We start from the raw sequence: 72,089 nt of genomic DNA, 5'->3' as shown, positions 1-72,089 counted from the left end.
AATTGGGAGAGAGGGATTGTGGGTAGAGGTGAAGCTAGAGAGTTTTTTGGTCAGCCAGAACTGATCATGGCAGAATGAGTTGCAATGTCAGAACTGAACCCATATATCAAGGATAAAATGAAAACTGATTAACAGTTTCATTAAAGACATGAATAATGAAAAAAGTGCTTATATACTCAAAAAAAAAAAAAAACTGAATTGTTTATTAAACACTAGATATTAATAATCCCATTGAGTCCAGGAGCATAGTCAGCCATTAAAGAAACCTGCCACTTTAACTCTTTTTTTTTAAACGGTTTTAACATTACCAAATGACCAAGGATCTACAAAATCTAATACAAAAAAAAATGTAATTTGTTTCTGAAATTGGAGCACTCCCTGGCATGTTTGGTTAGGGTGTTAGTAAAAAAAAATCACCTTTTTAATAACTACCTGATGTTCATAAATCCTTTTATATAGGGCGCTAATGGTTTTCTCTATGTAACATTCACAGCTAAATAGACATACCTGTGCTTTTACAATTATGTCTCTTATTACTATATACAGACATGTTGTTGATGGGGAGGTTAATCTTAATTCTGTTAGTAATAATTCTAGTGTTTCTAGGAATGCTTTTCAATTTCGGTCCTCAACTACAAACAATATAGGGGGGGAGTAAGTGATTTATAGCTCACAGTTGAAAAGACTAGTGTCTTGGAGAGAATTTTCATTCATTCCATCTGTAAGAACTAATATTGCAGACATTATGATTGATTTAAAGCTTTTTGTTAGGAAGCTTAACCTGAAGTATATTTCTGATGGAATTAATATGATTTGTGATGTTCCGATTTATGAAAGCTGATAAGGGGAATGGCTTGTACATTATGAATGTACAAGATTATAAAATGGCTATTCTTAGGCTGTTGAGTGATAAAGCGTGTTATATTTGTTAGACAATTGTCTAATTTGAGAAAACTATTAGAATTACTTAATCAGGGGGTATATTGAACTGCCAACCTTTGAGTTTCTTTTGGTTGAGGAATCTCAATTAGGTACCTTATTTGGGATACCTAAAATACTTGAGGATGTGATGAATCCTCCCTTTAGACTGATAGTATCATCTAAGAAAAGTAAGACTGTTACTTTAGCTTATTTTTTGGACAGTCTGTTAAATCTCCTGACCCTGCAAACTGATTTTTTTTTCTTAAAGATTCCTGGGAATTTTTAAATTTGCTAAAGAATTACATTTTTTATAGGCTGTGAAACTTTGTAACAGTTGACATAGAAATGGGCATTTCTTTTAAAGATTTTCTTACTCATTATACAGACTAAACTTACCATTTGTTTACTTTTAGATTTGGTATTGGCCAATAACTTTTTTATTTTTGATGGGAACATTTACCAACAAAAAAGTGGGGTGATAATGGGTGCCAAAAGTTTCCTGATTTTGCTGTTTTAGCCCGTTGTTGGTGGGAAGCAACTGTGTTGTTCAAACTAGAAGATTTTAAACATGTCTCCTTTTACAGGAGATATATTGACTATTTTTTTTTTTTTATTATTTGGACTGGGACTGCAGAAGAGTTTAATTTCTTGGTGATATTAATCTGAATAGTGCTGGTCTGAGGTTCAGTTTGGGTGGTGTTGGGACAGTAGTTTATTTTATGGATCTTAGTATTTCTATGGATATCCATGAAAGTTTTTCCAGCACTGTTTTTCATAAAGATACGTACTCCAACAGTGAATATTGTTTATGGACAAATTATTCATCTTAGTAGATTGATTAGTGATGACAATTTTACAAAGAAACTGACAAATTGTTAGATATGTTAGTTTTGCTATTGAATGCCCTCTGGAAACAAACTGAGGTTAGGGATAAAAATACTGGGGGAGGTATACAAAGTTTCCTCCTATTTTATTAAATGGGTTTATTCTCAAAGAAAAAAATGTTCATTTTGTAAGTGGTGGTAAGAATTTTGCCTTTCCAGTCCCGATGTGTGGAATCTTATGGAATGAAGATTTTGGTGGACAATTGGAAGATTCTTTTGGGGGAATGGTGACCTTGCTCATGCAGTTGGAAACCACCCACAGTTCATTTATAAGAAGGTTTCTAACATGAAATCTTTATTGGAATTTGTGGAATCTGTGAAAGTTTCAGGGGTTCAGTGACCTTTGGGGACTTAACCATGCCATGACTCTAAACAATGTAGGTTTATCAGTTTTGCCCAAAGTGATTTTTTTCAAGCACTTGAACACGATTATAGATAGTAAAAATAGTTTTAATTGTAAAAAACACAAGTATAGTCTGTTTAGCTATCTGTGTAAACTGTGAATGTTGTTATGTAGGGAAAACCAGTAGGGCTCCATATAATAGGATTTATGAACGTCGGGTAACAAGGTGGGTTTAGTAATGCCCTAGCCAAGCATGCCAGTGAGTGCTCCAATTTTAGAAAATTTACATTTTTTGTATTAAATTTTGTAGATCCGTGGTCATTTGTTGACCATTTCAATACTGTTTTAGAAACAAAGGAGTTAAAGTGGCAGGTTTCTTTAAGGGCTGACTGTGCTTCTGAACTCAATGGGCTTGTTAATATTAAGTGTTTGTTAAAAATCTAGTAATTTATTAATCATTTTTATTTGATTCTTACTCTTGGTTAATTGTTTTATTGGTACTGGTTTCCTAATGGTGTTTTTTATGGCTTTTATTATTTAAATGGGGTTTTGTGCTTGATGTGTTATCTGTTCTGAAGAAGTTTGTAAATTAAACGAATGAAAGTGCTTAACATTATTTAGCTTTGTGTGGTCTTTTGAGTATATAAGCACTTTTTTCATTATTCTGTTCTTCATTTTAGTGCTTCTACTGGTGGTGTTTAGTATTTTTTACTTAGTTTTATTATAGACATGTTCAAATTTGTATTTATTTTGGTGGTCCTGCGTTGTAAGCACACACTGTCCATTTTATTTTTTCCGTATCAGAATGCCTCATCAGTGTGAATCAGCCCTCCCTATCGTTTAGTTTCTCTTCCACCTCCACTTGAGTTCCTTGCCTAATTAAAATGGTTGCCCCTCACTTCCTACCTGTGGTTGCCCAAGCAAATTCCCATGACCACTACATTTTTTGGATAAAGGTTTCACTTTTCTTTATTTTCTAGATGAGTTCCCTGGAGCATCACTGTGTCTATGTTGCTTTTCCTGAAGTAGTGTATTATCCTATCTTTCTGTAATCAACCTTCCCATTAGCATTCCAAAGTAGTATCTTAAGTTAGCCTCCCCCAACTGTATTCAAATATTGTGACTTAAACTTTTTGAAAAACTTAACTGAAACCTGGAAATATACAGGCTTTCAACTATATTAAACTCTGTTCCCCTTTTGTGATTTAAGGTTGCATCTAAACAATGCAGATGCCTTTTTCTATCAGCTGCTCATTTGTGCTCCCTTCCCACCTCAGTCCTCCTCTGTCAATTATTTCTAGGTGTTTCTGCCACTTACTACACATTACGTCCAATTCCCAGTCTGTTATCTTAATGTCTTTTGTACTTCTATATTATCAAATAGTGCATGGTTTGTTTAGTCCAAAAGTGTTCCTTTCTTATGCTTATTGCACAGTACCCAGCAGGAAGATCGTCTTGTTCCATTGCACACACCCCCCCCCCGGCATAACCAATACTTATAAACACAACAGTTTTTAGAAATTGCCATACATTTTGTAATTAAACATTTTCATTTAGTCATTACTATTGTATGGTTGCCTATTGGACCATTCACAATGTTAACAATCCATCTGAACTGAAGTTCTTGCAGAAAAATAAAGAACAATTGCTGCCATCTTGCCTTCCTGGTAGCTTTCAATGTGGGCTGTTCACAAATATGTATACAGTACATAATAAAGGTTGCTGCCATTTATAAAGCTTAGTACTTACTTTTCTAGTATGTTGTATTACTGCCCAAAACTCTATACAGGACTTAAAAGATAGTCCCCAGAAAGAAACCGCAATGAAAACAGAGTCAACAAAATAACAGTACCTTCTTAATTTCACAGTAGTACTTTTATGTTGACTGCCCTGTATAACCTTGGTACTCTATATCTTGTGTTTAGATTTTGGCACGGTAGCTACTGCTATAACCCTTCCAGTAATTTATCCTGTCTGAACATCTAGTGTATGCACCAATCGTCTTCCCTCATTAGAGAAATTTGGGAAGAAGACTGGAAGTTGAATAGTCTGGTTAAGATTGACTTCTGTAGCTACTTTGGGCATAAAAGAAGGGTTTTATACAAAGGAGCAGTCTTTCCTTGTGGGGAAAAAATGTAAGGCGGCTTAGAAGATAAAACCTGGATGTCCTTCAAGGATGCATCTGCAGTCCTAACAAATGGGTTGTCCTGTCGTCAGGCAGCCCTTCGGTCGGCCGGATTCCAAAGTCTGGGTCTGGCCTCGGCTGGTGTCGCACTTCACCCGACGTCATCTTTGCTGGTCTTCGGGTATAAAGGCATCAGCCGATGCCATTTTCCTCAGTCTTTCTTGCCGCGTGGCGCCTGAAGCAGAAGCTGTTCGCAAGTGCCGGTCGGTCAGATCCAGAGATTACTACTACTGAATACTACTTCGAAGACTTCTAAAAAGCTAAGTACCCCGTTGGGGACTCTCTCTTGCCTCAGCCGATGTCAGAAAAAGTAAATAACTGTTTAACTTGTGGGAAACAAATACCTCATAAAGATTTCCACTCTTACTGCTTACCTTGTTTAGGCCCAGACCACGACATAGCAGCCTGTTTAGCCTGTGCTTCCTTCAACCGATGAACGCTTAGGCGTCGGTCGGAGTTTGCTGAACAGTTTTTCGGCTCAGATTTTGCGTACATTATGCCGTCGGATCCTCCGACTTCTCAAATTGTTAAAAAACGCAAAGAAAAAGACCGACACTCGCGGTCCGCGGTTTCGGCCGAAACCACGGTTAAGCAGACCGCGAGTGTCTCGGTTTCAGCCAAAACCGAGCAAACGGGTCAATCTTCAGCTGAATCCATGACTACTACCGAGGCTCCTGCTACCCTAGTTGAATCGGCCTCTGAAGTTTTGCCTACCAATGTGGTTCCTATAGAATTATCAGACACCATCCCTTTGGATGTCTCTACCCCAGCACGTGGTGCTGCTAGGCCTCCTGCAGCTATGTCTATTAAGGCCTTTGCCAGGGCTAAAGCAGCCAAAACTGCTAAATCAGTGCCTGTTAAGCCCCCCTCACACAGGCCCAGTTCCAGTTTTCAAATGCTTACTCTGGCAGAGGATCTCATCTCTTTAATTAGGGGATCCCAATCTCACCCAGACAGGGCCTCAACCTCCAGAAAAGAGACCTAGAGCAGAGCCCCCAGAGCCAGTGTCCTCAGATGATTCTTCTGATGACTCGGACATTACAGACCATCCAGAGGCTCCTTTTTCTACTTATGAAGATTCCGATGCTGAAGAATCTATTCCATCTGCCTCTCCACCAGAGGAATTTTCCTTTGGGGAAACCTTACATGCCATGAGAGAGCAATTCCAATGGCAGGGACAAGATTTCTCAGATTCAAGAAAAAGGCTTAGGACCTTTCTACACTTACCGCAACATAGGCCCTTAGCTATACCTCCAGTTCTGCCTGTGGTGGATGATGCATTTAATGATGTTTGCACTGCTCCTGATACTTTACCTCCAGCTCCTGCCAAACCAGATAGGTTTTACAGGGTACCGGACACTCATCACCACCTATACAAGGCCCCACTTGCATATCCTGAGACTATCTCCCAGGGGCCTAAGGCAGTAGCTTCGACCTCAGCAAAAAACCCTCTCCCTTCTGAAAGGGAATCCAGGTCCTTAGAGAGATGGGGTAAAAAAGTTTACACCTCTGCTACTCTCTCAGCTAGAGCTTTGAACTGTCAGTTTCATATGATCCAATACCAAGAGTTTATGCTTGATCAGTTAACTAAGAAACTGTCCTCTGATGACTCCTTAGATAAGAAATATGTTTTAGAAATGGTGAATAACATTCAGCAGGTTAGTAACCATTCTTTAAAATGTGGCTATGATGCACTGGAGGCTTCATTTAGATCAGCCATGACTGGCACAGTTATAAGAAGGCATGCATGGTTAAAAGAACAGGTCTTGCCGGATCATGTTAAAGTAAAGCTGTTAGATGCTCCTATTGGTAAGGCCAGTCTATTTGGTTCTCCTGCTCAGCAAGTAATGAAGAAAATGGAAGAGAAGGCAAAATCTGTACAAACAGTTAAGGATTTCTTACAGGTTCAGCCCCCAAGGTTTAGCAGGAACTGGCCTTCCAAAAATTGGTCCTTTCCAGACTCCTCTAAATCTCAGAGAGTCAGGAATAGACGTTCCAGAGGCATAAATCAATCCAGAGGAGGTGCCTACAGAGGACGCCAGTGGCAAGGCAATAACCAGCGAGGCACAGACACAACCACTGCCACTGCAACAGGACAATCACAGTGACTTGGCTCTGACACCGCCTACCAGGGAACAAATAGCAGCACCCTTAGGCGGAAAGTTAGCCTTATTTTCAAAAAATTGGCACTATATCACAAAAGACAAGTGGATTTTGCAGACCATAGACCAAGGCTACAGGTTTCACTTCCACACCTTACCAGTAAAAAGAGGAATGCCAAACCTACCTCCAAATCAGAAAACAGAAGCTCTAAAGCAGATAGCTCAATTAACAAAGATGAGAGCTGTGGAAAGAGTACCACCAACAGAACAAGGCAAAGGATTCTACTCCAGACTCTTCCTAGTACCAAGAAAAGAGAAAAGTTGGAGACCTATTCTCGACCTGTCCGCCTTAAACACATTCATCATTGTCCCAAAATTCAAAATGCTGACCCTACAGCAACTTCTTCCCATGCTGGGCAAGGAGTGTTGGCTGGTAACTCTAGATCTCAAGGAGGCATACCTGCACGTCCACATATGACCAAATTGCAGAAGATACCTCAGATTTCTTGCAATATCAGAGCATTATCAATTCTCAGCATTGCCCTTTGGCTTATCTACTGCGCCCAGAGTATTCACAAAATGCCTGGCATCAGTAATCGCTCATTGCAGGCTACAGGGAATCCAAATTTATCCATACCTGGACGACTGCCTGATACAAGCGGACAACAAAAGCAAGCTGACAAAAGACTTACAAAGAGTCATTTGCTTACTACAAGCCCTGGGATACACAGTCAATTTAAAAAGGTCAAGACTGATACCATCCCAAACAAGAACATTCTTGGGTGCGGAATTGGACACAGTAAAACAGATGGCATTCCTAACTGCAGAAAAACAAGAACAACTCCCTCTTTACTTCTTGGCATTAACAAAGCAGAACAAACTAACAGCAAGGAAAGTACTGCAGGCCTTGGGCTTCATGGCATCATGCATAATCCTGGTCCCCCATGCCAGACTGCATATGAGAAAGCTACAGTGGTACCTAAAGAATTTATGGTCTCAACACAGGCACAGCTTAGAAACCGAAATACCACTAATCCCATGCCTGAAACAAGAGTTCCTATGGTGGGCTCAAGCATGCCAGTCAAACCCAGGCTTGCCCTTCCACAACTTTCAAGCAAGCCAAACCATCACAACGGACGCCTCAGACCTAGGTTGGGGTGCACACATGCTGGACAAATGCATACAAGGATTATGGACTCCAGACCAGCTGCACCTGCACATAAATCAAAAAGAAATGCTGGCAGTAAAACTAGCAATCCAGAATTTCAGACCATTCCTCAAAGAAGGCCATTTAATGATAAGGACAGACAACACCACAGTCATGTGGTACATCAACAAACAGGGAGGCACTCATTCATACCCCCTATGCAGAATGACTCTGGACCTTTGGAATATGGCTCTGAGCTACAACATCCAGTTACAGGCAATATTTGTACTGGGAAAAGAAAACATCCTAGCAGACATGTTAAGCAGAACTACCTCGGATGCTCACGAATGGATGCTACACCCGGACATCTTCAAGGCCATCAAAAAGAAATGGGGAATGCCACAAATAGACCTATTCGCATCCCCACTCAATCACCAGCTCAAGAAATTCTGCACAAGGACATACCACCCACATGCATGGAAGGTGGACTCTCTATCCTTCAGTTGGAAAGGCCTGACAGCATATGCATTTCCACCTCTTCCTTTGATGCACAAGGTACTACTGAAAATCAAAGAGGAACGTCCAAGGATAATTCTGATAGCTCCAAATTGGCCAATACAACACTGGTATCCATTGCTGAGGAGCATGTCTCGGGGGAGAACGTGGACACTACCCCTGATGCCTTTGATGTTAACTCAGAACGACTACAACATCATGCATCCAAACCTAAAAACTCTGCAACTGACTGCCTGGAACATCACATAACAGCAACTAACCCAGATTTATCCCAAAGGGTTAAAGACATTATCCTTGAGGCCCGCAGACCTTCAACAAGAAGGAACTATGCAGGAAAATGGAAAAGGTTTGTCATTTGGAGGACTGAAAGAGGAAAAGATGTGTCAAAGATAGATATTGCTAACATCCTGGAGTACTTGGCAGAGCTTCTCCATACAGGCCTGTCCTATTCCTCCATCAAGATATATGCATCAGCTATTTCTGCAGAATACAGCTTCGATCCCCCTGTCTTCTCACATCCTCTACTCAGGCAGTTCCTCAGAGGAATCAAGAATGTAAAACCTCCTAGGAAACCACCATTACCAGCATGGGACTTGAACTTTGTGCTAGAAAAATTGACACTCCCTCCATTTGAACCAGCAGCAACAGCAGATCTTCAACACCTATCATGGAAAACTGCTTTCCTATTGGCAATTACTTCAGCAAGAAGGGTTTCGGAACTACAGGCCTTAATGGCAGTACAACCCTTCCTAATCTTCCATCAAGATAGTGTCCATGAGAACTAATCCTACATTTATGCCTAAGGTGGTATCCAGAGTGTCTCTAAACCAGGCAATCCACCTACCTACCTTCTTTCCCAATCCACAGAACAGGGGGCAAAGACTGCTGCATACCTTGGATGTACATAGACAGTTGCGCTACTACCTGGACAGAACCAAGGGCAATAGAAAACTGACCAGCTTTTAGTAGCTTATGCAACAGGAAGGGAAGGAAAAGCAATTTCCAAACAGACAATCTCCAAGTGGATAGGAAATTGCATAAGATTCTGTTACTCCTACCATGGAAAGCAAATTCCACAGAACATAAGACCTCACTCTACAAGGGCTACAGCCACTACCACAGCTTTCTTACGAGGAGTGGCTACCAAGGACATTATTGAGGCGGCTACTTGGACCTCCGTGCATACATTTGCCAAGCATTACAACTTACCTCTATACTCTAGATCCCGAGCAGGGTTTGCCACTGCTGTATTGCAAGGGATCCTAACTACACCATAATTCTTCTTCCTCCTCCCCTAGTTTGGCTATGGTATTCTACCCATTTAGTTAGGACTGCAGATGCATCCTTGAAGGACATAGTACAGTTTTGTACCTACCATAAATGTAGATGTCTGAACAGGATAGCATCTGCAGTCAGGATTACCCACCCTCCTTCCCCTCTGTGGTACTCCTAGGTATTTACCCTCCTAATAGCTAGCTAGGGGGGGATCTCTTATGGTGTATTTGTTTGTATATATGTACATACATGCTTATTTTTTGTGTTTGCCTACTATTTTTTTTGGAAACATTGGCATTTATCCAAAATTTAGTTTTCCAAGAGGGCAACTGGCATCTGGGGCAAGAAACACTGAGGAAAATGGCGTTGGCTGATGCCTTTATACCCGAAGACCAGCAAAGATGACGTCGGGTGAAGTGCGACACCAGCCGAGGCCAGACCCAGACTTTGGAATCCGGCCGACCGAAGGGCTGCCTGACGACAGGACAACCCATTTGTTAGGACTGCAGATGCTATCCTGTTCGGACATCTACATTTATGGTAGGTACAAAACTGTACTATTTCTGATAATCTCTTTTCTGAGGTGAAGGCAACGAGAAGAACTGCCTTCCATGAAAGAAGCTTTAGGTCGCAATCACCTGCTGATTAAAAATGTTTTTGGGTTAAGCCCTGCAAAACCACAGTGAGATACCATGGTGGAGAGAGATCATTTACTGGAGGCCTGAGGAGAAAGATCTCTTTCAAGAAGGCTTTGCATAATTTGGAAGCTGAATGGCTATTGAGAATGTTGCCATAATGAAAATTAGAGATGGTGACTAACTGAAGTTTCATGGTAGAGAAGCTAGCCTCTTCTTAGGCCTGAGGAGGAAGATCTCTTTCAAGAAGGCTTTGCATACTTTGGAAGCTGAATGGCTACTGAGAATGTTGCCATAATGAAAATTAGAGATGGTGACTAACTGAAGTTTCATGGTAGAGAAGCTGGCCTCTTCTTTGAAAAGAGACCTAAGGAAATGCAGAACATTTGAAAATGGAGCTGAAAAAGGGTCAATGTTCTCTTTAGAAGGCCAAAAACAAATATTTTCCATTTGCTACCATAAACTTTCTTAGCTGGCTTTTGAGAGGCTAAAATAATATCTTGGCATGAGGATGCTTAGCTTGGACCTTCGAATGATCACTGGAGGTGGAGAAACCAAGCTGTCAATTTGAGTGACATCAGATTGGGATGATAACCATTACCGAGGACTTCAGATGCTTTGATTTCTGGATAAACCTTGGGATCAAAGGTAGTGGGATAAGCATAGAGGAGACCAGGAGAGGCAACTGTGAACCAGAGAATCCCTTGGGGACTCCCCTGGACGGGGATGAGAGCGAAGTAGTTGTAATTCCGGGGGGATGCAAATAGGTTGCAGTAAGGTTGTCCCCAATGACTGAAGATCATGTTCGCTACTGACTGATTGAGAGACCACTTGTAAGGGGTCAGAATGGACCTATTGAGCTGGTCTGCAAGGACATTGGATTTCCCCGGTATGTGTGTTGCAAGCAGAAAATGGTCCGAAGATATTGCCTGTTTCCAAACCCTCATGGCCTCTCTGCACAGTGGGTAAGAGTGGGTTCCTCCTTGTTTGTTGATGTACCACACCACTGTCATGTCTGTGTGAATCTCAATAGTTCCTAGAGCGAGAACATAAAGGCTTGCAGTATGAGGAGGACTGTTGTCATCTCCAGAACGATGATATGCAATCTGGTCTCTGGGTGTGACCATGGTCCTTGGACCATCTGTCCCTTGTAATGCCCCTCCACCCCAACTGGGAAGCATCCATGGTCACCTTAGCTGAGGGGGTGGAAGAAAGAAAGGTCTGCCTAACATCAGGTAGTCTGATAGCAGCCACCATTTAAGATGCCTTCGGTAAACTGAAGCCAGCTTGACAGGAACAGATAAGCTGGTAGAGTATAGACTTGAGCAGTCTGAGTCCATTGAAGGACTCTCATAAAATACCTTGCAAGAGGAACTAAGGGGATGGTGGCCACCCTAGATCCTAGATCCTGGAGTATTAGCCTTGCTGGTGGAAAAGCTAGATTCAATACAGTTCAGACATGAACGCTCAGTGTTTGAATGAGGCAATCTGATTCACTGTGTCCAAGTTACTTCCGATGAATTTTAAAGTCAGCACAGGAGATAGGTTTGACTTTGCCAGATTTATAGTGATCCCCAGATGATTGGCAAGGTTGAAGTAATCCCTGACCTGTAGCAGTTGATGCCTGGTTGGGGCAGTAAAGAGCCAGTTGTCCAGATAAGGAAACACCCGGAATCCTGGAAGTCTCAGGCGAGCTGCAACTACTGCCATGCATTTGGTAAACACGCTGGGGTCTGTGGTGAATCCAAAGGTCAGAGCCCTGAATTGAAAATGACTGGCTCCCAGCCAGAAGTGCAGATGGCTCCTGGAGGGTCTGTCTATTTTGATGGGATAGTATGCATCCTTTAAGTCCACTGAGCACATCCAATCATCCTTCCACACAGCAGTAGAATGGACTGAACCATCGCCTTCTTTATGAGCAAATTTAATTTGCTTAGATCCAAAATGGATCTCGGGTCCCTGGTTTTCTTTGGTACTAAAAAGAAGTGAGAGTAAGTTCTGAATCCTCTTTGTCCAGTTGGGACCTCTTAGATTACTCTTTTTGCAGTAGATTTAGAATTTCTGCTACTGAGAACTCCCTCTGACTGGATGGAACATCAGGGGAGCCTCTCTGACTTCTCCAGAGGAGGAAGGAGAAAAGGCATAGCATAGCCTCTGGACATAATCTTTAGCAGCCACTTGTTTTGTGTTATATCAGTCCAGGGTGGTAGGGTGCAGGGAAGCAGAGAAAATTGATCAACGACTGCCTCCAGAGATGAACAGTCAGGCCCTACCAGCACTTCTGAAGAGATGCCCATCAGAGAAGCCCTGATTTTGCAGATGTCCTCTGCCTCTGGGGTGATGTCTACCATTGAAACTTCCTCCTCTGCCCCTAGAGGTAGAATCCCCGCATTGATCTTGGGAAGACCCCTGGGATTTACGGAACCAGTTTTTCCTTCCACTGATTTCTGGTAAAGGTGCACTGTGGAGTGGCGAACTTGACCCTGACAATAGATAAGGTCTTCCCTTCTTGTTCAGTGTGGGGTTCGGTCTCTTTGACCGATTGACCAAAGAGCAAGGATCCATCGAAGGGGGGGTGTTAAAGGATGCCTTAAAGCGCTCCATGATCAAAGCATCATCCAGGCATGTCTCCGAATAGCAATGCCTGAGCTGGCACTAAGAGGCCCCTTCCACAGAATGGGGAAATCAGCCTCATGAAAGAATTGGACAAAGACAAAAGAGTAGCCAGTCAGGAGAGACCTTCTTGAAGTCCTTCAGTGACATGATCTCTGCCAGAGAGTCTGATAGCTCTTTCACTAGGTCCCTCTGCATGTATGTAAAATGTACCAAACCTATCCATCACTCTGGACTTCTTGCTCCATGGATGGACAGTAGAGCTCTGTTCTGCTAGCTACTGTCATAACCATGGCATCCACTGGCATACCATTGGTCCAATAAGGTCTTTTCTTGGCACTTGGGGATTGGTTTGAGTCTGGCTCCTTCCAGGCCTGGCTGGAAACCAAATCCACTAGCTCGTCTGTCAGCAGAATCACCCAGGATGTCTCTGATCCAAGGGAAGTCAGTGGGAAGGGTTGTGGCTCAAGAGGACCGGATCCCTTTGGGTAGAGAAAGCCCTTTCTACCACTAGGAACACTGAAAGACCCAGAGAATCCCTCCCCAATTCCACCAGAGCTAAGGTTACAGAAGAAGAAAGGACTAGAATCCCTGATCCCTGGGTCCCCAGTAGAATCAGACCTAACTTGTCCAGTGTCTGAGCACTGAGAGAGAGCACGATGGCACCAACAAAGTAGGAGCCGAACCCTTCTTCCAGATTTGAAGTGGACATCCTAGATCTGAGACCCACTGTGATCCAAAGACAATGGAGATACCAATATGGTTTTCTTCTTTTGCCACAGGTTGTTCAGGATCAGCTTTTTGAGGGGAATCTATGAACTTTTAGAACAACAGGTCTTTGGGACCTTTCCACCAGATCAGAGGAGTGTAAAGTTGAAGCACTAGGTCAACCAGTATTTCTTACTTAGAAACACCTGTCCAGTCCATGACGAACTGCCAACAGTCTTATCCCTCAGAGCCCTCGGGTACATTACAAAGCTGCAGGTTCTCTCTTCCTCCTGTCTTCTGTTTCTTGCAACTGTTGTCACTTGTCTAACTCTGCTGCAACAGATTCTGGGTTCATAAAAGATTTAGTCCCCTGAGGGAAGAACAGATTTAGTGTTGCTGGATAAATCAGTTTGAATTTTAGGTTTAGTTTACAGATCTTGAAGAACTGGATGAAACATGTCTGCTGCTTCACTGTCAATGAAAATCATGAGCAGTAGGAAGGGTTATGAGAAGCTATGCGAATTTGACTGGGAAAGAAAGGTCAAGACACCTGTCAACTAATGGAACTGAAAGAACTGTGCTGTCAGCTTGAGGTTCAGAATGTCTGTATGGGGCAGAAGGTCTGGAGCCAAGGTCGTTGAATCAGATAAGGCCAAAGAAAGGGGAACCATATCTGTCGAGACCAAAAGAGAGCGATGAGGATTACTTTGCTCTTCAAGCTGAGTGTTTTCTGTAAGAATTTTGGAATTAGTGGTATCGAGGGGGGGGGGGGAGCTGGAGGGCCAAGTATGGAGAAGAGCATCTCTTGGTGACTTCCCCCAAGCGTAAATCAGGGCAAAGTAGTTGCTGCAATTGTTTAGGGAGAGGCAAACGGGTCATAGCAAGGCTGGTCCCATTGACTGAAAAATCTTTTCCCTCACTTTTGGATTGAGAGACTACTCGTGAGGCTGGAGAATACATCTGATCAGTTGAAACTCCCTGGAATGTACATTGCTATCAGAAAAGCATCTGGAAGAAATTGACCACACTCCTTATTTCCAGCCTTGTGCCATACCCCAATTACTGTTTGTACTTTGCATGTTCAGCAGATTGTCAGCTTGCAGACTACACCTTGTTTTATTAATTTTAGGTTTATCTCTCTACCAGGTCATTTATTTATTTATTTCACATTTGTTAACTGGGTTGGTCCAGCTGGGTAAGAATTTACCCTTTTTCAGAGGAGCCCCGAGGGGAAAAGCCCCAAACAGACATACAAATTAACAATATTAAAGAGCAAAAAAATCTTATGGATACAATGGATAAGAAGAACATAATGTACTTAGTGGAATAGTACATAGGTATATATGCAAAAAGTGTAGTAATAGGTTGTAACAGGAGAAACAACAATAATAAATCCAGCAGATAAGCAGGAAGGTTAAGGTTGTAAGTAATATAATGAAAAGAAATGAGGTATAATTGGATTAGTGGCTAGAAGAAATGTGTAAGTGCAGGGGCTTCAGAATTGAGGGAAAGTAGAGTGAGAGTAAAAAGTAGAGAAGGGTAACTGCACAAGGGACCGTAGGTCAGAAGAGGGAATGGTGCAAAAGAAGATAGTAGAGGAGGAATGCAGTGAACTAGAGAGAGGGTACAGAAAGAAGAGCAGTTGGATAAAGTAAGTTATTGAAAGAAGAAAACTGTCTTATAGATCAGACTTAGTGGTGAAGTGGGTATGTGGAGAGGGAGGGGTTAAGTAGGATGATAACAGGTACATAAAGGGTTGTTATGGAGGTACACTATCAGGTCATGTTTGAAGTTAAGGGAGGTATGACTTCTAATATGGAGTGGAAGATTGTTCCAGGTAAGGGAGATGGAGCGTTTATAGAGTATTTTACCTATGTTCTTGTTGGGTTTATAGACTTGTAGTAAGAGTTTATCAGAGCTGCGCAGGGATCGGGGAGGGGTGTACCAGGATATCAGGTTGGACAGAGATGGACAGTCAGAGTTTGAATTAAGAATTCTGAAAGCTTGGATCAGCTGACATTTGTTCAGAAGGTGTGGGAATTTGAGCCAATGTAATTTTATGAGAGCGGAGCAGTGGTGGGATTTATAGGGGCTGCTGGTGACAAATCTAGCAATTTTGTTATAGGTTTGGTCTAGTTTTGCCAGGAGGTTATTTTGTAGATTGGAAAATAGAGGGGAGCCATAGAGGAGTGTGGGGAGGAGATAAGATTGGGCTAGCAGTATTTTTGAGTTATACATTTTCTCGCACTTTTATATATTTTTAATTAAAATATAAATGACTTAACAAGTGTTATTTAAAATGAAATGTTATAAAATTCTTGAATGTTTCCTTAAATGGCTCCCAGTATTTAATTCACCAGCTTAATGGTTGAATGGTAGCGTGTATATAAACCTGGTATCACACATTTTGTGGTGCATTCTGATGAAGTCCTTGACAGCAGGAGGAAAGGGTTCAATACTTGTTTTTACTGTTTTATATATTGTGTTGGATGCTAATAAATCATGTGTGAAAGTTAGGAAGTGTTGGGTTCTCCGCTGGAGGCAACCAGTTCCTTACAAGCGTTTTCCAGAAAGAAGACATCAGGAACAGAAAAAGCAGGTGTTTCAATCAGGCAGTGTAATGATGATGTCACAAAATAGGCAAAACTTGGGTGGGAGTGGGTGGGGTTACGGGTGATGTGAGGGGTGTGGCCTTGTTCCAGCTTTAGTCACAACAAAAGGTGGCAACTCTAGAATAAAGTGAGAGTGATTTCAGCTGATCCACATAGGACAGCTGCTGAAGACCTTGAATATTCTTTGTGGGGTCTCCAATTGCTGCAAGAGCTTTGAATGGTACATGCCAAAAGGGGCATTATACTAAATTATTGGCCTAATGAGTGAAGAGTACAGGGAGGTGATATCTTCACTTTTTCTTAAGACAATGCCTGCACTTATGAGGTGAGCCATACAGAATGCCTTTCTTACCACTCTGGAGACATGGTGATCAAAGGCAAGGTTGCTATCAACCTGAGTACCCAGATCTGTCACCACTGTGTGTGTACACTTGGGGTATTGCCATTAATGTGGTAATTTACTGGAACATCGCTCCTGCTGAAAGGGATGATGAAACCCAAAAGTTTTGGAGAAATAAAAAAAAAAAAGAAAGGATGCATCTTTTTGCATTGAGTTTGAGGCCATGACTTTGGCACCAATCATTTGTTTGCTTAAGACCTTCTTGAAAGATGCTGACTTCATCTGGAGATGTTAAGACCACACCCAGTTTGCAGTCGTCAGCAAACTTTGTCAGCTACAGTCCCTTGGTTTTAGCTTGTACTTCAGAGAAGCAGATTCCAAACAGTAGAGGTCTCAGGGCTGATCCCTGTGGAACACCACTGGTAACAGGTCTGCTGCTGGAGGTAGATTCCCCTATTTTGACTGTATGGGTTTCTATCAGAGCCAGTTCGCAACCCAGCTTAAGGTATAAAGATTGTTGTCTAGCTTGGAGAGTTTGTCAATGATGCCCAAGTGAGGGACACTGTCAGTCACCTTGACCAGGTCTAGATAGGGTATATGCACAAATTTCCCCTTGTCCAAGTCCCCCGGAGACTTTTTCGAAGAAGTCCTCCAGGTTAAATGAGCATGATCTTTCCTTGACAAATCCAAGCTGGGTAGGATCTAGTGCTTGCAGAATACCTATACCTTTGTTAAGTTCCATGATGATTCTCTCATAAGGCTAGTCAGGCTAATAGATATGTAGTTCCCAGGGTCAGTAGAAACACCACGATAATGATGGCAGTTTTCCATTCAGCTGGGATGAAGCCAGTACTTGGACTGTGAATGAAAATTGTAGCCAATCTCATCTAATCATTCGGCTTTCCCAGTTAGGGGTTGCCACAGCAGATCACTGGTCCACAAATTGATTGCCAGATGATTTTTACAGTGCCGAGTTGCCAGCCTAGTGCCCAATCTTCACAGAAGGCACACACATACACCTACCTGCTTGTCTTTAAAAATTATTCAGCCGCAGGGAGGACATGCAGATTCCACACAGAAGGAACTCCCGCTGAGAATCGAACCAAAGAACCTCTTGCTGTGAGGCAACAAGAAGTTCTTCTGTTCAATTCTCAGCTGGAGCTTCTTCTGTGCGGAGTGAAGAGAGCTGCCAATAGTGATGCTAATTCTTGTTTGAGCCTATGTAAGATGCAGCCTGGGATGTTATCCGGTCCCACTGATGCTGTTTTTGTTGGCCTTAGAGTGGGGTTTACAAATTGATCTTTAGAGATACAAGGTAGAGATGTCATGAAGTACATGTGGCAGGGATGGGGGAGTGAAGTTTTCATTTGACCTGTTGGCTAGCAGGTTAGCTATGTCCACCAGCTCAGTGTATGTGTTACCATTAACTACCAGTTTGGCACAAACCTGAGCCTTACCTTTTAGGTTACGGATGTAACTAAAGAACGCCATATGGTTGTCCTTGATTGAGGAAGTTAACTTGGATTCTCAGTTTGCCTTGGAGGACTTCACAAGAAGTCTTATTTGCTTATTTAAGCTGAGGAGGGAATGTCTCCAGTTTAGAGCCCGCTCCTTCGTACTCTTGGACAGCAGTTTCTTCCTTTTATTGTAAAGCCTAATAATGGTGGTTGTCCACCTTGCAGATTTGCTTTTCCTTGAAGAGCTTACTCTGGTCCAAACAGGTACCACCAAGTCAATGCAGTTATACAGGTGCTCGTATAGGGCATTGGTATACATACAGGATCCATCTGAGGGGAAAGGTGGAATGAAGCTGTTTATACCATCCAGAGGTCATAATCTGCTTTGGAGATGTGTTTTAGTCTAGTTGCTGCTATGGGAGGGCATGTGCAATAGTTACCTCAAATGAGACCGATTTGTGGTCAGAGGTGAATTCACAGTGGAGGAGTTACAGTGGTCTCCCATACTTGTAAGCACCAGGTCCAGGATGTTGGCACCCCTGGTGGAGGTGTCAACCAGCTGGTCCAGGGCATTGGAGTTAACAAAGTCAAGGAACCTTTGGACAGGTGAGTTTGAGTGAGTAATTCACCCAGTCAATGCTGGGGTAGTTAGTCACCTAAAACTATGGGGTTAGGATGTATCTTCATAGACTCAAGTTGATCCAAATAGACTAAGTGGGTGTCCTGATTATGGAGGGGGTTCTGTAGCTGGCAATAACTTGAATAGGTGTCCTACCAACAGTTAATTTCACCTGAAGTATCTCTAGGGTGTTATGCTGTTTAACCAATCTGGAGGTGTAGTTATCCTTGATGAATATTGATACACTGCCTCCTTTAGGTTTTCTTGGCTTCAGTTTGTGGTCTGAATGTGTGGAAAGAGGTGTAACCCAGTATGGTTGGGGTGCTGTCCACAGCCTTGAACCAGGCTCGCCGTGACTACATAAGTGCCTACGTCCTCCAGGATGAGGACGGTTTCCAGTGAGTGCAGTTTCATGTTAAGACTCTTAGCATTTAGCAACATGACCTTGAGGTGGTTTTTGGTTGGTATTTTTATGTCAGGAGTTTTGCCCTTGTGACGCTACCTAAAAAAAGGCACTATGGGGTGGCAAGATCCTTAGCTAGTAGCAAAAATCCCAGGGGAGACAGATGATGACAATCTCTGGAAAAGCATTGAGGTCTGTCGATCATATCATCCTAGGCTGACAGATACTGGATCCCCTTAGAATGATACCAAAAAAACAAAGCCAGTTATTGAAGTCAATCATTTTTTGTTTGTACTGAAGCATCATTCTAGGTTAAGGTATAATGCTGCTTAAGGGTAAGGACATACCTGCCTGAGCGATGTAGTCCAAGAGCTCAGTCATGTCTCTCTTCTTATAGTCCAGACAGGTATATCTCAAGCCATTTACATCAACATGGACTATGACAGTGTTATAATGGTACCTCTTGTTGCGAGACTTTAATGCATGTGCGATATTGGCAAATCCTGGCACCTGACAGACAGCTGACCGTGACTTTCTCCACATCAAGCCTGGTGAGAGGGACATTCTTTCTCACAAGAGTCTCCTATGACTAATGCTAGGTTTAGTGTTTAGCCTTATGGGCTTGACAGGTGAGACACTGGTGCATGAGCTACTGTGTGTATTGTGTTCTGCAGAGGAAGTAAGTGTAGCGTGCTTGTGTTTTGTAGATCTCTGGTGTTTAGGTACATTTGTGGCAAGGACCTCTGTGGATGTAGGTATGTCTTCAGAAAATAGACTTTAGAAACACAGAAGAACGTACAAATCTCAGGAGTATAGGAAGGTAGCTGATGAGTACACTGTTACAGAAACTCTACTTTCATGATGATTGTACTCTCTTGTAGAAAACTGTGAACTAATGCTTTTATGGCTTCTTTTCCAGAAATGTTAAACACTGAATAACGTCAGACTTTTCATATAGCTCACTTGGGGTGAGGAGTAAATCAGATTTCTTTATCCAAACTCCCAGATTCAACTGTAACCCTATGTCCTGCTGACCATCAGTTAATGACCCCATTAGTTTCTTACTAGGCAAGAGACAATGGAGGAATGGTCATCATCCAGGCAGCCATTAGGGGTGGGTTGATTTTCCCTCCATATGTGTGCTGTATGTGCACTTGGTGAGATAACAAAGGAGAGGGAATTAGCAATGTACTAACTGTGGAGGACATCCCTTACTTCTGCAAAGGGTGTTGCCTCCAAGCAGCCCTGCCTGTCCTACTACAGCAATAATCTCTTCAGTCTCCAGGGAAATTGCACTGCTGTGTGTGCCACGGAGTTCATGATAACCCAACCTTCCCTCAGGGAGAGCTGAGTGGGCCATGGCCCATCAGTTTTTTTATCCACCGTGTTTGGTTTCTCCTGTGCTGGGGCCACTAATTGCATCTCTCCTGGGCCTAGTCAGGGTTTCATCTCTGTGGCATGAAGCCAGGTTTGAAATCCTAGTGGATGCAGCTTTTCCATATTACTGTTATGAATTGTATGTTAGATACTCTTGACAGTGACTATATTTCTTCAGGTTTAACAGATATTTCATCCATTACCATATCATATGAGGAGGTTTAATTAACAATACACATCATAGATGAGAAATGTAATGCAAACTGAAATGTCTGATACTTCTGTATGCCACTTGCCATGCTAATCAGTGTTACTAACTCCATTTGCATTTGAAGGTATAGAGTCTATATCTACCAGTAAGCTTTTTATCTGTGAGTATTTTAATATTGTAGGAAATAGCCAGGCAAAACAGAAACTTGAATTAATTTCTTTTTTTTTAAACCAGTGTATTTTAGCATTTAGTAGTGAAGGAAGTGAGTCATTGATAATGCCAGCATAGGTATGTGAGAATAAAAGTGAATGGAGAGGAAACCCCTTTCATTTATTCTTCAAGGAAGATGAGGATGATACATTATTGAGGTAAATATGAAAAACTTTATTGGTTTCAATTCCTCTTAGACAAACTGGAAATCTAAAATCCTTTAAACAACTTAAAAAAATAGCAGATTTTGGGCTGTAATCCTGCACTTCCTAGGCTAAACATCACCTTACACTTCTTTACTACAGGTAGTCACTTACATAATTCCTCCTAATATTCCCCTACGGACTAAAAATCTGATGCCCACTCTTTCTCTCCACATAAAACCAAATCCGTTCTAAACTAATTCTTGCTCTCAGAAATTTATTACAGGAGTGGTAGGTGTGGCTGTGTGGTTAAGATGGACTAGAAATCCATTGGGGTCACCTTGCGCAGGTTCATATCCTGCTTTTTACAATCCTTTGTAAGGGTGGTGGCATAATGGTTAAGGTGTTTACCTCACAGAGAAGAGGAATAGGGTTTGATTTTCACAAAGGGAAATTGGCTAGGCTTAAAATGGTCCACATGGGCAGCTAGCTTAGTACTTGTCTGTCAACAATTATCAGTACCTCTTGCTGTATTTCTGCTTGCTTTTGTTGATTGGGAAAGTCCTACTGGGTGAAACCTTGGGATAAAAGCTTCATAGACATGAGTTGATTTTAATATAATGAAATGAAAAAAACTTGTTGACAGTAACTACATAAAAAGACTTACAAGCATGATAGTAATATAGAGTGAATAAATTGTGTATTACAGAATATTTCTTCTCACAGCAGATTTTGTGAATCAAAACATGAAATCTGCATGCAGATATTCACTGTTAATTATATAAAGTATTGAGAATGCAACTCTGTTCATTGTATGTACGTTGTTTACATTGTACTCCTTTTGTAAATCAAAAAGTTGTTTCCATAGATATTTATCACTATTAATGAAGTAATGTAATGAGAATGAAATTCTGTATAGTGTATTTTGCGTTGTGAATGCAACCATGTACATTGTATGCAAGTGTTGATTGTATTGTACTCATTTTGGCTTAACAGAGATGTTTGCCATCTTTGTATACTGTATTTATCTTATGTCTTTGTGTTTCTACTACTTTATGCCAGGTGAGCTTTTCTCCCAGGGCCTCTGCTGGAATTTATTTTTTTGGAGGGTAATCAGACCTTTCTGATAATCAAAATGCAATAAATAAATTAAGATGGAGTCACCACCATTTGTAGACTTGTACCATGAATATCCCCTACCATGAGTATTCTCCCCCAAATCTCTAAATACTCACATTTGTAGAGAGCATTAATTATAAAGAAACATCTTCAGTTAATGAGCCTTCTTTCCACTACAAAAAAAGTCTTGAAAATTATGCCAGAATCAAAGTGAAGAGATCTTTGTTCTACATACAAAGATGCGAGAATAATGGTTGATGTCTGACACCCTGTCTTCTGAGTATGAATTCTATGTAAAACTCTTAAAAATAACCATAAGACAGTCATGTTCACATATTTCTCTCTCCTCCATTTTGCAACTTTTATTTCTGGCAAGGAATAGAGGTTTCTGGACAGATATGGAAAGAAGAGATGCACATCTAATTTCTTGGGTTTAAGAGCTCTTATTTATTTTGTATGGTTTCTTAAGCGAGATCTGCTTTGAGAAAATTAAAAAAAACTTATTTAAAAAAGCACTCCCAATACCGATGAAAAAGTAGAGAAACTTGGTGCTTTGGCTGAGGAGAGTGTGCATATGGTGGTGTGATGTAATTTATGCAGAAGATGTGTCCGGGACTGTTATGAGAAGGCATGCTTAACTGATGAATAACATGTCTCAGTTCTTCAGATTTCTGCCTCGTAATTCCAGGGAACTAGTTCAGTCCTTGTCTCTGGTCACTGTAACAAGGGAGTTCGCATGGTATGTGTTCCTCCTCCCTAGTGAAATATGACCATCTTCCTAAAAAAAAAAAACTATTTTATGGCCCCCTAATAACCCCTCTACATTGAGAGAGTACTCCCAAACCAATTTCTTATCATTTATTGATCTTACAGATAATATAGCTTCCCAACAAACCTTGTGCCTGAGGCTGCTGCCTGTTTCTCTTGAATTTTAATTCCCTTGGATAAATATATAGAGACATTGGTAATGTCATGAAACCATTTAAGTAAAAGAAAAAGCTTCCTAGCCATTTCTAAAATTTCCACGTAATCATTATAAAATAGATTTAAAACTGGTAAGTCTCTCAAACTTACCATTAGGAAATACAAGGTTAGCTATGAATTTTTCTGTATATTAGGAGACTTGAAAATAGTCATCAGTTTTGTACTGTTTTTTTTTTGTAATGGTATCTCCTCCTCTGACCCTAAGGATATTGACATTCTTTCAGACAAATTATTTTGTAATTTCACACATGCATTCCTATATGTCTCCCTCATACCTGACCTCTCAAATTCACTGAAACAAATCATGTGAAGTTGTTCAATCTCACCGTTCATTCTTTACTGATGGGTTCAAAGTCGATCCCTCTGCTCCAATACGGCCAATTGCAAAGCTCGAGGTCTTCAAATAGCTCCGAGGCCAAGTCCCTATCCCATGATGCACCTAGAATTACCTCAGATCTAGTTTGCCGCTGCAATAGATTGGAGGTTCTGCATTAGCTCGGGACCAAGTCCCTATCCCATGATGCACCTAGAATTACCTCAGATCTAGTTTGCCGCTGCAATAGATTGGAGGTTCTGCATTAGCTCGGGGCCAGTAAAACTGTTTTTTCATTGCTTTTTGCTAGTTAGGTAGTTTACAATAGTTTATAAAGCTCTTGTAGCATGTTGGTGTGTTTACCTTCTTTATATCCCTTCCCATCTAGTGTGCTTTAAAAATTCTAGTTGGCCTCTTGTTTTAGGCCTAGTTTAACAGTCTCTTCTAAATATTGCAGTGTGTTTATTCAGTGACCTTTTGTCAAAAATTCTACTTATTACTTAGTCATTTGCTGTGTGGTCTGTTTAACCTTAAGAATTTTTTAGATAAGGCTTAGTTGGTTATTACTGTTAAAATTGTAGTTTACAGTATCTTTGTCACATATTACTCCCTAGACAGTTGTCTCTCAGCAGCTATATTTTTACTGCATAGTCTGCTTGGAATTTCTTAGTGTGCTTTCTCATGTATACTAGTATTACTGTGTGTGTTATTTAGCCTGCTTTTATTTAAGGCTTGTGTGAATAATTACTGTTGTGGTATTGTTGTGGTGACAGTTATTTTCCTGGGATTACTATGGCTGACCAAGAGAAGCATCCTAAGTCTGGCTTCAAAAAGTGCCCAAAGTGTGGCCAAAAGATGTTTGTCACAGACAGCCACGTGAATTGTGTAAACTGTCTAGGAGCTCTGCATTTGCAAGACAGCTGTGCTATTTGTCATTCCTTTTCCTCAAGGGTTTTTCAGGAAAGGAAGAGAAAACTTATCGACAGAGGGTTGTTGAAGCCTTCATTTCAAGAAGCTTTGAGTGACCAAGATGGATCCAGCAAGTCCTCAAAGTCTTCTCGGACTTCAGACTCTAAGAAATCTAAATCGTCTACTTCGGCTCCACTGCCATCGGAACAGACAGTCTTCCTTTCGGAGCCGGTCCCCAGTATTGGAACTGGTGTCCGAAGCTCCTAAGTGTCCATTACTTAAGTCGGTACCACCTACGGTGCATTCCTCTGTCCTCTATCAGCCTGTTAGATCTGGATGTGGATCGTGTGGTGCAGAAGCTGTTATTGGCACCGGCCTTGGCAAAAATGTTATCGGCTTTGACCCAAATGGCTTAAGAGCTGAAGACCATTGTACCAGCTCAAACTATTCCTCTTCCGAGCCATGCTGGTCCTTCCGAGTCAGAGGAGTCAGATCTGATGTTAGTGGAACCCTTGGAGCCGACGCCTGCTCCAGTGTCTTCATCTCCATGCACTCTGACATCCTCGGTGCTGATCGAGGACTCTAGGAGCTGACACTCTCTGGTCTGAGGAGGATAGTCGGACCGACTTGTCGGTTCTGCCTTTCGGGGCTTCAGTTCGGATGAGCTCAGCTCCTACCTCAGGCTCAGAGCCCACTGTCCCAGTGCCGGGGGTGTCGATGGTTTCTTCGGATCCATAGGTTCCCTCGCATCGGAGTAGTGGTGCTTTCGATGTCATGAGGAGAGTCATGTCTCCTGAGACATCCTTGACCTCAGGTCTGCCTTCCTCCTCCCCTAAAGTGCCTGTGTCTGCCTTGCACATCCTGACCAAGCGTAGAGACCCAGAGCCTTAGGAAGTGCCATTGGGTGGGCCCTGCTCTTCCGAGACCTCACCAGAAGCTCCCACTGATGAGGTTCCCAGGAAGAGATTGTGTAAGAGGAAACATCTAGACTCCCCACAGGAGTCTCTAACATCAGATACTGACTTAGATGAGTCAGAAGGGTCCACACGGTCCACCTCTGAGGATTTCTCATTCACTGAGATACTTGAAGTCCTTAGGCAGAGGGGTGACTGGCAGTCCAACAGCCCTACTGAGGATGAGTCAGTTCTCCTGAAGGCTTTCGGGTCTCAGCCCTCCACCTCTTGGGTGTCTGTGCCCTTTGAGCTGATGCAGCTGGTCTCACGAAGGGCGTGGGAGTCTCCAGATACTATGGAGCCTGTCCCTAGGAGGCCTAATAAATTCATCTCTGTCCCCCTTGACAAATCTTTTCTAATGAAAGGTGTTCCAGGTGATGCCATGGTGGTGGTGGCAGCCACCAAAAAGGAAATGTCTGAGACTTCCTTATCTATCCTTCCTCCTAACAGAGACTCCAGGATTATGGATAGATATGGGAAGCGCATGTTTAGTTCAGCGACTTTTGCTCTTCGTTCGCTCAACTATTTAACGCATTTTTCCAGGTTACAAAGAGATCTCCTTAAGGAGCTAGGAGATACTCTTCAGGGTACAGTAGCTGCAGGAGCTTCCAACAAAGTTGCCGCCCAGCTTGCTAACCTCAATTCTGTAGTCACCTCATCCATGCACCTCATCTCTTATGCAGCTGATGGAACGAGTAGGGCAGCGGGTACAGGAGTTGCTCTTAGGAGACACTCCTGGATGCGCTTGTGTTCCTTTGCGGAGCCCTTCAAGTCATCTTTCATGAACACTCCCTTTGATGGCTCCTCCCTTTTTGGGCCTAAAGTGAAGGGAACCTTAACCAGGTGTGAACAGGATGGAAAGACTCTGCCGTCGGGGTCTGTTTTTCCACCTGTACCTGACCCTATTCTAAAGGTCAAATGAGAGGAAAAATGTGGTTCCGAAAAGCCCAAGGAGCCTTTCAGGACACACATGGTGAGCCCCCCACCAGAGGCAGAGGAGGGGGCAATAATGGAAGATGCTTCCCTTGTGGGAGGGAGGCTCCGCAACACCAGGGTGACAGGGCTTCCCAGAGAAGTGATCTCTATCAGCGCACCTAAAAGGAGGCCCGACTGTCCTGCTCTGGAGGCAGTTGTGGGTCACTTATCTTTGCATCCAGACGCCTGGCTCAAAATGACAAAAGACAGCTGGGTACAAAGTATTTCCAGAATCTTCAGATACTTCATCCCATTTATCACACCCCCTCCATTCGTAAGAAAAATCCTGGACGTTCCACCCAGTTACAGGGATCAGGCAACAGAGGTCCAAACGTTGCTATCAAAAAAGAGTTCTCCAACCAGTCCCAGCAGACCAGACAGAATCCGGAACTTACTCCAGATTCTTTTTGGTTCCAAAGAAGACTGGGGACTGGAGACCCATATTGGCCCTCAACAGACTGAACAAATATGTAAAGAAAGAGGAGTTCCAGATGGTCACGCTTCTATACTCCCCTTCTTAAGGAAAGACAATTGGATGTGCTCGATAGATCTCAAGGATGCGTACTACCACATAAAAATGGCCAGGCCATCCAGGGATCATCTGCGCTTCCGGCTGGGAGCCAATCATTACCAGTTTTGAGCTCTGCCCTTTGGTCTCACTACAGCCCCCAGAGTGTTCATGGCTCACCTGAGGTGTCTAGAATTCCAGGTGTTTCTGTACCTAGACAATTGGCTCCTTTCCGCCACCACCAGGCATCAATTCATTTAAGCCTGGGAATCCACTGTGTCACTCTGCCATCAACTGGGCATTACAATCAACTCAGAAAAATCTGCCTTGTCGCCATCGCAGCATATTGTTTTTATCGGCGCAGAGTTGGACACCACCACACTAAGGCTTCCAGTAGAAAGAGTCTTTCTTCTCTGTCAGCATGTCCGCATTCTGATATCAAAAGACAAAGCACCAGCATCAGAAGTTCTGAAATTAAGCATGATGGCAGCAGCAATTTTGGCACATGCGGATACTACAATGGCTGCTGGTCACACAATGGTCTTATCAAGAGCTCCCCATGACTCACGCTATAATCACAACTTCTTGCAAAAAGGACCTTCCGTGGTGGTTGACCTCACTTCATGTCACGATAGGGAGCCCTTTTGTTCTACCCCCCTCCAGTGGCCACAGTGACTATGGATGCTTCCCTGAGAGTGTGGGGGGGGGGCATTTTCAGGGAAAGACTGCCCAAGGCATATGGACTGATCAAGAGACACATCTGCATATCAATGTCCTGGAGATGAGTGCAGTACTTTTGGCATTGCAGTACTTTCAGGACTCTCTTCCTCTGGGTATGATTGCAATTCAGACAGACATGTCAGTGGTCTGGTATTTGAACAAACAAGGAAGAACCAGGTCTTACCCCCTTTGTTGCGAGGCTCTCGGAGTTTGGCAGTGGGTTGTTTCTATCCAGCGCTTTCTGTTGGCAATGCACATCCTAGGGAAATCCAACGTGATAGCAGACAAGCTGAGCAGGTCAATCTTGTTGCCTGAGTGGTCCCTCGAGAAAGAAATAGTGTTCAGGATATTCCGCAGGTGGGGCCAGCCTTGCTGTGACCTTTTTGCCAGTCACATGAACATGAAATGCAGAAGTTACTTTGCCCTGATTCCCCCTCCGGGAGAATCCACAAGGGATGCACTCATACACGATTGGCCTCTGGGTCTCCTCTATGCATTTCCACCAATCCCGTTGATACCCAAAGTTCTACAGAAAGCAAAAACCCTGGGAAGGGCCATCATTCTAATAGCCCCTCATTGGCCTTGTCAGATTTAGTTCCCCTTCCTTTGACTTCATGTTTTGGAGGATCATTGGATTCTGAACCCAGTTCCAGACCTTCTGATGCACTCTGGGGATTTTCATCCCTCTCTGCCGTCCCTGAAGCTGACAGCTTGGCTGCTGCAATTCCCATCATAGCCAGGTTCCATAACCTCTCCATTGAGACAAAACAGATCCTTTTATCTTCTCATAAATCATCTACTAGGAAGCTATATCTTACAAATGGAAAACATTTTCTATATGGCCTCTAAAAATAATATTTATCCTTACCAAGCCCCTATGGCCTCCATTTTAGAGTGCTTGACTATGATTTGTAACAAACGAGCTGCAGCAGCAACAGTTCGTGTTCAATTGGCTGCTATTTCTAATTTTCACCTTGGATTTGAAGGGTTGAATATCATGTCTCACAAGTTATTCAGAGCTTTTCTCAAAGGGACTTTTCATATTAGACCACCTGTGAAATCTCCCTATTCTCCATGGAATCTAAATTGTATGCTTTCCTGGATAATTCTTCCACCATTTGAACCAGCTTCCTCTTGTGACTTACATGACAAAAATTTGAGGACTATCTTTCTGGTAGCTATTATGTTTGCCCGCAGTGTGTCAGAGCTTCAGGCTTTATCCATCAAGCCTTCCCATTTGATATTACATGCTAACAGAGTCTTACTTAGAACAAACCCCTCATTTTTGCCCAAAGTTTGCACTGAAACCAATCTCAATGAAATTATTGATTTGCCAGTCTTCTTTCCCAACCATTCAAACAATTTAGAGTATATGCTGCACAAACTTGATGGTCACAGACAGCTCAGATTTTATTTGGCTTGAACGAAAGATTTCAGAAAATCAGACCAGCTTTTTGTTTCATTTTCGGACTCCAGGAAGGGTAGACCAGTGACTAAAACAACTCTGTCTAAATGGATATCTGACTGTATTACCTTTGCAACATAAGATTAAAGCTCACTCAACCAGAGCAGTTTCTACATCGTCTGCTTTTTCTGACAGACTTCCCTTTGATAACATTTGTGCAGCAGCCACTTGGTCAAAACCTCATACCTTTATCACACATTACAAAGTTGGCAGGGCCTCCTTTAGATCCACAGTCATGAGAAATATACTCCCGTGAGCCACCCGAGGTTCATAGGTAATTACTAGGCTAACAACCCCAGGGGGTCTTTTTAAGCCTAGCCATACTTCCTAAAGGTGAGAATCAAACCCTGTACCTTGTGACTGTAAGGTAGACAACTTTACCATTATGCCATCCCCAACCCCCAGGGGTTGATGGTGCATGGGACACTACTAGTCAGTAAAGAATGAACGGTGAGATTAAACAACTTCACATAAAGAAGTTATGTACTTACCATAACGTTCCATGCGAGTTGTTCATCTCACCTTCATTCTTATGTCCCTCCCTCCTACCCCCTCCTGGGCTGTAGAGATGACCAAGATGCTGGATCCATCCTGGTTACTCAATCCTTCTATACCTTTCTCTTGGGAGTGAAAGAATGACATATGGTATTATTATACGCAGCAAACAAGAGCTGAGGTAATTCCAGGTGCATCATGGGATAGGGACTTGGCCTCGAGCTATTTGAAGACCTCGAGCTTTGCAATTGGCCGTATCGGCTCCAAACCCATCAGTAAAGAATGAAGGTGAGATGAACAACTCACATGGAACGTTATGGTAAGTGCATAAGCACTTTCTAAACTTATATTTACCAGTTCTGTGGGTCTTGACATTATCCCTAGATGTCTGCTGAGAAGCACAAAGTTCCATCAGCTCTTCATCCTGAGTCTCAGCAAAGGTTACATCCACAAGGAGTTGAAAATACCTATTGTGGTGCCTTTGCATAATAGTGATTCTCTGCTTACCTGAAGAATTACAGGACCATTAATCTCACCAGTATTATTTGCAAAACTATGGAGTGTATTATAAAGTATGATTGCATGAGTCCTATTTACCTGTAACAGTAGAAATTTGTAGAACACACTGCCTTACTGGCATATGGGTAGTATTGCTTTGATACTCTCCCTCTACCAGACTACTGAAGCTCTGAGTCCTTCCCACTACCTGTCTGTGGGTGTGATGGATCAGTCATTTCTGAGGACAGGGACTTCATTTTAGACCCACCAACAGAAGTCATTCAGTTTTCTAGGGTCCAGAAAGAACAGACGATGAAAACACAAGCTTGTGAATACCTACTGTTCCAAACCAAAATACACACACACAAAAAAAATAACTATCACAATTCAGTGGCAACTCCAACACCAAACTATGTACATCCAAAAGGGGGGGATGGTGGTTGGGTATGCCAGTAAGGCAGTTGCTACTGATAAACATAGTACAGCTTTGTACAGCCAACTTAACACACTGCCTTTTTAACATATGGGCAGATTCCCAAAGCTTACCCAACCTGGAAAAATGACTGATAAGGGTCCAGGAACCCCTGGAGAATGGTCCTAGCAAAGCCTGCTTTGCATTTAGAAAAGACATTCTGCTAGTAATGCTTCATAAAAGGTATGGACAAAGGGGCTAAGTACTGCCTCTAGAATACTTCTAAACTCCACTCCTTTCCAACAAACTGCTGAAGAGGAAAAGGCTGTGACCGAATGCACCTTTGCCTTGCCTGAATTTGCCGTTCCATGGTGGGTATATAAATAAAAAATAGCAGGGTACAACCAATGTGCAGTGGTTGGCTTACAGACAGGTTGAACTTACTTTGCCCTTGTGTAGGAAATAAAAAGTCTTTCAGTATTCCTTAGGGTTTATTCTGTCAATAGAGTACCTGATGCACATCAAAGGTATGCACTATCCTCTCTCCCTTATTCTTAGGTTCTGGGAAAAACACCTGGACATTAATGGACTTCAGAATATCCTGAGCAGCAAGTTCAAAAGGTGGTAAGATCAATTTCTGCAAAATGTAGTTTAGATCCCACAAAGAAGGATCTGTTCAGTCTGTCTATCTGCCAAAATGTTTTGCTCTGATGGGATGTATGATGCCTGAAGAGTCAGAGAATGAGGTAAAGTCAGGTTCCTTGGCATCATTGCCTTCTGGCACTGAGAGTATGACCTTGGACCCCCAAGTATCACACTAATATGGTATTGTCTTTAACCGCCAGATGAGGACCCAATTCCATATTTTTACGGCATGAAAAACTGCCACCATTTCCTTTTTTTAACGAGAAACATCTTTATTAAATTATCACGTATGACATAGGCAATCATACAGTTATATAAATGAAAACAATCCATATTGACATAATTTTAATTGCAGGCATTATGCATCACAAACCATGTTGACATAATTGTAGTTGCAAACATTAGACATCACTTATAATTTATCCTGTCACTGTCAAACATTACACAGCACATTCAAATTCTGCTTTCTTTTAAACCTTGTTCCTCTTCTGCATATATTATTCCCACAATTCCCTTTTTTCCTCTGTAATTTGCTCCCACCATTTTCTAAATATCTCAATTCCAGCTGTTTTACGTCTGTTACTATATTCAGTACTTCTAGTAAAGTTGGTTTTGACTTTGATTTCCATTTTTTAGTAATTGCTTTTTTTGGCAACCACCATAATTAGACTCAGCAAGATCCTACTATGTCTAGACAATTCCATTCCTATATCATAGCTCCAGTCTGCAAGGAATCTTTAAAGTTTGCCAACTCATTATACTCACAAAAAATATGTTCCCAGTTACTCCTTTTTTACCCATCCCACCTCCAACATTTGCTGTCTGCCTGAGGAAAAATTCTTTGGCATCTACTTGGGGTATAAAAATAACTGTCAACACTTCCAAGCAAAGATCCTAAATCTTCTAGACTTTGTTGCATATTTGGGAGACTTACACATATCCCCCATTCTTTCTTTGTGAATTGCTTATCCAATCTCTTTCCAGTCCTTTCTAACCTCCTCCGATTCTTATAGTTATCGCACAATATTCTGTATGCTCTACTAATTATTCCTTTTTAACAGCAGCTTCTGTTATAGATGCTATTAAAAAAACTCTACCAGTGCTAGTCTTTTGCTTATGACCCCCCCCTATTTCTTTTTTTTTTTTTTTGCCTATACTCTATCAATCCTTGATAGGAAAGGTAATCTCTGCCTTGCAGTCCAAATAAATTATTGGTCTCTTCCCATTCTATTAGCTTTCAGTCTCTAATCATTTGTCCCAAATACCTTGGCTTCATTACAAGTTTTCTCCAGTAACTTCCAGCCCCCTCTTGCCTATAGTCTGCGACCTATATTATAAAGATGAACATTCAGGTTGTCGAACACCTAAATGTCGACAGCTAAACAGCAAAAGCTGAAAACCGCGAAAGGCACTTTGGCTTGGCCATTAATGGGAATTTTCCCTTTTCCTCCAATGTAGAGTTGGAGTTGGTATATTTAGTTACGGGGGTGTGGGGGGGGGCTGCACTTGATTAGTGCTGAAAGTCTGTTTTACTGTCCACTGGCCTAGCAAATGTTTTCTCTGTGAAAAAATTTGCAGAAGTGGCTGTTCGCAGTTTTCAGCATTTGCTGTTTAGGTGTCGACATTTAGGTGTTCGACAACCTGAACGTTCATATTATAATATAAACCCATTATCAGGAACCTATCAGCAGAATCTCCTTTTTCCATTCCTGTGTTGACTTAGTTCTTAGAATATTTTCTGCTACTTTATAAATATAATATTCTGCATGGTTAGAGGAGTTCTCCTTAAGGATCCACATCCAAAATCCCAGTCACTCCTTGTTTCTTGAGCTTCTCCCCTGTTTCATCATCATCCCTTTCTACTTTAAATTATAGGTTTCTGCTTGTGCTATGTACAGGAGCCTTAAGTGTGTAACTCTGAAATACCCCTTTAAACTGGGTAATCCAAAACCACCTTGTTCAATTGGAAGAATTAGCTTATCCCACCTGACTCTTGCCATATTTCCCTCCCACATAAATTCCTTCAGCTCTTTATTAATTGCTATCCACAGCTTCTCCTCTGGTTGATAAAAATATGCCTGACCTGTGTATAAAACTAAACAGACTAAAAACATTTTAACTGCTTGCATCTTGTTATCCATATCCATATAACAGAGCTTCTAATTTCTCAGTTTTTGTATTATCTTTTGTTTAGTCTCTTCCCACATATCCTTAGCTGCCACACTAGAATTCTTTCTAATCCATACACCTAAGTACTTTTCATTTTATCATGTCCCCATAAATATGGATATTGCTGAACCAATTTGTGTGTGTGTACATAATTTATAGTTATTGCCTTTATTTTAGCTTCATTAATTTTGTATCCCAAAAAGCTTTGAAACTGACTGTTCCACAACACTGAAATGTCCTTTTTTTGGTTTTATCAGGTATAAAATAATATCCTCTGCAAATAGATTCAGCTTTTCTTGACTACCATACCAAATTATATCCTTGGATTTCTGAGCATCTTATTTTCTTTGCCAGTGGCTCTAAATATAGAGCAAATAACAAAGGGGAAAGAGTACACCCCTGCCTGGTTCCTATGCTCATGCAGAAATTATCAGGGAGGAACCCACTCACTTGAATTTTTACTTCTGATCCCTCATATATCCTCCTAGTCAACCTTATTTTATTAGGGAATGCAAATGCTTCCATTGCCCTGTTCATAAACTCTCAGCTTACTCTTTCAAATGCTTTCTCTGCATCAAGACCCGCCAACATCAGTGGTATTTTCTGACATTCAGCTTCCTTCTGGATCATCTATGTTCTGTTAATGTTGTAAATGTTTGTCTCCCCTCCACACAACCACACTGATCCATGTCTATCAGTTTTGCCATTCTTTTAGCCACTAAATCCATAAACACTTTATAACTATGGTTTAGGACTGAAATGGGCCTGTATGAAGCTGGATCTGATGGGTCTTTACCCTCTAAGTATTACAGCCACTGCCACTTTCTTCCAGGAAGTTGGTACTTCTCCTCCTCTTACAATACTGTTAAAACCTTTCAGATCTTTGTTTTTCTCCTCCTAGCTTTGAAACCTCCACAGGAATACCATCTATTCCTGGGGACTTTCCTGTTGGTTAGTTATACATCACCATTTTATCTAATCTTAACTAATAGTAATTGAGACTCATCTACCTCTAACCTTCCATAAACATTTCCATTTGTACCATTTCTTGATCTCCATATTTCTCTGCAGTACCTCTACAGGATCTGTTTTTATCTTCCTTGTTGTAGACTCCCTAAGCATAGCGACAACCCTTTCTACTTTCTTTTGCCTGAGTTATTGTGCTCTGGCATTATTATCAAAAACAGTTGCTTAATAGCAGTGTTTCTATACTCATGCATATTATCATGGTAATCTTTTATTTTCTGCTTAGCATTCTGCAATTGCTCCTCCTCTTATTCTGTGAGATTCCCCCTAATCTGCAATACTTTAACTTTTATCAATCCCTCTAAATAATTCTTGTTGCTTAATCCTATCTCTCTTATTTCAACCCTTTCTTAAACTCCATTTTGATTTTATCCCACTCCCTAGCTATATTTTCAGAAGAAATGTCTGTCTTCTCTAATAACTCCCAAATAATTTCCACTACCCATTCCTTAAATTCCTCTCTCTTCAGCAGACAGGTGGGAAAGTGCCAGTCTCTCACTTTTCTTTCATTAGTCTGCATTTTTATTTTAGTTATTATTGGCACATGATCTGAAATAGTTATTGGATGTGTATCAAAACTTTCAATTAAATGCACACTTTCCTGTGAAATGTAAGTTCTGTCTAGCCTAGCCAGTTTTTATATCTTGGGGAATAATATGTAAATTCACTTCAAACTCTTCCTACTAATGAATTCACATCTTACATGACAAATATTTCCATAATTTTTTTTCAAAAATTTACCCTTCTTTGTTATATTTTCCTTTCTGGACCCCCAGATACATCTTCCATGCTGCAAATTAAATTCCAGTCCCTGCCTATAAGTAATGTTCTTTGCTGAAAAGTGATTATTTCTCCCAGAATGTTCTTAAGCTCCATTATAGTAGTCTCAGGTAGAATATAAATATGACAGTGTAATCCTCCTCCCTTGCCAATAGCCCCTCAGTACTACATATCTGCTATTATCTTTTTTATCCTCTTCTATCACTATTGGAGCTTCTTTTGCAATTAGTACTCTTCTTTTCCTTTGTCCCAGGTATTTCATTGAAAAAAAAAAACATCTTGAAAACCTTTCTTTATCAAATTCACATGTTCATGTCTTTCCCAATGTGTCTCCTGTAGCATAGATATTTGCACTCTACATTTTTAATATAGTTAACTACTTTTCTTTTTGTATATATATATATATATATATATATGAGACCATTAACATTTAGATATATCAAAAGTCTCATTATATTAAAAAGTTATTATTCCCACATTTTATTTGAAACATTTTAAGTATCTAGTTCCAGCTTTTGTGTTACATGCACACACTAAGGTTTGGCAGGTTGACCCTTTATGCAGTTGTTTCGTCATATTCATTTGAGTCTATGTCACATCTTACAAAAAATTGTTTTATTGAAATCCCTCAAACAAAAGAACAAATACACCTAAAAAAACTGTTAACTTAATATTACTTACGTTCTTAATAGATACAATTGTCCCAAACTGACAACCACCTTTACAGATCTGGGTTAACCTAAAAGGAAGGTTATCCATGCTAAGATGCATGGTACAGCCTGTGCTTCTGCCAAGTCCTCTTTGGTTTTGTCTTATCTTTACTGCTCTCCCAGAATAAGAAAACACTTGAATGCTTTTAGAAAGCATCATCTCCCAGCCATTGAAAGAAAGCCATTAAAAGAAAGAAGTACCCTGTTTTTATTGCTGTTTATCAGATTGTCTATATGGAGATATGAGAACTAGATAGAGGATTGCTTCTACAAGTATTTATTTGCTAGAGGAGAGCTTTATTATATTCAATGTTTTTCTTTGCCTTAAAACTAGATGCAGTCAAGAGCCTTAATCAAGTCGTTTCCATATGCAAGAATGAGAAAAAAAAAATGCATCATTTGTTAGTATCATACTCTTTTGAACAGACTTTACTTTTTTTTTTACATTGCAGTGCCTATATTTCTTAAAAGTGAAAAAGGAGAGAGAGGGAAAAACAGGGGCACCTGTTTACTTTAGTATCCGCATTATACTTGAAAATAACTGAGAATACTTTATAGCATGCAGATGATCATGCACTATACAAATATTACTGTTAAGAGCAAAAGTCTGTTTTACTTAGTTAACTCTTTCCTTCCACTTCCCTTTCCAAAGTTTCTCCAAATATTAATGACATGAAGTAGGGTATATGCTTTAGAGTCCTCTACAAGTTTAACAAAATCAAAAAGTCTAATATTTCTAGGCTTTTTGTTCTGTTAAGTTTCATGAATATAATTAATGCTTTATAATACCACATGTATTTGTCAATTTCCAAGTCGCTGGTTATATTCCTGTGTATCTCCATCTCCCAAAAACGGTCTCTTGCTTCCTTTCCAACTTAATCACAGTTCTTCTAGTCAACTCTTGTGCTTTTTTTTCTGTCGAAACACTGGAAAAGGTTTCACTGGCACAGCTGGTCTTTATTACCAGAGGAACAAGAAGCAGACTCTCCTTCTGTTTCACAGCTCACCTCTTGTCTTACAGATTTTTGTATTTCCTCCTTAGTATGTTCTGTGTCAAAAAATGATTTTGTCCCTCCAGGAAAGAATATTCTGAAAGTAGCTGGATACAGCAGTTTGAATCTCATGCTTGCTTCTTGACATTCCCTGATTAGTAGAATAAATGTACTCCTGTTCTGCCTGGTATACACTGAGTTATTTCCCACAAACACTCAACTGCCTCCCACTTTTAGCACTTTGTCCTTCGGTCACAGTTTTGTCAGAATCAACTCCTTCTGCTGGTAGGGTCTAGGTTGCTTTCTCATGGCAGGTTTGGAGCATTCACATAATGTGCTCGTTCAATTAACAGCTCCTGCTGTAGAATACCAGTCCAGTTGCTTTCATAAAATTAATACAGTCTGTTCCTTCCAGCTTCTTTTGTACAGCAGAAAATCTAATTTTCCCTGTTTGTTCTGACCTCTAATTCTGTAATTTTTGAAACTTCTCTTCTTGAGCAGTCTCATATTCATCCAGCCTTTTCTTCATTTCAGCCTCTGTTTTTTCAGTTGTATCACCTCTCCTGCATATCTGTTTAAAGTGTCTTCCATTTTATCCAGTCTTTTGTTATTTGAGTTGATATACTCCATCAGTGTTTTGTTTATTTTAATCAGCTCTGAGTACATTTGACTTCTTTTTTACCTCTAGGTTACTGGAAGTCATGTATTGCACCAAAGCTGGAGCTTGCACTACTTTTTGCAGAACAGCTGCAGAATTCTTCACTGTCAGTGTTTTTTTCCCCTTACCTTTTGTGGTTGATTTTCTTTCATGTTCTCTGAATTTCTTTTTTGCTGGTATCCAGGCAGTGCAGTTAGCCAGTTACTGCCATTTATCCAAAAAAATGATATTCAATGTCATTTTCATTCCTTCCTCAACCTCTAGGTTCAGATCTGATCCTTGAATCCGACTCAGCCACTTCCCATAGCTATAGGATCCAATTCTTGAGCTCCTCCCTTACCCATGTCTTATTCCCCCAGACTACCTCAGATCTCATTTGCCGCTCATCGAAGATGGACTGGGAGTTTGAATCTCTCAAGATCCTAGTGGGTTAAGTGAGTGCTAGCTTATTTTTGTCATTTTCTTTCTATTAGAAAGTTTTCTGCTCTGTCTATTCTCTTTCTTACTATCTGATTTGTATAGATAAAAAAAGTTTTATTAGTTCTCTTTCTGTATGTGAGTACTTCTTATTACCATAGTTGGTATTTTTTGCCTTTCCGTTCTTCTCCTTCCTTCTTTCTATAAAAGCTATATCTGTAGTTGTTTGATTATAACAAACGTCTGACAAACCAGCTGGTTTCAAAAATGCACTTTCTGTGGGCACAAAATTCCTCAATCTGATGCCCACAGGGACTGCATTTACTGTATTGGCCCGGTGCACCTGGAATCACCCTGCTCTATTTATGCTGAGTGTTGAGCAGTGTACATATTTCTTTAAGAAACCTCCTGTTGGCATGTACTAAATGCATTGATTACTGAGCACGTGCAGGGACAGAGTGCCATTTTGTGTTGATGTTTTAGTGTAAGCATGTCTGCATGTAAGCTCGATCTGTTAAACAGTTCATTTATAGTTATTGACACTATCCACCCTGATGTGTTTTCATGTAATAAAGCTTCTTAAATGAACTATCCTGCTTACTTGTCATCCTTTGAGTAAGGAACGAGCAGCATGGTGTCAGAAGTGGCATATCTAATGGCCATAAAAAAACTCCAGTTTCTCTATTTTGAGTTTGAGAGGTATCTGCAGCAGTGGGTTGTTCTTGCTACATGTATAATCTGCAAAAAAAGGTCAGAAATGAACTTCTAATGTTAAACTTGCTCAAACTATTTCTAATTTGCTAAATATGAAACAAAGCATACAAAACGCTCTAAATGATATTAAAATAAGTTGGAATGTCTGATATTGCTAGAATTATTCAAATTACTTTGGAAAATGTTTGAAATAAAGCCTGAATTGCATAAAACAAATAAAATAAGAGAAACTACCACATTTTTTGTTAAGCATATACATTTTCATATTAACTGAGGCTATCCAATTTATCAGAAGTGTATAAAGTGCTGCCATATTTGTGCAGTGTTACAGTAAAGTTATTTCACAAATACAGCCATTTCAGAGCATTTTTTGCAAAGTACAATATTTCAAAAAGGTTATTGTGCATTTGTGTGTTACTGCAAGCTTCAGAGATGCAACTTTGTACATAATTACAAAGGTCGTATTTTAGTGTGTTCCCAAAAACATACTTTGTTAGCATGGCTGAAGGATTTCGAAAACCAAGTCCACTAGTGTTTGATAATAATATTGTTGAGAACTGGAGCGTGCTTGATTAAGTGTACGACAATTTCATACAGGCTGCATTTTCTGATAAAGATGACCGTAGAAAGGAATTTATTCTGCTAAATTTAGCTGGGCCAGAAGCAATAGAAAGGTGACGTTCATTTGTGTATGCACCTTCTATCTATGCTGGAGAGGGGCAAAACTGTCATACAGGCTGAGTCCAGAGAGGACCTTGAGTGCTTAAAATGTAAATTTAGAGAAATGTGCAACACCCAGGCTAACATTACAGTGGAGAGACACTTATTTTACACAATGAATCAAAAGCCTGGTGAAACTTTTGCAGCATATATAACTGACTTGAAAAATAAAGCTAAAATGTGCAGATTTGGTGATTTAAGAGATGATGCTGTGAGAGATTTTGCTTTGTGACAGTGATTTAACTTTGAATAAGGCCATTGAGATTTGTCAGATATATGAGCTCACAGAAAAATACACAAATATGCTTACAAATGAGAACAGCTTTAGAAGTTACTGCAGTAAAGCTCATGTTGATAGTATGCAGCATGTTATTAAAAGAACAGACTCAAGGCACATGGCAGCAACTGTAGTCCAGGCCACACCCAAAGGTAAACCACAGATCTTTCTAGCAAGTTCCAGAGTTTGCACAGCCTCAGTGCGTCAGCAAACTCAAAGCATAGGCCCCAACCTAATATCATTACCAGCTGTCGTAATTGTTAGTAATCATGAATCTAAAAGAGAAAAGTGCTTAGCTTTTGGTCAACAATGCCACAAAGGTAATAAATGGAATCTTTTCAAAAATGTTTTGTAAATCAAAGGGTGGTCGTTTTACTAAAAGGGATCATTTTAAGAAAAGAGTTGATCAGTTAGACAGCAGTAATGTGGCATCCCCTACTTTTTATGTTGATGGTGTGTCAGTGCTTAGTGATACAGTCAATGCAGTAGATTTATGGGCCAAGAGCGAAGTATTTTGTACTGTTCGGATAAATGGCAAACCCATAGAGCTCAAAGATGATACTGGCTCAAAGTGCAATGTTATGCCTGCAGAAACTTTTGCTAGAGTAAGTGCTGGTGAAAGGCTCAATTAGGCAAAGTGTGTAAAGCTTGTTGATTATGGTGGTGAAGAGATTGAAACTGAAGGCTCAGTAATGCTTTCATGTTACTCTGCTGGTAGAAGTTATGACTTGTTATTTTATGTGGTCAGGAAGCGTGTCCAGTCATTATTAGGCCTCAGCGATACTTTGAAAATGTGACTGCTTTCATTTAATAAGGACGTTCACCATGATAGCTTAAAAGACCACTACGCTAATTTTACCCAGTCTATTTTTTCTTCCTATGCTGATCTATTTGAAGACAAGACAAGTTTCCAGTTGTCTACTCCATGAAGTTAGACCCAGAGGTCAGTCTAGTTATCAGGCCAGCCAGAAAAGTTCTAATAGCTATGCAGACTAGAGTTAAAGCCAAACTAGATAAAATGGGGCAACAAGGTGTGATTTGTCCAGTTGAAACTCTGACAGAATTGGTATTTTCCATGGTGGTAGCTCATAAGAAAAGCACAGATGACATCAGAATATGTACTGACCCATGAGATTTGAACAAGGCACTGAAAAGACCTCATCATTCAATGCACACAAATGCCACTGTTTTTTTCTGTCTTAGATGCAAAAAGTTCATTTTGGCAAATTTTTCTTGATAAGAAATCCTTATTGCTCACTACTTCAGTACTCCGTTTAGAAAGTACAAATTTCTGAGAATGCTATTTGGGATAAATTCTGCAAGTGAAGTCTTTCAACGTGCAGTGGAGCAAATATTTTCTGGGTATCCCTGTGCTACCGTAGTAGACAACATACTGGTAGGAGGTAATGGTGAAGCTGAGCATGACAGAACCTTCAGAAAAGTTCTGGAAAGGGCACGTCAAGTGAATCTTAAGCTCAATCCACAGAAATGCAAATTCAGGCTATGAGAAGTCACTTGTGTTGGTCATTTGTTCACCAGTTCAGGCTTAGGACCAGACCCTTCTAAGCAAACAGCCATTCTCGAGATGCCAGCTCCAGATAATGTTCAAGCCCTGCAACATTTTCTTGGTATGGTTAACTACCTAGGTAAGTTCATTGCAGACTTGAGTCAAATATCAGCAATACTCAGAGAGCTAACATGTAAAGATGTGTCTTGGTTAGAGCAACACCAGAGAGCATTTGATGTCCTGAAACAGAGAACTGCCAGTCCACCTACTCTCAAATACTATGATGTACACAAACCAGTTACTGTTTCATGTGATGCCAAAAAAATTGGTCTTGCTGCTGTCATTTTACAAGAGGGTCAACCTGTTGCTTATGCATCTAGAACTCTTACCCAAGCAGAAATGAGGTATGTTCAGATAAAGACCTTTTGGCAATTGTGTTTGCGTGTTCCAAGTTCCATGACTGTTTATGGTAGACCTATCTAGATCGAAAGAGATCAACCTCTAGTCACTATCCTGAGAAAGCCTATGCATTCAGCTCCAGCCCAACTGCAACGTATGATGCTGAGATTGCAATAATATCACTTCAGTCTTGTTGACAAGAAAGGCAAACTTTTTATTTTGCTGATACGTTATCCAGATCACCCAGAAATACCACTGAACAGCATGAGAATGAGCAATCTGATTTTGAAGTCATGGAGGTGAGTTCAGAGATCATACAGCCATGGATCCAGTTTTACAGAAGCTTAACCACTTTCTCAAAGAAGGATGGCCATCAAAACAATCTAGATTACCTCCGGAAGTGCAACCTCATTTTCCATGGAGAAATCAAATTTTGTTAGACAATGGTATCATTATGAAAGGTCCAAAAGTTATTGTTCCCAAGTCTTTGCAACAAGAGTACATCACTATCTTATATCGAGGTCACCCAAGAACAGACTCTACCAAAAGAAGGGTGAGATAGCTAGTATTTTGGTTTTCTATGTCACAAAATATTGAGAGTCCTTTCATCTTGTTCTGTGTGTAATAGTACAAAGCCACATCAACAGAAAGAACCACTTCATCTGAACCAGATTCTGGAACTACCTTGGTCAACAGTAGCCACTGACATTTTCAAGTGGAATGGTCAACATTATTTGGTGTTAGTAGACTCTTATTCCAGTTGGTTCAAGATTGACCTACTTCCCAATCTAGCATCCACTACGGTCATTACTAAGATGAAGCATCATTTTGCAACTCCTGGATCTCCACACAGTTATTTCTGACAATGGCACGCAGTTTACAAGCCAGCAGTTCAAAAGATTTGCTGAAGAGTGGGACTTTACTCATGTCACTAGTAGCCCAGAGCATCCTCAGTCAAATGATTTGACAGAACGCGCAGTTCAAAGTGCAGAGCAGTTACTAGAGAAGTCAAAATGAGACATTTTCCTGAATCTCGAATCTCAGAAACTTTCCTTGTGATGAGCCTCTTGGTTCCCCAGCTCAGAGACTTCTGTCGAGACAAACCAGAGCCACATTACCAGTCAGTAGCCAATTGTTGGTTCCAAGTGTCAAAACAGGTCAGTGAAAACCAATCTGTTGAAGAAGCGTTTAACCCAGAAGTCCTCCTACGATAAGACCAGCAAACTGCTCAATTCATTACAAGATGGAGAAGTAAGGATGCAAATGTCCAAAGGTTATGATCGTATTGGAGTCTTGAAGAACATTTGCCCAGAGCCGAGGTCATACATTGTGGAATCAGAAGGAGCAGTTTTTAGGTGGAATTGGAAGCATTTCATACTGGTGTCTGAGCCTATACCACAGCACATAACCTGTGAGAAAGATTATTTCAGAGTGAGTTGTCTGGTGTTCCAGATGAAGTTTCAAAGAATGTTTCCATTCCTGTGATGATTCCTGAGATGAGCTGTTCACCGAAACCTGTCCCTGTTGCTAAGTCCAGTCCTGATGGTTATGTCACAAGACCCGGTCGAGTGTTGAGACCATTTTCTAGATATACAGCGACTTGGACATGACAATATGAATCATTTGATCATTCATAGGTTCATAGGTTGGTACTAGGCTATCAGCCCTAGGGCCTATACAAGCCTAGCCATAACAATTCCCTGGCTATTTCTTCCCACACTATTTACTTCCCTGGACCCCTGTCTAGCAGGGCAACTGATGTGATCCCTGGGGTGAATTTCCTTTCTCCCATCCAGTCATTAAGGTTCCTTTTCAAGAGGGCCAAAGAGGCACTCTGCTTGACATGTATGGGCAGTCAATTCCAGAGTCTGGGGAGTCTTTGGGTCAGGAACCTATCCCTCCAGCATGTTTTGTTTATTGTGTTTTTTCTGATTGTGTATATTGATGCATGCCTAACTGCAATCTTATTTTGATAAAGTGCATTCTTTTCTCTAAGAGGGAGGATGTAGAACTGTGTCCATATCTCTTTAAGAAACCTCCTGTGGGAGTGTACTAAATGTATTGATTACTGAGCACGTGCAGGGACAGAGTGCCATTTTGTGTTAAGATGTTAGAGCTTACACAGAGACATGCTTATACTACATCTGTTAATCAGTTTGTTTATAGCTATTGAAGCCGCTATCCATCCTGATGTGTTTTCATGTAATAAAGCTTCTTAAACGAACAACCCCACCTACTTGTCATCCTTGGAGTAATGGACAATTGACACTGGGTTTAACCAGCATGCCCTTAGCAACAGAAGGAATAAAGTTATTTTGAAGGGTTTGTTACCATCTTCAGCCTCTTCCTTAGACGGGGTACGAGCCCCTAAAGAAGTGCCTAAGAAAATCAGAGTCTCGGAAACACAGAGAGTTCTCCAGACAAGACATATCCTCAAATCAGAGGATGACAATGAATCATCACAACATGTGGATCCTAAGCAGACTGAGGTTTTTTCCACAGGGGAAAAGGAGAGGCAGAAAGAATCGGAACAAGGATTTCAAGAAGAACTAAGGACCGAATGTTGGATTAGTGTTTGCAGCCATATGTCATTTATTCCCCCCAATTTTTCCAATGCTGATGCCAATATTAGGGTCAATGAAAATGTAAGTAATTATGTGCATACATTGCAGATAATGTAACTGATGTTAATATTTCTCAAGATGGTTTAAATGTGTTGAAAATGGGTACAAAATTTGTACATACTGTTTTAGCGACATTGGCAGACATTTTGTTTGATGTTAAAACATTTTGTAGAAAGTTACATCTAAGAGTGTATTTTGCAAACAAGAATGTCAACGTGGACTTGGGTTCACATGAGAATGGTGAAGATGATGACCTATTGCTAGAATTGTCTGTATATGATGATGCATTTTTTGTGATGCTTTTGAAAACATGCAAAATGTGGATACAGATGAAAGTTTGGTGCAGGATACAGAAAGTTAACTGTACCTTCATTTTCTAGTCCAAATGTTTGTTTGTTTTTTTTGCCTCCTAGGCTATCTCCTGCTGTGAGTCTTTTTGAACAGGTGTTGTTAAAAATGTTAAATCGGAATATGTAAGATTTAAAAGAACTAAAGCAGAGTTTAACTTAACCAATCAGGAGTGGCAAGTATTAAAACAACTTAGGGGCAGCACTGAACAATATGTATTTAATCAGACAAAGGTGGCAACAGGGTCATTTTAACTAGGGAAAAGTATAATGCAATGGTGAGAAATTTGCTCATAACTTGCTTTGTTATTGGAATTGCTTGGGGGGGGGTTAGGTTTTTTTGAATTTCAAAGATGTTAAGGCATTGTATGTTATCAAGCCTGTGGACTCATTGTTGTACGCTATCCCTAAGGTGCATAAAGATTTATTCACCCCCTCTGGCAGACCCATAATCTCTTGTGTTAAATCGTATTTAGAAAATGTGGGTATTTTTGAATTTGATATTAAATAAATATTTCTGTATGGTTCCTGCATACATTAAAAATACACAAGAGGTGAGTCAATTGGTCACTAAGGTGAAATGGCAGAGTGGTTATTATTGGGCGACTGTGGATGTCAATGCTTTATATATCAATATTGAGTTGAAATGTGGATTGGAAGCAATTTGGAATGCAATGGACCATGTACTGCATATGTGGTTAGGCTTTTAGAATGTTGCTTAACCCACAACTATTTTGTATTTGAGAAGGAGGTTTTTTGCACCTTATGCTCCATCTTATATAATTTTGTACATGGGGGAGTTTGAAAGGAAGTTCAGTTATGGTACTGAATTTTTTTAGAAAACATGTTACTGTATATAAAAGGTTCATTGATGATTTACTCTTTGTGGTAAGGGTCTAATGATTGAATTTTCCAGTTTCATGGAGGAACTGAATAACAATTTGTATGGGTTGAAATTTTCTTCTGAGTGTCTTAGTGACAGCATAGACTATCTTGATGTGGAATTCTATTTGGATGAGTGTGGAAAAATTCAATGCAAGCCCTATCGCAAACCCACTGCAGTTAATAACTTCTTTCATGCTTGCTAGCATCATGCACCCTCCACACTTTATTAGCTCACTCCCAGTGGGGGAATTTAAGTGCATCTTACACAATACTTCTGAAGATAAGTTTAAAGTTGAAAATATTAATGAGACGGTAGATAGGCTATTAATGAGAGAGTATAGTAAGAGTACTTTGGAGGCTGCAGTAAAGAGGGTGGTTTATGATTGTGAAAGTAGCAGTGTGGGTTTGAATTTCTATCATGGAAAGTATGTAAAAAAATGTTTATCAATGGAAGAGGGATGGTAGGAGCAGGGATCTTTTACACAACCAGTTGGAGAACAAAGATATTTATTTTGTCACAAAATATTCCCCTTTTCTGAAATGGTGAGAAGATTAGTAATGTAGTCTTGGCATCTTATAACACAAGATGAACAGTTTTGCCATTTATTTCCAAAGTATGTTAAATTTTCATTTTGGAGATATTTAAATTTAAAAGAATGATTGAATCTTAGGCAGACTAGTGTTAGTTGCAATAAGGTGGGTACATTCCTTTGTGGCCATTGTAGGTTGTACAATAGGGTTAGAAATCTAACAGGTGGCCATATTAATGGTAGAAAGTTTACATCTAAGGGTCAATTTAATTGCAGTTCTTGTGCAGTATACATTTTGGGTTGTGGATGTGAAAAAAACAAGTGGTATATTGGGCAGACCAAAAGAATGGTCAGGGTTAGAATTTTAGAACACTTGAGAGATATCAAAAATGCAAATGCTAGTAGTCCTGTTGCTGAGTGTTTTTATACGGCTCACGGGAGTTCTGACTGTACTCTGTTTTTGTGTATTGGGACAACCTTGTATGATGAGAGTGGGTGATATCATCACAAAATTATTGAGGTTAGAAAGTAGGATGATTTTTAATTTCAACACACTTTTCCCTAAGGGTTTGAACCTTGAATTTAACTTGAATGTGTAATTTTGTAAGATGTGAACTGTATACTTAACTTTAAAATTTGAGGGAACTGAAGCACTTTATTATAACTTTTACTGCTTTAAAATGGTATTTGCTGCTGTAGAAATTGGTAAAAGTTGTCATTAAGAGTGCTAACACGTTTAAAAGTCATTTATGCATTTTATATGTATAATGGATGGTGAATGGGTATAAGATTGTGTTTTTAAAAATGGGAATGTTTTTAATTGAATATCGTGTAACTTTCTAACCTATCAGCAGGGGGCAGTGGTGTATAAAATGGCATCTTGTGTTGTTTGCAGTTTATCTTTGAATACGAAATGCCGAGGTACCAGATGCATTCAAATATAAAGTGAATGAGAACTCCAGCTTTGCGTGGCTCGTTTTTGTGGTTTGATATATCCTCAAACTATTGAACCTCCTAAAAAGGTTCACAGACTACTGGATCCAAAATCTTTGGATCTTACTTGTTCAGAGACCTCTCCTTCTCGGCTGTGGGCTCCATGCTTCTCACTGGAGCCAGTTTCCCTGAGACTAAGATCGCCTTTTTTCCAGAAATCTTCCAAAAGGACTCCCAGGCCTCCTCCTACTTCCTCATCCTACTTCCTCATCCATCAGGTCTTCTCATAGTCTTTCAGAAGCTGAGGTGATAGAATGTTGAGGAAGTTTTTCAGGACACAAATCCAGATGAGGGTTTTTCCAGCTCCATTCCACACAGTATCCATGAGACACCATTCTGTCCTTGTTCCATTTGCTCCTTCTCCAATCTGACAAACTGCTTTCAGAATCCTTGGATCCAAAGTTCCTGGTAGTCGAACATCGGACCCGACAGTACCTGTTACTTTGACTCCAACCATTTCTCTGGCATATTCGGCTCCTACTGTGTCAGAGTGGGATGGCTCTCGGAGCTGAAACCTTGACATTGGATCCAAGGGGTTGTCTTCAACTCCAAAGTTTTCAGAGACACTGCTTCCCCTCAGAGCTTCGATGTTCAACAGCTCAGTGCAAACTCCCCCTTGGAGCAGGGGACCCATGGAGCTTGGGGATTGTCTGCCCCAAGAGTTTTGGCTCCAGAGGGATTGCCTTCAACATCTCTGGGCCCTTCTGCCTTCAAGGTGGTGAAGAAGGATCTCTCTCTGCCCAGCAGAGCCCAGAGTCTCACATCCTTGTCCTACCCCCTTGGATCCTGTGCCTGAGTCCTCCCTTCTACCACCTCCAGGACAGTCAGCCCAGAAGAACTTCCAATCTGTTTCATCTTTGGAACTCCTTATCTGTTCAGATACCTCCCCGGAACATTCTACCAGGAGGTTCCTCACAAGAGACCATGCAAGAAGAGGCACTTGGATTCTTCCTAAGAATCCACCACAGAGGACATCGATTTTTATGAGGGGAAAGGGTCCCCAAGATCTCCACCTGATGTTTCATTTGGAGACATTCTTGAAATCCTTCCCCAGAAGGTTGGTCTACCCAAAACCCTACCCAGGAGGAATTAGTGTTTTTGGAAGCCTTCGTGTCTGGCCCATGTACATCTTGGATATCCCCCACAGATGACCTTACTGATCTTGTCTCCCACAGGGCATGGAGGAAGCCAGACACTATGGAACCCATCCCTAAGTGACCCAGTAAAATCCTTAGTGCCCCTACAGACCATGCTGGACTAAGGGTATCTCTGTAGATGCCATGGTTGTTGTGACAGCCACTAAGAAGGAGCTAGCTGAGCAAAGCTCCACTGTCCATCCCCCTAACAGAGAGTCAGGAGCTTTGGACAGCTTTGGTAAGTGGGTCTACACTGCAGGGACCTTCTCATTGTGATCGCTGAACTACCTTGCACACTTCAAACTATAGAGGGTCTTAGTCAAGGAACTCTGTAGCTCTGTCCCAGGGTCCATGTTTGCTGAGGAACAGAAAACCTTTACCTCATGAACGGCCACCCTACAATCTATATCAAATGCGTCCATGAGGCTAATCTCACATGCTGTGGAAGGTACCTCAAGGGCTGCTGGTTCTGGAATTGCCATAATGCATCATGCCAGGATGCAGCTTTGCAACTTCGCAGAACCTTTCAAGGCATCCTATATCAGTGCACCTTTTGATGGATCATCCTTGTTTGTCCCCAGAGTTAAACAGTCTGTTTCCCATAGTGAGAAAGATGGAAGGACCTTGTCTGCTGTCAGAATCCATTTTTCTACCCCATAAAGACCTTTTTCCAGAAACCAGCATGTTAATAAAAATATGTAGTTAAAAAAGTCTCAAGGTCCTTTTCAGGAATCACAGGGAGAATTTTCCCCAAGAGGCAGAGGGGGAAACAGCTACAATGGTAGGAGCTGCCCACAAGGCAGAGGGGGTTCGCAAAATTAAGAATCTCAAGAATCATTCTCGGACATATCTTTCCAGCGCTCTTGAGAGGTTGACCAACTGTCCTCCTCTGGGGGAAGTCAGGGGAGCTTATCCTTGCACCCAGATGCCGGGTCATCCATCACAAATGATCTTTGGGTGCAAAGGATCATATCCAGGGGATAGTTCATCCTATTTTGACAACTCCCCAAACCAAAGAAAAATCTCCCCGACATCCCACCCAATCAAAGGGAAGCAGCAGCACTGGAAATTACAAGACTGACAGAAAAAATGTCATCCAGAAGGTCTCACCAGACCAACTCTAATCCAAAATCTACTCGAGGTTCTTTTTAGTGCCAAAAAAGACAGGGAGCCTGAGGCCAATTTTTGACCTACCATTCTTGAACAAGTCCGTAAAGAACTCAAAATTCCAGATGGTCATGTTCCAGTCCATTTTACCACTACTACAAAAGGATTATTGGATCTGCTCTATTGACCTTCAGGATGCGTATTATCATATCAAAATGAGCAGGTGCTCCAGAAGGTTTCTCCGCTTCTGGCTGGGAGCCAGCCATTATCAATTCGGAGTACTTCCCTTTGGTCTCACCACAGCCCCCAGAGTGTTCACCAAATATATGGTAGTAGTAGCAGCTCACTTGAGACTGCATGGATTAAATGTGTTTCCTTATCTAGACAACTAGTTCCTGACTGCATCAACCAGACATCTACTAATACAAGCCAGAGATTATCTGATACATCTAGCTCCCACTTTGGGTATCACAGTCAACATGTAAAAATCTCAACTACAGCCCATACAGAAGATAGACTTCATAGGAGCATGTCTAGATACAGCTAGTTGTCTAGCCTACCTACCGCAGACGGGATTTCCATGTTAAGATTGCATATCAGACAGATTTTGGTGATCCCAACATCTCCAGCAAATCTCGCCCTCACACCAGTAGGTTCAATGGCTGCCACAGTAACATTGATCCCTACAGCATGACTGCACATGAAAATTCTGCAATGGACTCCAGCAGTCCAATGGTCTTACATCAGTACCTGCTGAATTATGTTATAAAGTTATCCCAAGTGTGCAAGGACTCTACTATGGTGGCTTCACTCGGAAGAAGTCAAACACATTGATCATGGACACCTCCCAGTTGGGGTGGGGTCATTACCTGAGTCGGACAGTCCAAGGTACTTGGCTGACCCAGGAGACCAATTTCTATATCGATGTTCTAGAGATGAGAGCAGTGCTTCTGGCATTGCAATCCATTCAGAACTTTCTCCCTATTGCAATACAAACTGACAACATGTCAGTAGTTTGGTACATCGACAAGCAGGGAGGAACCAGATCTCACCCACTGTGTCAAGAAGCAATGAGGTTTTGGCAATGGGCGATTTCTTCTGGCTGCTTTCTAAGTGCAATGCACATTCTGGGGAAGTCCAACATTCTAGTGGACAGGCTCAGCAGAATTATCCTGATGCCTCACGGTCTCTAAATCAGTTAGCGGCAAATATGATTTTCCACAAGTGGGGTCAACCTTGCTGTGACCTCTTACCATCCCCTCCATCAAAAAGTGCAGCAGGTTTTTTCCCCTGATCTCTCCACAGGGACAGTCATTGAGAGATGCTCTACTCCATGTTTGGCCCTCCTGTCTCCTTTATGCTTACCCTCCCCTTCCCCTCATCCCCAAGTTCCTCCAGAAAGCAGAGAGATTGAAGAGTAAGGTGATCTTCATTGCTCCTTTTTTGGCCTCAAGTCTGGTTTCCCTTCCTTTGGTCTCATCTAATATGCCCTCCATGGACACTGGAACCAAATCCAGGTCCCCTGTCTCATCCATCAGGGCAGATTCACCCAGATCTTCCAGGAATAAAACTAACCGCATAGTTTTCCGGTGATGGCTAGAAATACCAGACTTTCAGCCCCGGTTAAGAAGATTTTGATATCCTCACATAAAACTTCTACTAGGAAAATCTATAAAAGCAAATGGAAAAGTTTCTCTATATGGGTCAACAAAAACACTTAGACCCCTTCACAGCTCCTATTCCAGCAGTGCTTTAATTTTCCAAGCCGGAGCAAGTTTTGCTACTGTTAAAGTACAACTGACAGCCATCTCAAATTTTCATATTGGAGAAAAATTATCAATTGCTTTGTCCAAACTGTGTAACGCTTTTCTTAGGGGTACCCATATAAAAGATCTCACTCCTCCTTGGGTTTTAACCATGACCTTACAAGCTCTTGTTCATCCCCCTTTTGAACCCTCAGCTAGGGATGATTTAAAATATCTTTCTTGGGAGACTGCATTTTTGGTATCTATGACTTCAGCTAGAAGAGTATCTGAATTACAAGCACTGGCATCCAAACCACCATACTTGATCTTTCAGAAAGAGTGACCTTATGTAGCAATCCTTCTTTCTTACCCAAAGATGCTTCTGAAAACAATATCAATTAATTTATCAACCTACCAGTATTCTTTCCAAATTTCTGAAATAATGGTGAGTACACTCTTCTTCTTCTTCGATACTGCGGTGGTGGTGCTGTGGTAGCGTTGTCGCCTCATAGCAAGACGTCCCGTTTGATTCTCAGCTAGAGCGTCTTCTGTGTGGAGGCATATGTGAATGGGGCATGCCTTCGTTGAAGGTTGTGCATCAGGGCTGGTAACCCAGTACGTAAAAATCTACTACCAATCATTAGCGGACCAGAGTTCCGCTGTGGCGAGCCCTAACCGGGAAAAGCTGAAAAACACAAACAACAAAACACTCTTCTTCGAGATGTTCATAGACAGTTGTGTGTTTAGATAGGACAAAACCTTTCAGAAAATCAGATCAACTTTTTGTCTCCTTCTCTAATTATAGAAGGGTAGGCCAGTTTCCAAAACCACAGTAACTAAATGGATAACATATTGCATTTCTCATGTATATTCTTCCAAAGGTATGACACCTCCTAAACATTTGAAAGCTCACTCCACCAGATCAATGTCCACATCTCAAGCTTTCTGGTCTAGAGTTTCTATTGATGATATTTGTGCAGCTGCTTCTTGGTCAAATTATCATACCTTTATTGCACATTACAAGCTGGATATCATTTCTAGCAATAGAGCTGCTTTTGATTCCGCAGTTCTCTGGAACATCCTTCCACGAGGGCCACCCAAGCACATTGTAGCTGGGGACTCTGTCCTACAGGTTGAAGAACAAATGAAAATGACAACATCAGATAAAGAAGTTATGTACTCACCATAACATTCCATCTGTGTTGACCATTTTCATTCTTCCTCAACCTCCCCCCTGTCCATGATTATTAGAGACCTGATGGATATGCCTATAGTACCATGGTACTGTCTGAGCTCCTGAACTTGAAGTTATCCCTTTCTATCAGTTGTTCATAATATATGTATGTGTGTATATGTATATGTGTATATATATATATATAAAGCTTATTTTACTGAAACTCATTTCGGTGAAAGGTATATACCCTGTTCCTCACTGTAGTGCAATCCTGGAGTTAGTATATATAGTAAGGGTGTGGGGGGTGTAGATCCCCACATAGTTTGGGTATATATTACCTTCTGGAAAGAGTTATTCATTCAACTTGTAAGTATTCATGTCTATGGATTCCAACATTTAAAATAGGTGGGGGGCTGCACCCCCCCCCACCCTAACTATATATACTAACTCCAGGATCACATTACAGTGGGGAACAGGGCATAGACCTTTCAGTCAAATGAGTTTTCAATGAGTTGTGCTCAAGCAACTGATTTTCAGTGAAATGAGTTTCAGTGACGTGTGTTTTCAGTGAAACAAAGTAGACCCATATATATATATATATATATATATATATATATATATACACACACACACACACACACACACACACACACACTTGTAAATATCCTGTAAATATGTTAGCAGAAAACTCAATCTGATGTATTCTGGGGGAATGAGGCATTATGGATAAGGGAGGAGCTTGAGAATCAGATCCTAGAGCTATGGAAAGCAGCCCACAGGTTGAGGAAGGATGAAAATGGACAACACAGATGGAACATTATGGTGATTACATAACTTCTTTTTCACTGACTTTCTTTTCTGAGTTTCTATTTTCATACTGGGAGAGCTGAAATGAAGCTGTTACTCAATGTGTAACCATCTTTGAAGTCTCCTGCCACCATTTGCTTGATATTAATGTGCTTCACTGCCTCCCTGGGACCCCAAGTAGCCTGAACTTGCACTCCCATTGATGCAACTCCCCAGGAGAAGTCACATTAATTTGTCAGGACTTATTGCATCAGAACAGGAGGGAAGAAGGTATCCCTGGATTTGATGCTGAGCTGTGCTGTCCACCAGTATAACTCTCATCTGATGAAAGGTAGAGATTCCAGAGCATGTAGGTGCTGGGTCCAATAATTCTGGACATGCCATTAAATAGTCCACATGAGGAGATGAACCAGTGGTATCACCAGAATCATAGGCATCATAAATCCTAGAACTTTTAGGATTCTTTTGCCAAGGTGAAATTCCTCCTGGAGAATTCCTGAAACATCATATGGTAAGACAAGACCTTGCCTTTGAGCAGAAAGGCCATTCTTTATTTGGGGTCAGTAAAGCATCCCAGGAAGATGAGTCTTTTTGAGGGTATCAGGCATGACTTCCAATGGTTCATCTTAAATATCAGGCATGACTTCCAGTGGTTCATCTTAAACACTAGCTAGAAAAATAAGATAGAGTCCAAACACCTGGATACAGACTCTGCACAGTTCAGCAAGTCATCTAAGTTAGGAAAAAGGTGCATTCCAAGCATTTTATAGTGAGCCACTACCAAAGCAAGGCATTTCTTAAACACTGAAGGTGCCATGGATAACCCAACACAACACATTTTATATATATATATATCCTAAAGTGATTAACAAAGGGTTTAAAACGATAAACATCCTTCAGGTCCAGAATCACCCGAAGCAGTGGTCCAGCAGGAGAGGAAACACTGCATGGTAAGCATACTGAACTTGGGGACCATGACAAAGTATTCAAAAATGAGGTCTACTTTACAAGAATGAAATTTCACTTACCTGAACTCATAACACTGAGATGAAAAGGTCGACAGCACCAGCATACCGACATCCTGGAACACTGACTTTACCATCCCAGGTAAGTAACCACCTGGCCATCCTAAACAAAAACGTAAACCAAATCCACCTATGTGGGGGGGGCTATGCCCCCCACACCCCTAACTAAATATACCAACTCTGAGATTGCACTACCGCAGGGGTAAGGGGAAAAATTCAACAGGATGGCCAAGTGGTTACTCACCTGGAGTGGAAAGTCATTGTTCCGGGACATTGGTGTTGTGTGGTCATTGGCCTTTACATGTCAGCATTTTAAAAGATGGGTAAGTAAACGTTCAGGTTTCTGAAGGGGACCCTCAAAAAGGATAGGCCCAACCCAGTCTCCATGACACCACTCTTTTGGGAACCGGTAAAATTCTGGAGTAAAAAGCATTTATTCTCTCTGTAGGAGGGACTAGTTCAATGACCCCTGAGTCTAGCATTTGCCAAAGTACAGGAGGGAATAACAAAGTCTGGCCCAGTGGGTGAGGGAGGACTTCTTCAGACAGAAGTGAATGTTCCTTCCACTTCTAACCTATACCAGTGAAGTAGAGCAAACATTTGTCAAAAAAACACGGATAGCTTTCTACAAAACAGCTTTGTGAACTGTTGAGCGGGTTACCCAGAGCGGAACTTGAGAATGATGTGTGCCAATCCTTGGCAAAGTCAGAAAATAGAAGGGGTTGTTCTTTTAGGAAAAGCAAACCCTGTGGTTAGGTTTGTTGAAAATCTCATCCTGTCATTTCCTCTATGTATCTTTTTTTTTTTTTTTTTTTTTTAATATCTGAGACTTCTGATCTCACTAAATGGATGGGAAACTTAGGAATAAATTGACATCCATTGCATCAGTTTACCTTTGTCATCCCAATATTTAGAGATCTGATTAGCACTGTACCAAACACACAATCAGAATCAAGTAAAGCATTCAAGATCTCATTTTTTTTAATTCATAAGAAAGATTCTGGTCGATTAACCAATCATAGCTCTCTATCAAAAATGATATTACTGAATTTCTAGAAATGGTGTTGGCCCCTTCCAAGACACTTGGAAACAGTATATTTCCCATGAACCTTTGCTCAACAGGTAACTATGTATTCAACTCTTCTAAATTATGCATACAGCTCAACATAAACTTCTCAAATACACTAGTAGTTGACACTTTAGACTCTACCTTGCTGGCCTGTGTCAGCTTCTTTCCCTGAGATTCTAGCCAGTAACCTAGAAATTCTGAAGGGACTGAGTTTGGAAAACACATAGTCTTTATTAGGTAGGGAATTATTCAGGAGAGGAGAATTGTAAGCTTACTTTAAAAAAAATTCTCCAACACAGTGATCAGTGGAGGGAAGGTGGCCACATCCTCAAAAAAGATAATATACCCTACTGATGTTAGTGGCAGCTGATGATTGCTCCCAAAACGGTACACTCCTAAAGCTAGTCATTACGAAAAAGAAAACATATCTGTGTAGATTACTGAACCTGTTTGCCTTCAGAAGAAAGAGTAAAAATACTCAGATACTTCTGAAACTTCATATCCCATACAAAATCAGGATCATAGGGTGGTTGAATAGGAGTGAGAGCACTGGCTTTGTATCTCATAATCAATGGCATGAATTTTAAACATTGCCAACAGCTCAGGTGAAACACAGTTGTAGACTACTGCCCTGCAAAATGGTGGGTCATGTATCTCTTTTTATGCATGTAATGCACTTGTGGGAGAATCCCTGGGAGGAGATGATGCAACACTGGCAACAGATTCTGCACCCCTGACTCACCCAACAATGGTACAGTCCTGGAGGATGTGTCAGACTTATATGTTATGCACAGTTTGCTGCTAACAACATGCCAGGGCACTTGGAGATGAAAGAAGGTGAGTGGTCTGACAGCCTGCCTGAAGATAGGCTACTTGTTGTCAAAAACCATATCCTAAGTCACATTTCCTGATATAAATGTATGTTTTTTTTAGGTGCACAAAAGTTAGATGGGGAGGCACCATATCTGAGTTCATCAAGTTTGGAGAAGAAATTAGCCAGCTCAGTACTCAACACTAGCTGCATTGTTAGCCCAGTAGAAAAGATAGACTAATCACTCTCTTCTCCCGCTAAATAGCAATCTAAAGACTATTTCCATAGTGATACTATTACAAACACTCCAACAGACAGACTGGCGAAAAACAAAAAGACAGTTTGGAAACATCAGAGCAAATTCTCTCAGTTTAATGAAGCACTTTTCATCTTGCACATGTGGAGAGACTTCATCAGAAACTGAACAAACTTCAACACAAGCAATATATACACACCCTTTTTGTCACATGACACTTCTAATTCAAATCTTGTGTCTTAAAGGCACATCCACATTATTGCTACTTAAAACATTTTTTAAAAAACAAGTATTTACAATATTTTAGAACATCTCAACCCTTCCCTTGCTTCAGAATTTTTACCTGTAATGGTAATAGAAATATATACAAACATAATACTATATCTCAAATTATTGTATTGACTCTCAAAATATGATATTACTTAGTTAACTAAGAAGCCAGAAACTTACATATCCGAGTCAAATGAATTTAGTCATACTTGTTTTTTTTATATATTTTGTATATATTGCTTGTGCTGAAGTTTGTTCAGTTTCTGATGAAGTCTTGCCACATGTGCAAGACGAAAAGCGCTTCATTAAACTGAGAGAGAATTTGCTTTGGTGTTTCCAAGCTGTCTTTTTGTTTTTTGCCAGTTTGTCTTACTTTGGTTCCTGTCTGTTGGAGTTTGTTATGGCTTTAGACAGTCCTTGTGGAACACCAACCATTCTTGACCCCACCACAACAGGATGGAGTGGGGTATTTGACACAGTTAATAGAACAATTATCTCAACGTGTGAGCCAGTTACAGACTAGAGTGGATGCCATTCCTTCTGTTCCTGCCATTGTTCAACCTTCTACTTCTGCATTGGTAATTGGAGGTGGTAGGCATCCCAATACTAGCTCAGTACCTCCCCATCTGAACTCACAAACAGGAAGTGTGATACCAACTGGAAGTGATGTCACACGAGCTGAACAATTGCACCAGAGGAGTAGTCTAGGTGGGGAAAGGGTGCCGAATGGCAGAGAACCTATAGGTTCAACAGCTTCAGCATCTGGTTCAACAATTCTACCTGTTTTTTCCAACAACCAGCCAGGTAGTGTCAATCTTACTAACAATATAATAACTGACAAATGATTTAATATGAGAAGTTCTACACGATTTAATACCATGAAAGACTTGCCAACTTTTACTCAGTGGTTGGAAATGCCAATTTCTTTATACCAATCGCAACCCAACCAATCAACACCTTCTGAAACAGAAGACTCAGGTAACATAGTTTCATTATTGCAAGACCTTGACAAAAAACTTTTCAAATATAAAAAACTTTCTTTAGAAGTTACTTATGTCAATGAAAACATTGTTCCCAAGGGCTTGCGTGCCCACCAATACCCTACGTGGTTAGAGCCAGGTTCATTGTTTCATAAAGAACTTATTGAGTTGTTTAACATTCAGGGACTTGCCCTGTTGAACCTGATGATTAAACATTATGAGACTTCTGTTAACCTTTTACAACAAGAAGCTACTAGCTTAGATGCTGCTATTAAGGGTCATGTAAACTTTTCAAGACATGCTTTTGATTACAACAGAATTTTTGACAGTATAGACCAACAAATTTAGAGAAATTAAAGTAAAAAAAAACTAGCTAGAGACCGTAAAGCATACGGTGAGGGGAATGCTTACCCCCCACCCCCAAGTTCACAAGTAGCAAAATCCAGCAATGCTGCTATGAATGTATTTGTGTGTAATACAACAAACAGAAATGAATTAACACATGGTCTATCTGTCTCAAATGATAGTAGTGCACTTCCATCAGGTGGGGGACCTATGTTACCCCAACAGTCAATTGTGAACAATACATCAGCTAACGCCCAAAATTTTCAGCATCAAGCCAACCAATACAATCTGAGATCAAAGAACAAGAAATCTCATTCCAACAACAACTACAAAGGGAAGAATTGGAAATGCAGGAGATGATACCACCTCTTATTGCACCAGCTTCCCCGACAGCTAATGCTGCAGATTTTGGACTAAGGAACATCTTTATGAATAATGATAAATATTTTAAAATTTATAATTTTTCTGATGTTACTATAGATCAACCATTGGTGGAACTATTAGCCAAGGGGTACACTTTCGTCCCCACAAGAAAAGCAGACTTAGTTAAAACTTTAATTGATTTAAAACTATTTGTGCATAAACTTAATTTGTCTATGCTTTTTGTTGACAATATTATGGTTCAGTCTAGTGCATTGCATCCTTCAAGTACTTTTTGTCCCCCTTTACACCCAACTTTACAATGTTTTGAACTCATTTGTGAGTTGGATTTATATAATGTTTTAGGGTTGGGTAGTAATCACAAGCAGAATAAAAGTAAGAATGTTTCATCTGTAAATGTTACTAGTGAACAAATGTATTTATTACAACTAATTCAAGAAGCCCCAGTCCGTATTATGGCCCCAGATAAGGGAGGGGGGCTTGTTGTTATGAATGTGGAGGACTATGTCAATAAAATGGACCAAATAGTCCGAAGTTCCACATATCAGTTGGTTTCACGTAATGCGTTAAATCAAGCATATAGTAAAATAAAGTCTCATTTATATGAAATGTTGTTAGAAACAAGGATTACTACTGACATGTTTAGATATTTATCTATGCCTTCCCCAAGGATACCTGTTTTGTTTGGTATCCCTAAGGTACATAAAAATGTGAATAATCCACTTATGCGACCTTTGGTGGATGCTAGGGCAAGTATAACTTACCCTTGGGCAAAATGGGTAGACCAAAAGTTGAAGAAGTATGTAACTCAAGAGAAATATATATGTAAAGATTTTTGGTCGGTCTCGTCACAAATCAAGAATTTAGAATTTAATGCTGACTTCAATTTTTTAACAGTGGATGTGGTAGATTTATACTCTTCTATCCCCCATGTGGAAGGCATTGAACAAGTCCGTAGTTACCTGAGAGCTAAAGCAGTAGCCTCTGATGAGGTGGCTTTAATAGAGGAAATGCTTGACATAATTTTGTATAATAATTTCATTTTATGTAATGATAAGTTATATGTTCAAAAGACCGGTGTAGCTATGGGGTCACCCTTTGGGGCAAGTTATGCCAATTTGGTAATGGTCTCATGGGAACAAGAATTTGTCTTTGGTAAACAAGAGGTGAAACAGTACATCCAGTTTTACACACGGTTTTTGGACAATATTTTTATCATTTTTGAAGGAAATAAGGAAGCAGCTAGTAAACTAGTAGATTATTTCAACAACACTACCGATTTCCTTTCCTTTACTTATGTATTTGAAATGACCAAGATTTCATACTTGGATGTGGATCTTAGTAAAGCTATGGAAGGGAACGCATATGTAGTGAAAATTTATAGAAAGGCCACATATTCAAACTCTTTATTACATTTTAGCAGTTGCCATCCATGGCACCAAAAGAAATCAGTGGTGAAAGGCCAACTCGTGAGAGCTGCCCGTATGGTCACGTTGGACCAGGATTTCATGGATGAATGTGATAATTTGAGGTCAATGTTTGTTAGGAGAGGTTACCCAGTGGACTTTTTTGAGTGTCTACTGGAAGAAGTAAAATATAAGAGAGAACAGGGGTTGTATAAACCCATTTTGTCCATTGGTTTACAAAGTGTTATAATTGACAGAGAATCACAACAAAAAGAAGTATGGAATTTAAGTTTAATAACACTCTATAGCAGTAATGCAAGGGAAATAATGTCAATTTTGAACACAAATTGGGAAATACTTAGGAGAGATCCTCACCTTTCTTACAAGGTCAAAAGCAAACCCTGGGTTATTTACAAGAGGGGGACTAATTTAAAGGAATTATTACAACATAAAAAACCACCCCACAGTGGAAGTGTGGCATGTACAAATGCCAAATGTGTAATTACTGTAAATACATGAGTACAGGACAAGACATTGAAGTTAAAAATGTTAGTTTTAAAATCAAATTGAAGTACACTTGTCAGTCCAAGTTTGCGGTTTATGTAGCTCAGTGTCAATGCTGTGCAGCGTTTTACATAGGTAAAACGGATCGAAGGTTAAAAGAACATCTATATAAAATAAAGACCCTTAACAGAGACAATGCACTGGCTAGACACATTATTTCCTATCCACAACATTCATTTTTGTTCAAAGCAATTGATTCAGTTGTTGATGATAGTCGGGGGGGGGGGCCCGCTTACACTTTTACTTGAGCAACTTGAGTTAAGTTAGCAAATATGCACTGGGGCAATGTTTTACCTGGGTTTGAATGAGACAATATCTTTAAACAGTATTTTGAAGTTGAAAAATCTTAAACGTTAATGTGTGTATGCATTTTAAAAAATGTGTTTATATTTGTGATATCTGACTCGGATATGTAAGTTTCTGACTTCTTAGTTAACTAAGTAATATATTTTGAGAGTCAACACAATAATTTGCGATATAGTATTATGTTTGTATATATATTTCTATTACCATTACAGGTAAAAATTCTGAAGCAAGGGAAGGGTTGAGATGTTCTAAAATATTGTTAGTCATACTTGTTTTTTTAAAAATGTTTTAAGTATCAATAATGTGGATGTGCCTTTAAGACAAGGTTTTAATTAGAAGTGTCATGTGGCAAAAAGGGTGTGTATATATTACTTGTGTTGAAGTTTGTTCAGTTTCTGATGAAGTCTTGCCACATGTGCAAGACGAAAAGCGCTTCATTAAACTGAGAGAGAATTTGCTTTGGTGTTTCCAAGCTGACTATTCCAAACACTGCATTGAGAAGTATTTCCAATAACAAAGATCAAAGGACACAATATATGCGCAAAAAGTCTAGTTTTAGCCCAAATGAATGGATATAGCCTAAAATAGCATTATACAAGAAATAAATTAAACTGATGAAAAATTCATGTCAGAAATGTTTAACATACAAAATGGTGCCAAAAACAATCTGAAGTCTATTTCTGCAGGGGTTACGATTCTAAATGAATATAATGACAGGGCTAGTTGCAGTCAAAATGAATGGATGCAGCCTAAACCAGTATTAGATAAGAAATAAATCATAAACTGATGAAACATTTCTGTCAGAAAAGAATCATAAACTGATGAAAAATGTCCAAAAGGTTTAACACACAAAATGGTGGCAAGATTGCGATGTACATGAAAAAAATGTTTAAAAATCTGTAATTCTACTTAATCACATCAAACAATCATTTCCCAAAGAGAAAAACTGCAATATCAGCAAGTTTTAATATCAAAACTTCCAAATGAAGGGGAGGACTTCTAAGGTGGCTGCACACTGATAAACAGCTTAATTTCAGCTCTCATAGTCTGAAAAAAGAAACTTAAAGATAAGGGCCAGTAACTCTGGCAGATTTAATAAATTCAGTTAGTAAGTACACTGCCTGGATGCCAGCAAATAAGAATAAGGTGAAGAGAAAACAATGACTGGGAAGAATCCTACAACTGTTCAAGTAAAAAAAACAATTCAAGCTCCAGGTTGGTACAGGACATAGCTTCCAGTAATCTAAACGAATAAATAAGTCAGATGTGGTCAGAGCTGATTAAAATAAATGAAACATTGGAGGAGTATAGCAACTCAAATAAAAGGCTGGAAATGGAAGAACCTTTAAATAGCTATTTAGATAAAGTGATAAAACTGCAACAATTAGAGGATGGAAGGAAGAAAAGGCTGGCTAAGGACGAGACTGTTCCAGAAGAGCTATTTCAATAAATGTTAGGGTTAGAAGACAGAGCATACAGGGAAACCTGCATTTTTTTTGCTGCACCAGAGAAACTGGAAGTAACAGACTGTATTAATTTTATGAAAGCACAAATAAACAACTGGACTGATATTCCACAGCAGGATTTGTTAACTGAAAGGGCATATCATGTGCATTACCCAAACCTGACATGAGAAAGAAGCCAAACCTGTAGTAATAAAGAAGCAATCAAAACAGCAGCAAGAGCTGATCCTGATGAAACTGTGGCAGAAGGGCAAAGTATTAAAAATTGGAGCTAGAGTGTTTGTTGAAAATGATCATCCACTATATAACAGGCAGAAGAGAAGCAAATTTATCCCAGCAATCAGGAAATGTCTAGAGGCAGGTGTGAGATTGAAGCTGTTGTAGCCAGCTGTCTTCAGAATATTTTTTTCCTGGATGATCAATGTCATTTTTTGATGCAGAACAAGCTAAGAAGGAAATACAAAAGACTGTCCAATGAAAAGTGAGCCAACAAACAGAAAAGGATCGTCTTTGAGCTTTATTATCAGAAACATGAGAAGCAAAGACTTTACTGGTAAAGCCTTTTTTAATGCTCAAAAGGAAAATGCTTGAGAGGCAAAAAAATAAGTACAGGAGTTGACTAGAATAATCAGGAGTTTCTTGGACTTGAAATAGAGTCTAGGGTTGGGAGATGGAGATGAACAGGAAGAAGACCAGCAACACTGAAAGTAATGAATAAATGTCAGATTATAAAGCATCAACTACAATTGTGAAATATGGCTTTAAAAGAAAATGCAGAAAGATTGAACTTTTTGACTTTGTTAAACTTGTGGATGACTGAAAAACATATACCCCCTTCATGTCATTAATGTTTGGAATAACACTAAAAGGAAAGGGAAAAAAACTGTAAGTAAAACAATTTTTGTTCTTAGCATTTGTATAAAACATTTAGTAATATAATTTGCATGCTATATGGTAAATCATTTTCAGTTATTGCTGTAGCTGATAAAGATACTAAAGTAAAAGAGCTGTTTTGTCTGCTTTCTTAGTTTTCAGAAATGTAAGCATTGTAATGTAGAAAGAGTAAAAAGGCTGGACAAAAGCATGTTTAAGTTAATATGGTGTAATCCTGGGATGTTGAGGTGGGGGATGTAGTGTAAAAGAGCATGATTATAATGCACGTAGAGTTGAAACATTTTGTCTTACTTTTGAGTAGGTGAATGTCTGCATTAAAGCCCTTGGATTAATCTAATAACAATGTTTTTTGTGTAATCAAGTAAATAAGACAACAATGAATGTAATGAAACATTTTCCTTCAGCAAACAAATGTTCAGTGTTAGAAGTCTGAAGATGGGTCAGCTGTACATTTAGTTCTTAGCTTTCCATAGAGACAAGCTGTCTGGTGTACAATAAAAGCCAGTGCACATTTTTGAGGCTACAAGTTAATGTTTTCTGAAAACATAACATTGTTTCACATCTGGAAGGAGAACTTTTTAAAGCTAAAAGTTAATGTTTCCTGAAAACATACACACAGATTTTTTTTTTACATCTAGGAGGAGAATAAAGATAAGACAAGAACAGAGAGAGATTAGTGTAAGCAGTAGCAGAGGATGTTACATGCATCTTGGTGTGGATAACCTTAATTTTAGGTTAGGTTGTGCCTGTGTGTGCAGCTGCCGATTTGGCACAATTGTTCCTATCAGGAGGGTTAAACTTCATTATACACAATTTTTGTGTTTGTTTTAAGTTAATAGGTTATGGCAGTGTTCTGGGTGCAAGTTTGTATTTTTGTGTGAGGGTTTTCATTAAAACAAAAAATCTTGTAAAATGTGACATAGCTTCAAAAGGAGATGACAAAATACAAATTTATAAAAGATCAACCTGCCAAATATTACTGGGTGTATATAACACAAAAGCTGAAAACAGAATTTGAAAAAGCTGTAATAACTTCTTCTTATAATGATTGCACTATGTATATTTATTATGGAATGTCATGGCCTCACAGGTATAGGGAAAAAGGAAAGAGTGATACATTAAGAAATGCAAAGTGTGAATAGCAATGCTACAGGAGACCCACTTGGCAAGAAATGAACATGTGAATTTGATAAAAAATGATTTCAGGAGGGATAGCCTTTGTTTTATCTTCATTCATTTTATTTTATATCCCAAAAAGACTTAAACTGTCTCAGAATGTTCCACAACATGGAGATCTCCTTTTCTGAATTTATCAGGTGGAAAAGCCATGTTCCACAACATGGATATCTCCTTTTCTGAATTTATCAGGTGGAAAAGCCAACTTTTTCTGATTACCATACCAATGCTGACCCTTATTTTCTTTGCCAACGACTCTAAATATAAAGCAAATAAAGGGGAAAGAGGACATCTCTGCCTGGTTCCTCTGTTCAAACACAACTTATCAGAGAAGAACTCTCCCACTATAATTCTTGCCTCCAAACCATCATACACCCTCCTAATTAACCTTATTATTGAATCAGGGAATGCAAATGCGCCCATTGCCCTACTCATAAAATCTCAACTTACTCTGATGTTTGAACTGCAAGCTAGAGATTGCCTTCCCTACCAGGGATTGACAGCAGAGTATAAGCAAAGAGAAAGGCATAAGGGAATCTTAAGTATAAGATCTGCTCAAGTAGATTTTATATTTGAATGTATAAAAGAAGCTGCTGCTAAAATGAGATAATTAGCAGGGCATATAAACTATTGCATGATAACTATATGAATCAGTCAGTGGAGGTCAGAAAAGAGTGGGAAGAGACTGAAAGAGCAATTTAAAAGAGAAAAATGGGAGGACTTATGTATGGTTCCAAAGTATGCAACAAAATCCAGAAAGTTTAGGATCTTTGTAAAGATATTTTTATACCCCAAACAAAGTTCAAAGAATTTTTCCTCAGGTGAATAGCAATTTTTGTTTATTTAAACAAGAAATATATTTATTAAATTATCATGTGTGATATAGACAATCTTACATTTATATAAATGAAAATAAACAATACCAACATAATTTCAGTTGCAAACATTATACATTACAAACCATGTTGATGCAACTGTTGTTGCAAACATTGCACACACTTATAATCTAGCCAGTCACGGTCAGTCAAACAATACACAACTCATTCAAATCCTGCCTTCTTTTAAACCTCGTTCCACCGCTACATTTATTGTTCCCACAATTTCCTTTTTTTCCTATGTTATTTTCTCCTACCTTTTTCTAAAGATCCCAATTCCAGTTGTTTTATCTCAGTTGCTATATTCACTATTTCTAATAAAGTTGGTTTAGATTTTGATTTCCATTTTCTAGTAACTGCTTTTTTGGTATTCACCATTATTAGATTCAGCAAGGCCTTACTTTCTAGGCAATTCCAATTCTATATCATAGCTCAAAAAATAATTTCCTGAGTTACACCAATTTGCTCACCCAGTATCTCTGACGGGACAGTCTGCAGAGAATCTTTGTCTGCCAACTCATTACACTCCCAGAAAATATGTTTCCAGTTACCTCTTTCTTCCCCACCCCACCTCCAACATTTGCTGTCTAACTGAGGAAAAATTCTTTGTAGTCTACATGGGTTATAAAAATACCTATGTAAACACTCCCAAGCAAATATCCTAAATCTTCTAGACTTTGTTGCATATTTGGCAGACATACATATATCCCCCATTGTTTCTTTGTGAATTGCTTATCCAAGCTCTCTTCCAAATCCTTTCTAACCTCCTCTGATTGATTCTTATAGTTATTATATAATATTTTATATGCTGGACTAATTATTCCCTTTTTAATGGCAGCTTTGGTTCTAGATTCTACTAAAATCTCTGCCAGTGCTGGTCCTTCATTTAGAAGCCCCCTATTTCTTTCTCTTTGCCTTTACTCTGATATCAATCCTTGACAGTGAAGGCAATCTCTAACCTGCAGTCCAAATAATTCCTTGGCATCTTCCCATTCTGTTACCTTTCCCTCTCTAGTTATTTTCTCCAATACCTTGGTTCCTTTGCCAGTTTTCCTCCAACAAATTCCAGCCCCTTGTGGCCTATTGTCTGGATTCCTAATGTACTCACTCGGGGCACTCCTTAAAATGGAGAACATCAACATCTGTGCAGTGACAGAGACCTGGTTAAAGGCTCCAGAGAGCACCCCTGCATTACCAGGCTATAATTCTTACCACACCTTTCGGCCACCTAACCTGGACTGAAACATTAAAGGTGGAAGCGTGTCCATATTCATTAAGGATATCCACACCTCCAGGCTAGTTGCTCAGCATTATGCATCTGAGATTATCCAAGTGCAACTAACTCTGGGCAAGACTGCAATCCAAATTGTAGCTTGCTACAGATCCCCCACCATGCCTTAGGATTCCCACTCCTCATTTCTTGATACACTGGAAAATATTAGGGTACAACCTAACACCCTAATAATGGGCGATTTCAACTACCCCACCATTAACTGGTAAAACTACTCATGCACCAACTCTTTTTCTCAACGTTTTCTGGAATTCATAAATTCCAGTGCCTTGGATCAGCTTATCCACACCCCCACCAGGGTCAGCAATATCCTAGACCTGGTCATTACCAACATGGACAACTGGTGTTCCACACCAGAGGTCAATTCCTTGTTGGTCAGATCTGACCACAAGCTAATCACCCTAGACATCCACATCCCGCCCCCACCCCCCATTAGGGAAACCAACGTAAAAAATTTCTCCAAAGCCAACTTCACGCTTCTTAAGACAGAAGTAGCAAACTTCACGACAGACAGATAATAGAGGTACGACTGCTGAATCCTACACAAATGCACTTTATAAGCACTTACATGAGTGCACGGATTGTGCAATCCCTAACAGAACCAAAATGCTATCCTCCAAAAAAAAGGAAGCCAATCTAGTGGTCCCATGCCATAAATAAACTCTACAACAGAAGGAAACTGTTGCAAAAAAGAGTAAAATACCATGATTGGAGGAACTCCCTGGTCAGCCTCAGTAAAAAGCTGAGATCCCTCATAAAATCATTCAAAGCTAGTTACGAAAACAAAATCGCCACTGATTCTAAAGACAACCACAAAGCATTCTATAGCTATGTCAAGAATCTCAATGGCAACACTCAGATTTGCTCTGAGTTACAGCACAATGGCACTAAATATACAGAACCAACTGATATTGCCAACATCCTGGCAGATAGGTTCAGTGCTAACTTTACTCCCCCCCCATATCCCCTAAAGGGCCCATCTCTATACTGGAAGAATGCAAAGTTCCTGTAATCACGGCTCCACAGGTAAAAAACACATTCTCAAAAGCCAGGAACACAGCATCCATGGGACCTGACAACATCCCTGGCTGCGTTCTACATGAACTACAGAGTGAGCTGGCACCCCACCTAAGTACCATGTTCAATCATAGCCTCACCTCAGGCTTTGTTCCCACTGAATGGCACACAGTGACTGTTATCCCACTCCACAAAGGGGGAGCCACCATGGACCCTGGGAACTACCGCCGCATTAGCCTGACAAGCCTGGTCTGCAAGGCTATGGAATATATCATCATGGAACTTATAAACAATGGCATTGGTAATCTCCAAACTCTGGACCCCACCCAGTTCAGGTTTGTAAAAGGCAGATCATGTCTCCTAAACCTGATAGACTTCTTTGAAGTGGTCACCAAAGCCGTAGATGAGGGTAAGGTGGTTCACACAGCCTATCTAGATCTTGCCAAGGCTTTCAACATCATCCCCCACTCTGGAACTATAGATAAACTCACTAAACTAAGTGTAAATCCCTATGTCACAAGATGGGTTGCCAACTGGCTCACTAACAGAACCCACACTGTGAAAGTAGCAGACTCCAAATCTGACTTCAGACCAGTGACAAGTGGAGTACCACAGGGTTCAGTCCTGGGTCCTCTCCTGTTTGGTATCTACTTCTCAGAAGTACAGGCTAACACAGAAGATCTTTGGCTAATGAAGTTTGCAGATGACTGCAAACTAGGAGCCATAATCAAAACTCCTAACGATGTAATGTAGACATCCTACAAAAGGGCCTCACTGAAACAGATGCCTGGTGTCAAAGCCATGGCCTCAAGCTCAGTGCCAAAAAGTGCATTGTCATCCCTTTTGGTAAAAACTCTGCACCCATGAACTACCACATAGGCGGTAGTCTACTTAACACTGAAAGTGTGATAAGAGACCTTGGGACACAGGTGGACAGTAGTCTTTCCTTTGATCACATCACCACAGTAGTCAGGAAATCCTTCTACATGGCACACCTCATCACAAAAGGTTTCTCATCCAGGAAAAAAGAGGTCATTGCTCCCCTCTACTTGTCACTCATTAGACCCATTATAGAGTACAACACCTGTTTTGGTATGTACCTCATAAGACAGCTACAACAACTAGAAAGGCCGCAGAAATACCTCACAAAGAGGATTACTGGCCTCAAACAGATGCTCTATGCAGACATTCTCAAAAACCTCCAGCATTACTCCATCACATATCGCCTACTCAGAGGTGATTTCTGCCTAATATACAAAGATATGTAAAACCCAGAGCTGTTGGACATGCTGCACTTAAAGAAATCCCAATCCCTCCGAGCTACATGCTCTAGGGACTTAAACCTTGTCACCACAATAAACAGAACATGCTAGAAGGACAGATTCCTGTCCCAGAGACTTCCCATACTCTGGAACAAACTACCTATCTATATCAAACAAAGCTCCTCATTAGCACTCTTCAAGAAAAATCTTGATGACTGGATGGGAGATAGGAAATTCACCCCGGGGATCACTTCTGTGGATCTGCTCGACAGGGGCACAGGAAAATAATTTTCTTGGGTGGTGAAAGCCAGGGTACCTTTTTGGCTAGGCTTATATAGGCCCTAGGGGCCAATAGCCTAGTACCAACCTATGAACCTATCAGCAGAGTATCTTTTCTCCAGTCCTGTGTTGGCTTAGTTCTTAGAATACTTTCTGCTAGTTTATGAATATAAAGCTCTGTTTGATTATTGTTATTCTTCTTAAAAGTCTGCATCCAAAATCCCAGTCTCTCCTTGTTTCTTGAGCGTCCCCTGTTTCACCATCATCTCTTTACATTTTGAATGATAGTTTTCTGCTTGTGCTATGTATAGGAGCCTTAACTGCGTTGCTCGGAAATACCCCTTCAAACTGGGTAATCCCAATCCACCTTGTTTTGTTGCAAGAATCAGTTTATCCCACTTGACTCTTACCATCTTTCCTTCCCAGATAAAATATTTCAGCTCTTTATTAATTGCTATCCACAACTTCTCCTCTGGTTGATAGAAATAAGCCTGCCCTGTGTATAAGACTAAAGGGACTAAAAACATTTTAACTAATTGTATCTTTCTATCGATATCCATATAACAGAGCTTCCGTTTTCTCAGTTTTTGTATTATCTTTTGTTTAGTCTCTTCCCAAATATACTTAGCTGCCACACTGGAATCATTTTTAATCTATTCTCCTAAATACTTCATTTTATCATGTCCCCATAAATACAGATATTGGTGAACCAATTCATGTGTGGGTATATAATTTACTGTTATTGCCTTTGTTTTAGCTTCATTAATTTTGTATCCCAAAAGGATTTGAGACTGTCTCAAAATGTTCCACAACACTGTAATATCCCTTTATGGTTCTCAGGTATAAAATAATATCATTTGCAAATAGAGACATCTTTTCTTGACTACCATACTAATTATATCCTTGACTTTCTGAGTCCCTTATTTTCTTTAGCAATAACTCTAAATATAATGCAAATAACAATAATAGAGCAAGAGATGACACCCCTGCCTGGTTCCTCTGCTCAAGCAAAAATTATCAGAGAGGACTCTAGCCACTTTCATTTTTGCTTCCGATCCCTCATATATCCTCCTAATCAACCTTATAATTTTATCAGGGAATGCAAATGCCTCCACTGTCTTGCTCATAAAGCACAGCCTACTCTGTCAAATGCTTTCTCTGCATCAAGACCCACCAACAACAGTGGTATTATTTTACATTCTGCTTCCCTTTGGATTATCAGTGTCCTGTTTATGTTAAATATTTGCCTCCCCTCCATAAAACCACATTGATCCTTATCTATTAATTTTGGCATCACTTTTGCCATTCTCTTAGCCATTATAGACTTAAGCACTTTATACTCATGGTTTAGTATTGAAATGGGCCTATATGAAGCTGGATCTAATGGATCTTTACCCTCTTTAGGTATTACAGCTATGACCACTTTCTTCTGGGATGTTGGTACTTCTCCTCTTCTTAAAATACTGTTAAACAAAACCTTCTAGATATATATCAGTTTTTCCCTCATAGTTTCCAGACTTCCACAGGAATACCATCTATTCCTGGGGACTTTCCTGTAGCTTGGTTATACATCACCATTTTATCTCCTCTCCTCTCCTCCTATCCTGTTAGTAAGTGAGCTTCCTCTACTTCTAACCTTGGCATATTTAATTGTTCCATAAACATTTCCATTTGTACCTTTTCTTTATTTCCATTATTCCTCTGCTTTATACAGACTGTCATTGAATTTCCGAAATATTTCTAATACTTCTACGTGATCCCTTATCTTCCTTTTTATAGGCTTTCTAAGCTTGGTTACAGCCCTTTCTACTTTCTGTTGCCTGAGTTGTTGTGCTAAAATTTTTTGTGCTCTAGAGTTATTATCAAAAAACCAGCTGCTTAACAGCGATCTTTCTAAACTCATGCATATTATCGAGGTAATCCCTTATTTTCTGTTTTGCATTCTGCAGTTGTTCCTCTTCTTGTTCTTTGGATTCCCCCTATTTTGCAATACTTTAACATTTGTCAGTCTGTCTAAATAATTCTTGTTACTTATTAACTATATCTCCCCTTCTTTAATTTCCCTATTTTTAAACTCCACTTTAATGTTATCCTACTTCCTAGCTATATTTTCAGAAGAAAGTTCTATCTTCTCTAATAGCTCCTGAATAATTTCCACTACCCATTCCTTGAATTCCTCTCTTTTCAACAGATAGGTAGGAAAGTGGCAGTGTCTCATTTGTATTTCATTACCCTGTAATTTTATTTTAGTTGTTATTGGCACATGATCTGAAATAGTTATTGGGTGCATGTCAAAACCTTCAATTAAATGTACATGTTCCTGTGAAATGTAAATTCTGTCTAGCCCAGATATCTTGGGGAATAATATGTAAATTCACTAAACATTCCTAGTACTGAATTCACATCTTCCATGCCAAATATTTTCATAAAGTTCTTCAAACATCTACCCTCCTTTTTATATTTTCCTTTCTGGACCCACCAGACACATCTTCACTGTTGCAAATCAAATTCCAGTCTTCACTTATAAGTAATATTCCTTGTTGAAAGCTGATTATTTCTCCCAGAATTTTCTTAAGCTCCATTATGGCAGTTTTCAGTATAATATAAATAATGTAATCATCTCTCTTGCCAGTAGTCCCTTAGTAATACAAATCTACCACTATTGCCTTTTTCGTCCTCTTATATCACTATTGGTGCTCCTCTTGCAATTAATATAAGTACTCCTCTCTTCATGTGCCCCAGGTATTCCACTGAATAACCATGCTAAAAACCTTTCTTTATCAAATTCACATGTTCAGTTCTTTCCAAGTGTGTCTCCAGTAGCATAGCTATTTGCACTCTACATTTTTAATATAGTTCACTACTCTTTCTTTTTTGTATTTATTTATTAGACTGGCATTTAAAGACATTACAGAAAGCATCATATTCTTGAAAAGTTATTATTCCCACCTTTTATGTATAACAACTTTTTTGTTAAATATCTAGTTCCAGCTTTTGCGTTAGAAGCATATAGTGTTTGGCAGGTTAATCTTTTGTGCAGTCGTTTCTTGTCCTCTCCATTTCAGCATATGTCACATCTTACAAAACGTTTTGTTTTACTGAAGCCCTCAAACAAAAATAGAAACACACCCCCGACACCTTCTAAAACTATTAACTTAGTAATAACACACACACAACTATGTACATCTTCAAATATTGAAGTTTTACCCTCCAAATAGGAACAAATGTTCCAAACTGACAGCCAGACATATAGAATTGAGATAACATAAAAGAAAGGTCACACATGCTAAGTCAAATGGTATAGCCTGTGTTCAAATTAAGTGCTGTCTGGTTTTGTATTATCTTTATAGCTCTCTCAGCTGGAAAAAAACACTTGAATGCTTTCAGAAAACATTGAATCCAAGCCATTTCTCATGCTAGAGACATGAGAGACAGACAAAATGGCCAAGCATACATTTGTTTACTAGAAAAAGCCTTATAATAGTCAATATTCTCTTTCATTTACTTGCTTTCTCTTAAAACATATTACTAGAATAAGCTAATGGCCTTAACCCAGATATTCCCCAATGCAAGAATGAAAAAAGCACACTAATTCTTCTTTTGTCAAAATAACTGAGAAAACTTTATAACATGCAAAGAAAATCATGCACCAGTAAAATACTACTGTTACTTACAGTTAACTCTCTCACTCCTCTTCCCCTCTCCTGAGTAGTTTTCCAAATATTAATGAATGACACAAAGTAGGGCATATGCATTAAAGTCCCCTACAAGTTTAACAAAGTCCAAAAAAGTCCAATATTTCCAGATTTTCTTGTTCTGTCCTGTTTCACAAATAAAAGTATTCCTTTGTATTTTCAAGTTACTGATTTTATTCTCCAAACATTAATGACATGAAGTAGCGCATATGCTTCAGAGTCCCCTACAAGTTTAACAAAGTCCAAGAAAGTTCAATATTTCCATATTCTCCTGTTCTATTCATGTTCATCTCCAGCTCCCAAATCCTGT

This window comes from Protopterus annectens, chromosome 8.part0 (genome assembly GCF_019279795.1).
Source record: "Protopterus annectens isolate FY-2018-M chromosome 8.part0, PAN1.0, whole genome shotgun sequence".
Classification (NCBI taxonomy): Eukaryota; Metazoa; Chordata; order Ceratodontiformes; family Protopteridae; genus Protopterus; species Protopterus annectens.
The sequence above is the reverse complement of the archived record's forward strand: the minus strand, read 5'-3'. Positions refer to the sequence as shown.